This window comes from Corythoichthys intestinalis, chromosome 11 (genome assembly GCF_030265065.1).
Source record: "Corythoichthys intestinalis isolate RoL2023-P3 chromosome 11, ASM3026506v1, whole genome shotgun sequence".
Lineage (NCBI taxonomy): Eukaryota > Metazoa > Chordata > Actinopteri > Syngnathiformes > Syngnathidae > Corythoichthys > Corythoichthys intestinalis.
The window spans coordinates 56,183,396-56,255,484 of NC_080405.1; the positions used below are offsets into that span (position 1 = coordinate 56,183,396).

The 72,089-nt window shown below is 40.3% G+C and overlaps 2 protein-coding genes across 2 annotated transcripts in view; both read right to left on the reverse strand.

Annotated features, from left to right (window-relative positions):
* Positions 1-24,352: 24,352 nt before the first annotated feature.
* Positions 24,353-48,355, reverse strand: g3bp1 (GTPase activating protein (SH3 domain) binding protein 1). The gene is made up of 12 exons (XM_057850813.1): positions 48,206-48,355; positions 47,005-47,121; positions 46,863-46,944; positions 42,056-42,229; positions 36,022-36,112; positions 35,837-35,933; positions 34,740-34,974; positions 34,556-34,660; positions 32,614-32,734; positions 32,405-32,530; positions 27,843-27,952; positions 24,353-25,313 (listed from the first exon to the last, which is right to left on the reverse strand). Exons 2-12 carry the CDS (start codon positions 47,097-47,099, stop codon positions 25,068-25,070), a joined length of 1,482 nt encoding a protein of 493 aa, XP_057706796.1. The 5' UTR covers positions 47,100-47,121; positions 48,206-48,355; the 3' UTR covers positions 24,353-25,067.
* Positions 48,356-56,285: 7,930 nt separating this feature from the next.
* sparc (secreted protein, acidic, cysteine-rich (osteonectin)) overlaps positions 56,286-72,089 on the reverse strand; it is a 35,154-nt gene continuing 19,350 nt past the window's right edge. Inside the window, exons 4-10 of the mRNA XM_057850703.1 lie at positions 69,994-70,096; positions 67,295-67,416; positions 66,884-67,004; positions 65,537-65,670; positions 60,589-60,737; positions 58,418-58,566; positions 56,286-56,845 (exon numbers count right to left, since the gene is read on the reverse strand). Coding sequence (XP_057706686.1) covers positions 56,817-56,845; positions 58,418-58,566; positions 60,589-60,737; positions 65,537-65,670; positions 66,884-67,004; positions 67,295-67,416; positions 69,994-70,096 — 807 coding nt within the window. The 3' untranslated portion in view covers positions 56,286-56,816. The remainder of the gene's footprint in view (positions 56,846-58,417; positions 58,567-60,588; positions 60,738-65,536; positions 65,671-66,883; positions 67,005-67,294; positions 67,417-69,993; positions 70,097-72,089) is intronic.

Genomic DNA, 72,089 nt, shown 5'->3' on the forward strand with positions numbered 1-72,089 from the left:
TTTAAAAGTATAAGTAAAAGTATAAATATAAATAATTATACCCAGGACTTGAATTTATTTATTCATCTTTGTTGCTTCGTTTGCTGTTTCTGATTGTGTATCATATTGCCTCTGCAAAGCCCTTTGAGACAACATTTTTGTGATCCAGGGCTATACAAATAAATTGAATTAAATTGAATTAATTAATGTCCAGAACATTTCTTTTTTTTTCCCCAAAATTTATTAATTTTGGGTCCAAAATGGTTCATGTCTGGTCCATAAAGGTTCATGTTGGGTAAAAAAAAAAAAGTTAATTTTTGTTTCAAAATGGTTAATTTTGTTTGAAAATGGTGAATGTTTTTTGTAGTCTTTTTTAAGTCAATTTATTATAATGTATTAGAATTTTAGTTTTTGGTCAGAATTTGTAAATTTGGGTCCAAAATGGTTCATGTTTTGTCCATAGCGGTTCATGTTCGGTAAACAAAAACAAAAAAAAGGTTAACATTTGGTCCAAAATGGTTATTTTTGGTTAAAAATGGTGATTTATTTTTTTAATGGGGTAATTAACATCTAGAATATTTTTTGGGGGTCAAGATGTGTTAATTTTGGGTCCAAAATGGTGAACGATTTTTTTTTTTACCATTTTTTACCAAAATTAACCATTTTAGACCAAAAAATTACTTGATTTTAGTTTTAAAAAGTATAAGTAAAAGTATAAATATAAATAATTAATGTCCAGAAATTTTCTTTTTTTTTTTTTGTTCAAAATTTAATTTTGGGTCCAAAATGGTTCATGTTTGGTCCATAAAGGTTCGTTGGGTAAAAAAAAAAAAGTTAATTTTTGTATCAAAATGGTTAAGTTTGTTTGAAAATGGTGAATGTTTTTTGTAGTATTTTTTAAGTGAATTTATTATAATGTATTAGAATTTTAGTTTTTGGTCAGAATTTGTAAATTTGGATCCAAAATGGTTCATGTTTCGTCCATAACGGTTCATGTTCGGGTTAAAAAAATAAATAAATTAAAAAAAAGGTTAAAATTTGGTCCAAAATGGTTATTTTTGGTTAAAAATAGTGATTTATTTTTTAACGGGGTAATTAACGTCTAGAATTTTTTTTTGTGGTCAAGATGTGTTAATTTTGGGTCCAAAATGGTGAACGATTTTTTTAAAAAGCATTTTTAACCAAAATTAACCATTTTAGACCAAAAATTTACTTGATTTTAGTTTAAAAAAGTAGAGGTAAAAGTATAAATATAAAAAATTAATGTCCAGAATATTTCATAAATTTTTTTTGTTCAAAATTTGTTAATTTTGGGTCCAAAATGGTTCATGTTTGGTCCATAAAGGTTCATGTTGGGTAAAAAAAAAAAAAAAAAGTTAATTTTTGTTTCAAAATGGTTAAGTTTGTTTGAAAATGGTGAATGTTTTTTGTAGTCTTTTTTTAAGTGAATTTATTATAATGTATTAGAATTTTAGTTTTTGGTCAGGATTTGTAAATTTGGGTCCAAATAACGGTTCATGTTCGGTAAAAAAAAAAAAAAAAGTTAACATTTGGTCCTAAATGGTTATTTTTGGTTTAAAATGGTGATTTATTTTTTTAATGGGGTAATTAACGTTTAGAATATTTTTTGGGGGTCAAGATGTGTCAATTTTGGGTCCAAAGTGGTGAACGATTTTTTTTTTTTTTTACCAAAATTAACCATTTTAGACCAAAAATTTACTTGATTTTAGTTTTAAAAAGTATAAGTATAAATATAAATAATTAATGTCCAGAATATTTCATCTTTTTTTTGTTCAAAATTTGTTAATTTTGGGTCCAAAATGGTTCATGTTTTGTCCATGAAATATGTTGTGTTTTATTAAAAAAAAAAAAAAAAAAAAAAAAAAAAGGCAATTTTTGGTCCAAATTGGTTAATTTTGGTTGAAAATGGTCAATGTTTTTTCTTTTTTTTTTAATATTTCATTTTTGGTCAAAAATGGTTAATTTTACATCCACAGTTCATACTGTCTTCTTCTCATTTTTAAAGTTTTAGATTTCGCGCTCGGCAAAGGACCCATCTATGACGACAAATTTGCTAGACGTCCAATCCGTTTGGACCAACAGGCCGTCCCGTCATAAATGCGTTGGACGTCTATGGCCGTCAATGGCGGCTGACGGCGGCCCTCCGAGTTCAAACTGCACGTGTCGCATTGCGGAGACTCTCCCATTGATTTGTGGACGCGGAGACGTCTCCCGAAGCGGGGAGGGGCAAAGGAGGAGCTTCACCTTGACGACGTCCCGAGACAAAGGTGATGGACGGCGGGAGGCGGTCACGTGCGCGTCATAAACACTACGAGCCGAGCGGGGGAGGAAAGGGCGGAGTACGCAATCAGCAGTAAAAGCTCCGTGTCCTCCGAGGGGCGGCGGCGGCGACAGCCTACGTGATTCCGTATTCCAAATGCGTGGCGTCCGCGAGTCTTCTTTAAAATTCCTCCCGCGTCAAAGCCGCAGTCATGCAGGAAGTGGTGTTAACACAAGCAGGAAGTGGAGAGTACGCATTATTTTCTAAATGAGGTTTTATAATATTCTTAATAATCTCGTTTAGTTTGGGACCAAAATGCTTATATGAAGTAGAAAATGCAATTCTCAAAATCTCCTGTTGATTTGGGGACATTTCCTGGACACTTCCTGTTGATATTAGGTCACTTTCTCTTGATTTGGGGACACCTACTGTTAAGATCAGGTCACTTCTCGTTGATTTGGGGACATTTCGGGAACACATCCCATTGATATCAGGTCACTTCCTGTTGATTTGGAAACATTTCCTGGACACTTTCTATTGATATCATGTCACTTCCTGTTACATTGGGGGCACTTCCCGTTGATATCAGGTCACTTCCTGTTGATTTGGGGACATTTCCTGGACACTTCCTGTTGATATCAGGTAGCTTCCTGTTGATATCAGGTCACTTCCTGTTGATTTGGAGGCATTTCCTAGACACTTCCTGTTGATATCAAGTCACTTCCTCTTGATTTTGGGACATTTCCTGTTGATATCAGGTCACTTCCTGTTGATTTGGAGACTATTTTTTGACACTTTCTGTTGATATCAGGTCACTTCCTGTTGATTTTGGGACATTATGGAACACCTGCTGTTGATATCAAGTCACTTCCTGTTGTTTTGGGGACATGTCCTGTTGATATCAGGTCACTTCCTGTTGATTTGAGAACATTTCCTGGACGCTTCCTATTGATATCAGGTCACTTCCTGTTACATTGGGGGCACTTCCCGTTGATATGAACTTTTCCTGTATGCTTCCTATTGATATCAGGTCACTTCCTGTTACATTGGGGGCACTTCCCGTTGATATCAGGTCACTTCCTGTTGATTTTGGGACATTTCCTAGACTCTTCCTGTTGATATCAGGACACCTCCTGTTGATGTGGGGACATGTCCTGTTGATATCAGGTCACTTCCTTTTGATTTGGGGACATGTCCTGTTGATATCAGGTCACTTCCTGTTGATTTGGAGACATTTCCTTGACACTTTCTGTTGATATGAGGTCACTTCCTGTGGATTTGTGGACATTTCAGGGACACATGCCATTGATATCAGCTCACTTCCTGTTACATTGGGGACACTTGCCGTTGATATCAGGTCACTTCCTGTTGATTTTGGGACATTTTGGGACACTTCCTCTTGATATCAGGTCACTTCCTGTTGATTTGGGGACATTTTGGGACACTTCCTGTTGATATCAGATCACTTCCTGTAGATCTGGGGACATGTCCTGTTGATATCAGGTCCCTTCCTGTTGATTTGGGGAGATTTTGGGGACACTTGCTCTTGATATCAGGCCACTTCCTGTTGATTTGGGGACATTTCCTGGACACTTGCCGTTGATATCAGGTCACTTCCTGTTGATTTGGGGACATTTTGGGACACTTCCTGTTGATATCAGATCACTTCCTGTAGATCTGGGGACATGTCCTGTTGATATCAGGTCCCTTCCTGTTGATTTGGGGAGATTCTGGGGACACTTGCTCTTGATATCAGGCCACTTCCTGTTGATTTGGGGACATTTCCTGGACACTTCCTGTTGCTATCGGGTCACTTCCTGTTAATTTGGAGAAATTCCTGGGACACGTCCTATTGATATCAGGTCACTTCCTGTTGATTTGAGAACATTTTGAGGACAGGTCCTGTTGACATCAGATCACTTTCTGTTGATTTGGAGACATTTCCTGGACACTTCCTGTTGACATCAGGTCACTTCCAGTTGATTTGAGAACATTTCTGGAACACGTCCTGTTGATATCAGGTCACTTCCTGTTTATTAGGGGACAACTGTTTTTTTTTCCATTGGTCAATGTCTTGTTCACCTGACTAATCTCGCTTGTACTCGTCTTGCTCCCTCTAGTGCTCAACAACGGCATAGTTTAATGGGGCTTATCCATTGGGCCAGAGGCATGACAACGAAACTATCAATTCACAATAAGAGAAAACAAAAGTAACGTTTAACGCAAGCAACAATTTGAAAAGGACAAAGGACAAAAAGTCAAAGGACTCTGATTGGTCCGCCAAGAATGTTCGTTCCTGTTCAGAACTGCCATTTTCAAACATTCAAACACTTCCGCAAACTGTGTCGCCATTTGTATTAACAACATTTGTTGTTCAATATTGATTAGCTGCACTTAAAGACGTTCCATTTCCATCTATGACCGGTGGAAACTAAAGGAATTTGACAAGAGTCCCCCAAAACTGTACAAAGACAAAGCCGCAACCCTCTGGTGGCATTGCAGTGAATTACACAGCAACGCGTTCCCTTGATGCGGAACTTCGAATGCTCAATGATGATGTAGGGCAGGGGTCCCCAAACCTTTTCCTGTGAGGGCCACATAACTTTTCCCTTCTCTGATGAGGGGCCGGGGTCAGTTTTTAACAAAAAAAAAAGCTAAATGTAAAATTGTTTTTCAGAAAGCCACAATCAAATAACCCTTGCTGGATTCTTCACGGAACAAAAGTAAATAAAATAAAAATAATAAAAATAAAATATAATATAATAATACAATATAATATAATATAGAGCTGCAACGATTAATCGATTAACTCGAGTATTCGATTAGAAAAAGATATTCGAATTAACTTTTGCTGATTCGAGTATTTGTTTAATTCAAGTGACGTTGTATTGGTTTATTTTGAAAGTGCATGCATTCAGTTTTATTGATTTGGGTGGATACACTGCCTTCTATTCGGCCTCAATTCACATGGCTGAATCCAGGTGCTCCCTGTTAAGACCAACATAAGCACAATTTTGTTTGAGGAATTTTTTTTTTCTAATGCATTCCTAATTTAGTTTATAGGTATATTTAGCCTTTTTTTGTGGGAAAATGTGTCTGAACCATTTGTTAAGAGCATTGTAAAAAAGTTTTTGCATTTTATAGCATTTGAACTAGCGGACTTTTGTGATGCAAGTTAGCCAATTGTTCTTTTGTTGTACATAGATCCTCATTTATTTATTTTTTAATACCGTTTGAGGCTCAGCTCAGTTAATTTAATTTTTCATGTTCCTTATCCGATTACTCGATTATTCGAACTAATGGTTTATCGATTAATTGACTACTAAAATAATCGATAGCTGCAGCCCTAATATAACTAGGCCTGTCAAAATTATTGTGTTAACAGGCAGAAATAAATTTTTTCAATTAATAACGTTAAAATATTTGACGCATTTAACACACATGCCCCACTCAAACAGATTAAAATGACAGCACAGTGTCATGTCCATTTCTTAATTGTGTTTTTGGGAGTTTTGTTGCCCTCTGCTGGCGCTTGGGTGCGACTGATTTTATAGGTTTCAGCACCATGAGCATTGTGTAATTATTGACATCAACAATGGCGAGCTACTAGTTTTTGTTTGAAAATTTTACAAATTTGATTAAAACGAAAACATTAAGAGGGGTTTTAATATTAAATTTACATAACTTGCACTAACATCTATCTTTTAAGAACTACAAGTCTTTCTATCCATGGATCGCTTTAACAGAATGTTAATAATGTTAATGCCGTCTTGTTGATTTATTTTATAATAAACAGATACAGTACTTTTGTACAGTATGTTGAATGTATATATCCATCTTGATACTGCTGCTGTGAAATTAAATTAGCTTCAAGTTGCTTCAATTTCTCGCTACGTATATTCCCTGTAATCTTGTCATACGTGTCAGCGTGTCTTGTTTGCTAATATCGCCTCACATTGAACTCTTTAAAAACAGCGACCGTCTTTTTGCAAATGAGGCAGACGCAGTTGTTGCGTATTTTAGTGAAGAAATAGTCCAATTTCCACCTATCCTTGAAGCGTCGGCCGTCGCAGTCAACTTTTTTGTTGATTGTCGCCATTTTAGAAGATTGGGAGTAAAGAGTCACACGGAGTAATGTTGCTTAGAGTGCCGCGCCCTTTTAGTGGGTAAATGAGGAGCAGCATTTAGTGTGTAAGCTACTTCATATGCTGGTAGCAGTACTGCTGACCAATTTATTAAGTCTGTGTGCGGGCCAGACATTATTGATTATTATGACTGAGGCTGGGGGCCGGATGAAATTTGACCATGGGCCACATTTGGCCCCCGGGCCGGACTTTGGATCTAGGGTCTACGCCATTGCTCCGCCATCAACGGAACGCGGAAGTATGAATCAGCCCTTACTCTCCGTGATAAGCGACGCGTTCCCGGGCGTTGACCTTTTCAAGCCGTCCGTCAAAGTGACAGAGGGCAGATTGTCAAGACCCCGCGCACTCCATCGACGGGGCTTCTGCCGGTCCCGCCGCGAGACCCGGACCGGAGTCGTGGAAGGGTTGCCGCGGCAACCGCGGGAAGGTTTTTACGGCCAAAGCGCTTCCCGTCTGAGGAGAATAAGAAGAGAAGACGCGGTCAGGCTGAGTGATGACGGAGCCCGGCGGCAGATGAACATCTCGGAGGGACGGGCGCTCCATCAATCACGCGCTGTAAATCTTCAACATCCGTCAGCGTCTTCGCCGTCCGGCTTAATCGGCGACGGGCGGGCGGAAAAAAGAAAAGAGTATCAGACAGTTAACTCATTCACCGCCACCGCACAGTCCAAATGGGTTGGATGTTTAGCTCTGTCAATGGTAGCCAATGAGTAAGAAGTACGGTTGCCAATTGTCCCCTATAGTGCTGCAACGATTAATTGAGTATTTCATTTGAAAAAATATTCAAATTTTGTTGGTTCGAGTATTCGTTTAATTAAAGTGGCGTTTGAAAGTGTTTGCATTTCGTTTTATTTATTTTAACGTGATTAATTTAAAAAATTAATTGCCGCCCGTTAACGCGATAATTTTGACAGCCCTAATTCAAACATTTGGATTTAAGATATAAATTCAACATTTAGATTTAAGATTTACATATTTAGTTCTGGATTTAAACACTAAGGTCCAATACTTATTATTTGAAAATAAATGTTGAAGTTGCTAAATAATGTTGTAAATGTGCAAAAAAAAAAAGTGACTAAAATTTTTACACCACATTTTAAACACAGTGTGGCGCTAAATGTGAGAAAATGTTGTCGTAATTTTCAGCATGGGCTGCTTTACAAACGGCGCCCCATAGCCATTGAGATAACGCATTCTCACGGAAGATTCTGGATGGAAGCTTATCTTTCAATGCCATTGACGGTTATAGACGTCCAATCCTGGACCGAGACTCCAAATGGCCTACGAGTCCGAAGAAGTGTCCGGAAAATGCCCCAAAATTAATTGGAAGTGACCGAAAATCTTAACTCGGTGAGTCACCGGATGGCTCGTGAGTGGAAAAGAGACTTTTTGTGCGTGCGTCTTCCTGAGGCATTTGGTGAGTGAAGTGGACGTGCGTCCGTCTCCGTCCGTCCGTCACCCTGGAAGTGAGCTCACTTCTCTTCGCGGCCAAGCCTCAAAGGTCAAAGACTTCGCTGATAACATCGACCTGACACGCCGTGATGTCACTCTTGGTCTTCCTCGGGCTTCGCGAGGCTGAGTTTTTATGAAGTCTGCGCTCACAAACATTCAAACTGTCAGATATAACAAAAAGCATTTACTACTACTACTAATTTTCTTTAAAGCTCATTGACAGTCATTACTGGTGCCTGGCGTCCAATCCAATTAGGCAGTCCAAATGTTTCTGACATCAAGTGCTGTCAATGACAGCCAATGACTTGCGGCCAGAGCCAAAAATTTGTACTTTTTTTTTTTTTTAACCAAAGCTGAACAGGTCTGAACCAAATACGAAAAATTTTGGGGGTAGATATTAACCTCTTTTTACCCAACATCAGGGGTCGCGTTAACCGAATATTTTCCGTCGTTGACCGTTTTTTTAAAAACGTTGACGGAAAAAAATGAAGTCCGTCTGTCATTTTGACAGGTTGCAATTCACACCCCAGACCACAGGGTGGCGAGTGAGCATATGAATTAGCTATTGTCTCTCTTAATGCATGACGTCGTTGGCTATTCTGTCAGAATATTGTAGCGTCACCGGGGTCTGGCGGCGGCACCGAGATTGACACATCAACGCGAGGTTCTTATTGGTGCACTCGGTGTGCCAGCGCGTCATCCAATTGGTGGACTAGATTGCCGCCTGTGTATAGACCCCAATCACATGACGTCACAACTCCGCCCCCCTGACTGGAGCCGCCATATTGTGTGTCAGCTCATCGTGTTTACACATTACCGCTACGTACATGCCGTGTTTTTCTGCTCGTTAACATTAATAATCAAAATGGTGAAGGCGTGTGTGGCGGTTGGTTGCAGTAACAGAGAAGATAGACAGAGAGACTTGAAGTTCTACCGTATTCTGAGAGACCCGAAGAGGAAAGCGAGATGGACTGCTGTAATTCGACAAGAAATCTGGGCACCAAACGATCACCACAGACTATGTAGTAGTCATTTTATATCTGGTAAGATGCATTTAATATATATTTAGAAGATTTTGGGCTGACAACCACAATTAAGATCATTGTGTGACGTTTGTGATTGGGGTCTATAGAGCCTACCCACCGACGTCATAAAACCACTTGCTCGCTGTATGGTTCCGCCCACTTGTCCGTCATTTTGTCTCTGTATTAGCATTGGTTTCAATTGATCGAGGAATTTAAAATGCATTTCATGGAAGACCCGGTGCTTTCTGATGCCGTAAACTCACTGGATGTGTTGCATAAAAGGCGTTATGTGGAAAAGCTTCGTTCTATACAGTCGCCAGATCCATATTTGATGCCTAAATCGATGATTTTTGACCGGCTACCTTCACCTTCTCTGCCTGACTCTGATATTTACAACTACCTTGTCCACACAAAATCAGCCTATTCTCACGAAAGTTTGAAAAACTTTAAGAGCTTGGAGGCTTATAAATGCTACGTTGCTGGTTGGGTGAAACAGGTCCTCGTACACGAAAATTCGGCAGGAATCTTGTGCTCGGAAGGTGAGTTACGAAATTTTCAATTCAAAATCTTTTGTTCTTGCTAACATCCACTGTCAAGTCTAATGTATTTCATGTCATTTGTCAATGGAGTTAGGGCTTTTAATGTTTATATGGTTTAGCGATAGCACTCACTACATACATACGTGTATGTTGTCGGCGATTAGCCTAGCAATGATCTTAATTGTGGTTGTCAGCCCAAAACCCTCTAAATATATATTAAATGCATCTTACCAGATATAAAATGACTACTACATCATCTGTGGTAATAGTTTGGAGCCCAGTTTTCTCGTCGAATTGCAGCAGCCCATCTCGCTCTCTCCTCTCCGTGTCTCTCGGAATCCGGTAGAACTTCAAGTCTCTCCGTCTATCTTCTCTGTTATTGCAACCGACCGCCACACACGCCTTCACCATTTTGATTATTAATGTTAACGAGCAGAAAAACACGTCGTAAATAGGAGGAATGTACGTAGCCGTAACAGGTCAACACGATGTGTTGCCGGACAAGTGGGCGGCACCAGTCAGGAGAGCGGAGTTGTGACGTCACGTGGGTAGGGTCTATATAGTTGCCTCTTTTTCTTTGGGGGCGGAGTTGTTGTTTTGTTGGTGTTGTTGGCGGTAAGCAGAGTAAAAAGGGGGAGAAAAATACCACGACTTCCGTGAATTTTTCGCCGCCAAGCAAGCGTTACAATATTAATTAAAAATGAATGAAAACTAAATACTATTGAATATGTCATCATTATCATTTTAAAAAATTAAGTGACGGGTAAAAATAGATTATGACCGGATTTTTATGACCCTGTCAGTCAAAATGACAGACAACGAAAATGTCTAGCGCAACCTCTGCCCAACATGCACATTTATGGACCAGCCAATGAATTATGGCCAGGGCCACAATTAGATGTGCAACAATTAATCGCTTAATCAACAGCTAATCAAATAGTACTTTAATCGACAACTATTTTGATAAAAGATGAATTGTTTCGGCCATTCTTCAACTTAAATTTGACTAAATTCTTGAACTAACATATACAGTGGGGCAAATAAGTATTTAGTCAACCACTAATTGTGCAAGTTCTCCCACTTGAAAATATTAGAGAGGCCTGTAATTGTCAACATGGGTAAACCTCAACCATGAGAGACAGAATGTGGAAAACATCCCAGAGTACCACATTGTTTGATTTTTAAAGAATTTATTTGCAAATCATGGTGGAAAATAAGTATTTGGTCAAGACCAAAAGTTCATCTCAATACTTTGTTATGTACCCTTTGTTGGCAATAACAGAGGCCAAACGTTTTCCGTAAGCTTTTCACACACTGTTGCTGATATTTTGGGCCATTCCTCCATGCAGATCTCCTCTAGAGCAGTGATGTTTTGGGGCTGTCGTCGGGCATCACGGACTTTCAACTCCCTCCACAGATTTTCTATGGGGTTGAGATCTGGAGTCTTGCTAAGCCACTCCAGGACCTTGAAATGCTTCTTACGAAGCCACTCCTTTGTTGTCCTGGCTTTGTGTTTGGGATCATTGTCATGCTGAAAGACCCAGCCACGTCTCATCTTCAATGCCCTTGCTGGCGGAAGGTGATATTCACTCAAAATCTCTCGATACATGGCCTCATTCATTCTTTCCTTTACACGGATCAGTCGTCCTGGTCCCTTTGCAGAAAAGCAGCCCCAAAGCATGATGTTTCCACCCCCATGCTTCACAGTGGGTGTGGTGTTCTTCAATTCAGTATTCTTTCTCCTCCAAACACGAGAACCTGTGTTTCTACCAAAAACATCTATTTTGGTTTCTTCTGACCATAACACATTTTCCCAGTCCTCTTCTGGATCATCCAAATGCTCTCTAGCGATCATCCGCAGACGGGCCTGGATGTGTACTTTCTTCAGCAGGGGGACACGTCTGACAGTGCAGGATTTGACTCCCTGGCGGCGCATTGTGTTACTGATAGTAGCCTTTGTTACTGTGGTCCCAGCTCTCTGTAGGTCATTCACTAGGTCCCCCCCGTGTGGTTCTGGGATTTTTGCTCATCGTTCTTGTTATCATTTTGACGCCACGGTGTGAGATCTTGCATGGAGCCCCAGATCGAGGGAGATTATCAGTGGTCTTGTATGTCTTCCATTTTCCAATAATTGCTCCCACAGTTGATTTCTTTACACCAAGCGTTTTACCTATTGCAGATTCAGTCTTCCCAGCCTGGTGCAGGTCTACAATTTTGTCTCTGGTGTCCTTTGACAGCTCTTTGGTCTTAGCCATAGTGCAGTTTGGAGTGTGACTGACTGAGATTGTGGACAGGTGTCTTTTATACCGATAATGAGTTAAAACTGGTGCCATTAATACAGGTAACGAGTGGAGCCTCGTTGGACCTCGTTAGAAGACCTCTTTGACAGCCAGAAATCTTGCTTGTTTGTAGGTGACCAAATACTAATTTTCCACTGTAATTTGGAATTCTTTAATAATCAAACAATGTCATTTTGTTTTTTTTCCCCCACATTCTCTCTCTCATGGTTGTTACAGGCCTCTCTAATCTTTGCAAATAGGAGAACTTGCACAATTGGTGGTTGACTAAATACTTATTTGCCCCACTGTACCGGTGTTCGGCTATTTCTTACTACGCGGCGAAACGTCCTACACAATGATCTGCACGCATGCGCACATCAGTTAGAAGCGGCGAGTACTATTTTTGTTTTTATTTAGTTTTTTAGAACCCTTTCATTGCCTCAAAAATACTTTTTGCATGTATTACCCTCTCATACTTTTAACCATTGTTTTTTTGTGTTAGCTTTGAAGCAGTTGAACACATTAGTTACGTAGTGTATTTAAACCGTCCTGATTTAACTACATTTAAATATTTTCATAAGGCATTTTTTTAGTAAGTTCTGCCTGTATGCATCTAAACAGAAAAAGTTTAGAGCGCACGGTAGTTCTTCGGCTGTCAAATTTGACTAATGTAGCACGTTTCGCCTATGTAGGAGATTTTGGCAGAACACCGGTCCACCCCCCAAACGAACGTTTGGTTGGCTGATGACTTGAAGCCCCCCGTCCCACCACAGACACTCACATACTCACACAGCTCCAACAGATTCGTGTCGACAACACGCCGCCTCCTCCGCACACTTCGGAGAGGAGGGACATTAGAAGCTTGTTTTTTTTTTTTCTTTTCCGGCCAGCAGCAGCCACTGTAAGGCATGTAAAAAGACGTCAATGTAGTGGAAGTGGGGAAAACTACTAATTTTGCTACTGAAAGTTTGACCTGCATCAGAGTTAGCATAACATTAAACTTGCTAACCTACAAAACTACTGCGGTCAGGCTAGCCTTCACAGGGAACAACGAAGTCAAGCTCAGACATGCAAACTGGTTTGGGGTGAAAAAGGTGACAAAGTAACATGGACACACGGCATGTGCGGAAAAGTGCATTTCATAGTGCAACCAGAGACATCTCAAATGAAACACAGTACATAATAATTTAATAGTGATGCACGATAATACATTTTTCAACCGATAATTTCCTCCTCATTCCAACCGATAACCGATAATGTCAAGCCGATAATTCTATTAAAAGATTTATGTAAAATTTTAAACAAAAGAAAATATTACTGTGCAAAAACATCATTTATTGCTCTTTTTTTTCAACATAAAATATGAACAAGTATTCAATTCCAACATCTAAATTAGTGATGCACGATAATACATTTTTCAACCGATACCGATAACTGATAATTTCCTCCTCATTCCTACCGATAACCGATAATGTCAAGCCGATAATTCTATTAAAAGATTTATGTAAAATTTTAAACAAAAGAAAATATTACTGTGCAAAAACATCATTTATTGCTCTTTTTTTCAACATAAAATATGAACAAGTATTCAATTCCAACATCTAAATTAGTGATGCACGATAATACATTTTTCAACCGATACAGATAACTGATAATTTCCTCCTCATTCCTACCGATAACCGATAACGTCAAGCCGATAATTCTATTAAAAGATTTATGTAAAATTTTAAACAAAAGAAAATATTACTGTGCAAAAATATCATTTATTGCTTTTTTTTTTTTCCAACATAAAATATGAACAAGTCGTCAATTCCAACATCTAAATAATGACATTGTCTGACATTGTGTAATGGTAAACTTCTGGCAACAATTACTTTCAGAGTAAATACCTAAGTTGCACAAAAATGCCTTTAAAAGTAAGCCATTCCTAACATAACATTAATACACTGCAAAACACACTTCCTTAAAACTAGTCAGTTTTAAGTGTAACTCTATTGGAAATAAGTGAAATTATCTGCTAGCGCTTCAGCTGTATTTCTCTCAGATTTCTTGGAAGAAAAATAGCTAGCTGAAAATATTCTTAACAGCCTTATTTTAAGCAATACATTATTATACTTAATCCTAAAAAAAAAAACTTGGAAGAAGAAAAGATTTTGAATATTTGTGGCTACAGAATATTATTGTTATTTCATTACAACAGGAATGTGCATATTTAAATTAATAAGTGTTAATAAGTGCCAATAAGTTTAGATTATCTACTGTGACAGTAATTGAGCAGACAAATAAATTAATTTAATTTGAAAAGTGATTGCTAATGTTATATGCTTTGTTGCACACTGTGAAAATGATTAACTCAAAAGAGCGAGATGTCATGTACCCATTCTGCAGCGCTTTGTTTACATTTGCGGCACTCACGAGTCGCGACATTCGCTTTACAGCAGCTAAACTGATAAACGGCAGTACTATTTGGATGCAGTTGGAACTCGCATCTCCGTGCGTGTTGTTTTGTGCCTGAGTTTTGTTAAGCCGAAAATAAAGGCAGCATTACAAAGTCATCTGACCGCTCGTCATTTTACATACTGAATTCGATATTGACGGGCTGACTTCGTTTTCTCCGTGTTTAAATTATCATCTAACCACTGTGCCGTCATGATAAGCTTGCTTACTGGACATCACTTTTCCAAATGTAGTGGTGAAAATGTGATTGGCATGTTTTTCATGAAGAATGGTGGTCGTATAAACTGCATCATTTTTTTATCCAGGGCTTTGGCTCTCGGGTCATTTCGGTTAAAAAAAATCTCGTCTCGTCTCGGCGGCGGCTACGTTCGTACCGGATAATCCGCCCGCACCGGCCGGTTTGCCACGGCGTATTTGGGGCCTGGCTCTGCTCACACGCCGTGAGGGAACGCTCGAGAAACCGGGGTGTTCGCCGGAGGTCCTGAAGCTGGGGAACCGGGCTCTGCCCGCCCCGCCGACGGCAAGGCGGCAGCGGCCTGCCGGACCGGTCAGAGCGGCGGGCTCCGTCGGAAGACGGCTACTTGCCGACTATCGGTCTCCAGTCGTGCCGGTGTTTAGCCTTAGATGCGAGTTTACCACCCGCCTTGGGCTGCTTTCCCAAACAACCCGACTCTGTATCGTCACAAGCCCCTAGTTTAACTTAGTGTTTACAATAGCTTTAGCATTCCCGCTAGCAGCAGCAGCCTGGTATTCGTTCCAAAAATCTTTGTGATGCAGTTTTAAATGGATGCTGGGTTAGTGGTTTTGAATGAGGACGCTTTCTTTCGGCCTCATGGAACTTCTGCGGTACATGTTTCGCAAATGGCGAGAGCGTCGTTTTTTTAGTAACAGCCGCCATAATCAACTATTTCTTGTCGTGTAACTCCGCCTCCTCGACCCCTCCTCCCTCAGGGGCTTCAGAGAGGGGAGGGGTTAAGGAGGTGGCGTGCTGAATTCTTCGGTTGTGCACATTTGGAGGCTAAATCAAGTATATAATTATCGGATTGCATTATCGGTTGAATTTTTTATTATCTGGATTATCTGTGTGACGTCATAATTGCCATTATCGGCCGATAATTATCGGCCACTGATATTATCGTGTATCTTTAATCTAAATAATGACAGATTGTCTGACATTGTGTAATGGTAAACTTTTGGCAAGAATTACTTACAGAGTAAATATCTAAGTTGGACGAAAATGCCTTTAAAAGTAAGCCATTCCTAACATATACAGTACTGTGCAAAAGTTTTAGGCAGGACACCTGCCTAAAACGTTTGCATAATACTGTATACATACTGTATGTATATATATATCTATATATATATATATATATATATATATATATACATATATATTAGGGCTGTCAAAATTATCGCGTTAACAGGCGTTAATTTTTTAAATTCATCACGTTAAAATATTTGACGCAATTAACGCAGATGTCCCGCTCAGACAGATTTAAATGACAGTACAGTGAAACGCTCACTTGTGTTTTATGGAGTTTTGCTGCCCTCTGCTGGCGATTGGGTGCGACTCATTTTATAGGCTTCAGCACCCATTACATTGTGTAAGTAATTATTGACATCAACAATGGCGGGCTACTAGTTTATTTTTTGATTGAACATTTTACAAATTTTATTAAAATGAAAACATTAAGAGGGGTTTTAATATAAAATTTCTATAACTTGTACTAACATTTTTCTTTTAAGAACTACAATTCCCTCTATCCATGGATCGCTTTAACAGAATGTTAATAATGTTAATGCCATCTTGATTTATTGTTATAATAAACAAAGTCCTTATGTACAGTCCTTATGTACCGTATGTTGAATGTATATATCCATCTTGTGTCTTATCTTTCCATTCCAACAATAATTTACAGAAAAATATGGCATATTTTATAGATGGTTTGAATTGCGATTAATTACGATTAATTAATTTTTAAGCTGTAATTAACTCGATTAAAAATTTTAATCGTTTGACAGCCGTAATATATATATATACAGTACTGTGCAAAAGTTTTAGGCAGGACATTATGGTATAACATTAATACACTGCAAAACACACCTCCTTAAAAAGCATTAAAACTAGTCCGTTTTAAGTGTAAATCTATTGGAAATAAGTGAAATTATCTGCCAGCGCTTCAAGTGTATTTCTCTCAGATTTCTTGAAAGAAAAATAGCTAGCTGAAAATAATCTTAACAGCCTTATTTTAAGCAATACATTATTATACTTAATCCTAAAAAAAACTTGGAAGAAGGAAAGATTTTGAATAATATTTGTGGCGATGTTATTGTTATTTCATTACAACAGGAATGTGCATATAAAAATTGATGTGTTAATAAGTGCCAATAAGTTTTGATTATCTACCGTGACTGTAATTGAGCAGACAAATAAATGAATTTGAAAAGTGATTGCTAATGTTATGTGCTTTGTTGCACAGTGAAAATGATTAACTCAAAAGCGAGATGTCATGTACCCATTCTGCAGCGCTTTGTTTACATTTGCGGCACACACGACACTTGCTTTACAGCAGCTAAACTGATACACGGCAGTACTATTTGGACGGAGTTGGAGCTTGCATCCCAGTGCGTGTTGTTTTGTGCCTAAGTTTTGTTGAGCCAAAAATAAAGGCAGCGTAACAAAGTCATCTGACCGCTCATCATTTTACATACTGAATGCATTATTGACTGGCTGACTTCGTTTTCTCCATGTTTAAATTATCATCTAACCACTGTGCCGTCATGATAAGCTTGCTGACTGGACGTCACTTTTCCAAATGTCCGTGGTGAAAATGTGATTTGCACGTTTTTCATGAAGAATGGTGGTCGTAAAAACTGCATTATTTTTTTATCCGGGGCTTTGGCTCTCGGGTCATTTTGGTAAAAATAAAATCGTGTTTTGTCTCAGCAGCGGCAGCTTACGTTCGTACCGGATAATCCGCCTGCACCGGCCGGTTTGCCGCGGCGTATTCGGGGCCCTGCTCTGCTCGCACGCCGTGGGGGAACGCTCGAGAAACCGGGGTGTTCGCCGGAGGTCCCGAAGCCGGGGCGGCCAGCCGGACCGGCCAGAGCGTCGGGCTCCGTCGGAAGACGGCTACATGCCGACTATCAGTTGTGCCGGTGTTTAGCCTTAGATACGAGTTAACCACCAGACTTGGGCTGCATTCCCAAACAACCCGACTCTATCGTCACAAGCCCCGTAGTTTAACTTAGTTTTTGTCTACAATAGCTTTAGCATTCCCGCTAGCAGCAGCCTCGTATTCGTTCCAAAAATCTTTGTGGTGCAGTTTTAAATGGATGCTGGGTTAGTGGTTTTGAATGAGGACGCTTTCTTTCCGCCTCGTGGAACTTCTGAGGTACATGTTTCGCAGATGGCGAGAGCGTCGTTTTTTTTTTTTTTTAGTAACAGCCGCCATAATATTCAACTACTTCTTGTCATGTAACTCCGCCTCCTCAACCCCTCCTCCCTCAGGGGCTTCAGAGAGGGGAGGGGTTGAGGAGGCGGCGTGCTGTATTCCTCGGTTGCACACATTTGGAGGCTAAATCAAGTATATAATTATCGGATTGCATTATCGGTTGAATTTTTGTATTATCTGGATTATCTGTGTGACGTCATAATTGCCGATAATTATCAGTGACCGATATTATTGTGTATCTTTATAATTTAACAAATACAAGTCTAAATCTCTCATCCTGAAATCAGAACATACTGTATAAGACACATTAAGTAGCAAATTATACAAAATCTAAATAATATACAGTATGTCCCATTTGCATTAAGCAGAGAACAGCCGTACAACATAAAACATGAATTTACCGGTACAGTATAAATTCCATTCACTTAACTATTATGTGTTAGATGTTTGAATTACGAAACTTGAGAAAAAAAAATGTCAGCCACGTAGCATTTGCAAAAATTGAAACAGCTTTCCAAGTGGATTGAACTATTCCCCATAATCGCACGGACACACGATCGCTCAGTCCTGACACGTCGGAACTGGCGCGACATCGAGGGCCGTCGGCCAAATTGTCAACTCGTGACGACTGAACGTGTCAGTGCGGTGAAGGTCGTGGTTTTTCAAGCGTGGCGCCGACGCCGCCTCCGGCGCAAACAACCCCCCCGAAAAAAACATCTCGCATTTTGGGTGAGAGCAAATGTCAAAAGTCACTAGAGTCTGCGCACGCTTGTGCCCGCCAATCATGTGAGATGGCGGTCTCAAAAATGTCTTTTTGCTGTTGTTACGTCTATAACGTTGACAGTGTGAATATGCACCTTGTCTCTTTTCATGCACGTGAGGGATATCTTTTGACCGTAAGAACGGTTCCACTTCTCTAAAACTGCTAGCAGTTACGGTGTCCAAACTGACCTGGAGGCACAATTACCACTTTTTTTTCTTCAATGAAACTTTTTTTTGCTTTGAATGAAAAAAAAAACAAGCTGAACAAAGAAACAAATCCACGCTTCCTTGCCAACTCAAACTGACACACGCAAAACAATTCAAATGCTAATTTTAGCAGTCGAAGCCGCGCGACGTTTTGTATTTTCTCGTGGCGGCGTCAACATATTTACATACCAATCGTGGGCCGGCGCCGCGGGTCGAGTGGCCTATCGGCTTCGGCGACCGTCACTTCGCATTAAGCTCGCTCACCCTCGACGCGGCCGCGGGCCCGTTATGTTCTACATAAGCGCACGCCGACGCCTCGCAAAGCACAAGCGCAAAGTTTACCTCCCATAAATGGAAACAAGTGATGGCTACATGCTACTAGAGGTGTGAAATACAGTGAGCAAAATAAGTATTTGAACATCCTGCGATTTTGCACGTTGGCCCACTTAAAACTGAAGGGCGGGTTTGAAATTGTCATGGTACAGTGGTATGAAAAAGTATCTGAACCTTTTGGAATTTCTCACATTTCTGCATAAAATCCAGGGATTTCCCCTACATCCAACAGATTGTGGCGCACCGCCACACCAAAATAAAAGCCGCCACGCCTTGCAAACGAGATGTATTCTATTTATTAGTGGTGTCAACAATAATCGATGCATCCCGATGCGGGGCATGGACGATTCAATTCGATGCGGGCAACAAGCCGAATCAATTGAGCGCATTTTAAAATATTTAAGTACGTTAAAAAATCTTCCCTGCGCAATTCCGGTGATGCAACGGATTTGGTTTCCCCATTTGTATTATTATTCTCATGTTTCATTTTTTACACACCGCATAACTCTGGTCAAGTTTCCCACCAACCTTGTAGAAGTCGAAATGTCTCCAGATGTCTGCTTTCAATGTCTTAGGTGCATCAATAATCTTTCTCGCTCCCTCCTTCTCCGCTTCAGCCATTGTTATGTCCTATCAGAGGTTAGATCTTGTGCCTAAACCCGATTAACATTTTGGGCCCGATTCGGGTCGGGCCGCCGCGCCGGACTATTATTTAAAAAAAAAAAAAAAAAAGGGATAAAACAGAGCAGGCTCTCTGTATTGTGCATTTGCTTGTGCATGCACATGAACGCCGTGGCCCGCATGTTTTTTTTTTTTTTTATATTAAACTTTCCCTGCATTATTTTGTTGTGTAAATGCTTTTATAATGATCATAAAAATATGTAGACTATTTAAACATTGGGAAAATTTGCGTTTTTTTCTGCCAACTGAGAATTCGTTACAAAAGTTTAATTTACGCATGCAAAGGCAACACAAATGTGATCCTTTTGAATCTTCTCTGTCTGCAAAACCGCATGTTTTTTAAAAATATTAAACTCTACAGGCGTTATTTGGTTGTGTAAATGCTTTTATAATGATCATAAAAATATGTAGACTATTTAAACATTAAGAAAACTTGCGTTTTTTTTCTGCCAACTGAGAATTCGTTACGAAGGACACTTATTTATGCACACAAAGGCAACAGAAATGTGATCTTTTTGAATCTTTGTGTCTGCAAAACCAAGGTTTTTTTAATATTAAACTTTCCCAGCGTTTTTTCGTTGTGTAAATGCCTTTATAATGATCATAAAAATATGTAGACTACCTAAACATTAAGAAAACATTTTTCTGCCAACTCGAAGAAATGAAAATAAATTGCTGCTGCTGCGTTTTTTGTTTTTTTTTTCGCGTCACCCCAACAAAACAAAACTTCGGGTTTTTCGGGCTGGGCCTGCAAATCTAGTTAATTGATCGGGCTCGGGCCGGGCTTCAATACCAGCGGGCCGTGTCGGGTCGGGCTGGATTTTTTAGGCCCGATCTAACCTCTATTGCACATATACATTATAGTGGGCTAGGCCTACATTTTACTATTGTTCTATATTGCAATTTAGTTGATGTTTTGTTTGTAACTGAACTGATCCCTGGATTGATATTGCGATAAAGATGCTGCTGCACTACAATATTTTCTTTGTCGTTTTCTTTAATATTTACTTGAATATTTTTTTTTGATGGGTCGTTGTGACTAAAATACAGTGACTGTTATTACTGATTTTGCACAGGAGTTCAGATGTTGCACTGTGTGAAAGGCTGCTACTGTGTGTAAAAAAAGAGAGCTCTGGTCTCATTCAAAGCACTAATTAAATGCTGTGATCTGTTTTTTTTAAAAAAATATATATATCTGAAAGTATTTTCATTTGACTTCAACCAGGAGTGACACAAGAGCCAATAAAAAGTTGTTTAATGTCTGACTGCTTGTTTTGCCTCATGATTCACGAAAATATGCTTTGCTTTAGAATTTTAATGCATCGCGATGCATTGCCGAATCGAACCAAATCGTGACCCTCTGAATCGAATCGAAGCCCTCCGAATCGTAATCGAATCAAATCGTGAGGGCAGTGCCGATGCACACCTCTATTTTTTATTTTTAAGGTCGTTTCAAACTAGCGGCAGCCGAGTGTGAAGAGTTCAGCGGAAACCTATTCATTGTGTATTGTAATGTTCGTAACTATGCGAGGGCCCCTTAAAAGACAATCGGACTGGGGAGCTGTGCCGCAAGGGGAACGAGTAGGAACAATGGGATCGCAAGAGATAGCGGTCGCATGTCGTGGCAGCCCGCTGTTATTTTGTTATTGTTTTTCTTTATTATTGTTACCACAATAAAGTGGGTAAGCCAATACTGACTTCTCTCCTTGTTCCCCAAATCCGGGGCATTACATTAGTTTGGATGGGACCTTTCGGCGAAAGTGAGCGGTGGACGGTCGTCTTGGACGGAAAGCAAAGTTTGAATGAATTTGCGTGGAGAGGCGGGGCCCAAAATAAAGCCTTACTTTATTTCAGAGCGCCGCACAACACCGGCGCAACAACTTCGACAACGGCGCACGACACACTAGGTGAATTCTGTTATGAGGTAGTGGTCACTACAAAAGAAAGATTTTAAAAAATCTCTTGATGAGACAGGCGTGATGAGGGAAACGTTTACCCTGGCTGTCGCAGCCACAACAGCGTCATCTTTCAGTTCAATAGTTTAGTTATGTGTAAATAAATTGTTACTTTGCTATCAAAAGCTCTATTTGTCTTGTTGTTTATGTTATTTTGTAGAAGAAAAACATTATTCAGATGTTTGGGATGTCACAAAAGCAAAAAATAGCCGTGGTAAAGTCAAAGTTATGTTTGAAATGTATGCTTTCACAAAAAGCTCAATTTCTCTAGTTTTTTCATCAGAAATTGGAAAATTGCTCAAACTAAGCCATTTCCTAATGCTGATTTCTAAAGATTGGACAAAGATATGAACCAACTTGTTTTCCTGCTGAAAGAAGACAGTCATCTTTCTTTTGGTGGGTTCCATGATTATATAGCAATAGAACAGAATTTTCTGTGGGCCTTGCAAAATCAGTCAAAATCCAGTAAAACAGCCGGGAGCGAAGGGGGTTGCACCGGTGAAAATGGCTGGGAGTGAATGAGTTAATGATTGCAAGTTGTCCAGGCCCTGAGGCAGCAAAACACCCCCAAAATCATGATGCTCCCGCCACCACGGTGGGGATGAGGTGTTGATGTTGGTGGGCGGTTCCATTTTTCCTCCACACATGACGTTGTGCGTTACTCCCAAACAATTCAACTTTGGTTTCACCAGTCCACAAAATATTTTGCCAAAACTTCTGTGAATTGTCCAAGTGCCGTTTTGCGAACATTAAACGAGCAACAATGTTTTTTATTAGACAGCAGTCGCTTCCTCAGTGGAGTCCTCCCATGAACACCATTCTTGGCCATAGTTTTACAGATAGTTGATGTGTGCAGAGATATTGGACTGTGCTAGTGATTTCTGTAAGTCTTCAGCAGACACTCTAGGGTTCTTTTTTACCTGAGTATTCTGCGCTTTTGGGCAAAGCGCGACTTTTTGAGGACAACTGAAAGCATCGCGTGCGGTTTTGGGAGTTGCGAGTCTAAATTTGGTCTGTCACATATTTGTCTCTATTCGTGCAAAAGGTGAGATTTTGTAGCATTTGTGTTATGCAATTGGAGTTTTTGCCATTCATGGTGTAATTTGTGCGGTATCTAATGTGTTTTATTCATTGAATATTATGAAGTGAAGGGCCAACTTGTAGGTAAGTCTTACTTATATGTGTGGTGCATCACCGCCACCCGGTGGCAGATTGGTGTACTGCGTCACTACTGTTTGAACAGCGCTATTCCTATGGGGCATTGTAGAATTCACTGTTTCTGCTGCAAACTTTCAGTCAGCCATTTTGTAATGTTGCAACACAAGCTTAAAAAGCTTGGTTAACTCCAATTGACGGTGATGGGCCTCCAATTCATTTGGAGGGATGGCAGGTAGTGATTGCTAGTGTGTTTTGGAGTTTTTATCTGTATATTGTCGTTTTGGCGTAAGGAGGTGGTGAATTGGAATGCGTTTATCAGAAGTAGTCGTCCAGTCCGTTTGAAGTGGGTGGGGTGGGAGGCACTGGACATCTAAAGCCATCAGTGGCAGACAGTGCCAAGTCATGAGTTTATTTTTTGGGGCATTTCCCATTAATTGCTGTTGATTTTCGGTCACTTTTTCATTTTGGGGCATCTACGGGTCACCTCCTGTGGATTTTGGGGCATTTACGGGTCACCTCCTGTGGATTTTGGGGCATTTACGGGTCACCTGTTAATTTTGGGTCACCTATTGAATTTGGGTCATTTTCAGGTCACCTGTTGATTCTGGGTTATTTTGGGGTCAACTGTTGACTTTTCGGGCATTTACGGGTCACCTGTAGATTTTATGGCATTTTAGGGGCACTTCCAGTGGATTTTGGGGCATTTACGGGTCACCACCTGTGGATTTTGGGGCATTTTTTTTGGTCACCTATTGATTTTAGGGCATTTTCGAGTCACCTATTGATTTAGGGCATTTTTGTGTCACCTCCTATTGATTTTGGGGCATTTTTGTGTCACCTCCTATTGATTTTGGGGCATTTTTGTGTCACCTCCTATTGATTTTTGGGGGCATAATTGAGTCACCTGCTGTTAATTTTTATTTAATTTGAGTTGATTTTAGGGCATTTTGGGGTCACCAATTGATTTTAGGGCATTTTGAGGTCACCTACTGCTAATTTTGGGGCATTTTCCGGTCACCTGCTGCTAATTTTGGGGCCTTTTCAGGTCACCTCCTGCTGATTTTTGGGGCATATTTGGGTCACCTGTTAATTTTGGGGGCATTTTTGGGTCACCTACTGCTAATTTTGGGGCATTTACGGGTCACCTGTTGATTTGGGGGGCATATTTGGGTCACCTGTTGATTTTGGGGGGCGGGGGGTTTCAGGTCACCTGTTGATTTGGGGGGGGTTCAGGTCACTTCCTGTGAAATGAGTCCCTTTCTATCCATTTCGGGACAAAAATTATTTCCTATTGATTTTTTAATCACTTCCTTTTCCTTTTGGGCCATTTACGGGTCACTTGCTGCTGGTTTAGGGGCATTTACAAGCCACTTCCTTTTGATTTTGGGTACTGAAAAGTGATCCAAAATAACAGCACGAAGTGACCTCCAAATGCACATAAAAAGCCTGTTTCGGTGCCATTGACAGCGCTGGATGTCCAATCAAGTTCAAAGCCAGTAAGCTAATATACATACAACTCCAATGGAAGATTTTGGTAGTGACCCGTTGGTCCCTTTTTTTTTTTTTTTTTTTTTTTTTTTTAAAATAGGTAAACCTTTATAAAATGATATTTCGATTCTTGGCGGGAGCATATCGATAACCTTTTGGGCTACAAAGTATTGCAATATACAACCTTTTCGATATAATATCACACCCCTAGTTTTTTCTTTAGTGTGTGTCCTTGTGGCTTTGTGTATTTGCATATGTATTTAGCATTTTTATTGTTTTTTTTTTGGTGTGTTAACTGTTGTTTTTGTGAAACAGTAATGGCATCTTTTTTAAAAACATGACGTAAAATACACACTGTTGGATAGTCACTGTATTTTGACATATAGGGGGTATTTAGGGGTACTTGAAGGGTTCATTCCAACTTACGCGGAAGTCCGGGTGATGTCGCCAGTGTAGGAACGGAACTCGTTCGTAAGCTGTGACAACCTGTATTTGTCCCTTGAAGTTGTGCTAGCCTAAAACCTCCCAAGTTTGTCCAGTGTGAGTAAATTAGCCAAACAGTTTTTTTTAAAAGAGGAAATGGACTTTAATTTATTTGCATGGTGGGCGGGCCCAGAGTAGCACCGAGCCAGCTAAGAAGACGCGTTCCTTTAAGGAACAGAACGGGCGGGAGATTCAAGTACACCAGTCCACTTGCCACTTCCAGTCCGTTGGGGAGATAAAAACAAAACAAAACAAAAAAATACAGAGAAAACAGACATCCGGGAATGGAGATGGCGGCGAGCGCGAGGGCCAAACAGTGACGCGACCAAAAGCTGCAAACTAAACTAAATCCGAAGACGTCAATTTGGTCGAGTCCGGTGGTCGAGGCTCACGGGCGCTGCGCCGAGTAGCGGGTCTCTCCGGGCGCCGCCGCCGCGCCGCCACGGCCGGAACCGAAGCTAGGCTTTTGGACGGCACCCCCGCGGGCGGCGCCGGGCGGGCCCCTGGGACCGCCGATGCGCTCCCTGGGACCGCCGGGTCCGCGAGGCCGCATGTCCCGCCGCTCGCCTTCCCGGGCCAAGCGCGTCTTCTTCTCCTCCACGTTGAGCCGCACTTCGCCGCGCAACTTGATGGGCTGAAGACGACCACAGGCACAACGTCAACCCACTTGCTGATGTATAGATGTAGCACCCTCGCTTTCATCCATGGGAAAGTTTTGTTTTTATTTATTTTCTTAATTTGAAAAACGAACAAAAAACATTTAAACATTTAAATGAAAAGGTTCACACAAACTATAAAGTCACAATACTGTCTTGATAGGATATTGATTTGTATTATAATATTAATATGAATTGCTAAAGTATCAATAATCAGTTATTTGTTTTTTGCACTACCACCAGAAATTTGTTACCATTACGTAAATCACTTAACTCAAGTAATTCGATTAGAAAAAGATTATAATTCAATTTTGCTGCTTCGAGTATTTGTTTAATTAAAATGGCATTGTAATGGTTTTGAAAGTGTTCGCACTTAGTTTTATTGATTTGGGGGAGGGGGGGGGGGGGGGGGAAGAGATACACTGCCCTCTAGTGGCAACAGTGAATATGACAACTCATTTCACATGGCAGAATCAAGCTGCTTACAGTTAAGACCAACATAAGTTTTTGTTTGAGTTAATGTTTTTTTTTGATACATTTGTAATTTAGTTCATGGGTATATTTAGCCATTTTTTGTGGGAATATGTGTTTGAACCGTTTGTTAAGAGCATTTTAAAAAATAATAAAACAAAAAAAGTTAGCATTTTAGAGCATTTAAAGTGCCTGCGACAGCATAAAAAAAATCTTAAATATCATTATGTGAATTAGAATCATTTTTTGAGACGATTCAATTATATACAACAATTTGGCAAAGCGCATATGACGAGAAATTAGTCTTTTAATCTGCCGTTTAACCCCGCCTGTCATTATAGCGCTCTAGCGTCCCCAGCTGGAAGATGGCGTCGGCAGGGTCACGATTTCATCTGATTTAGACTTCAGCCCATTGAGGGAGAATTATTCAGAACAAGGAAAATGCGACGAAGAGAGCAGCAAAATGTATTCAATCTGTCTACTCCAATATTTTTTACACGATATCGCTTTTATCGAAGTATTTTTCCCCATTTGCTAAATAAATGGTATGGTCATGACAAATCACAGTCTTGTGCTAAATGGAATAGGAAATATTCAAAATGCATTTATTCTGTACGACATGGCAAAATTACTCCTTAGTTATCAAAACTATCGACTTCTTTTTATATTTTATGCCACCGTAGTTAGTACAGCTTTAGTCATTTACCTGCCCCGGCTTCGGAGAATGTAAACAAACCAGAAGCCGTGACGGCTAGCTGACATGCTAAACCGAACAGAGTGACGTCTCAGAGTCTTATATTTGCTTTTCGAAGCGAAAAATCACATAAAATTACCCCGGATTATGTCACACGGCGGCAGGGTTGTTGATTTGCTTTCGCCGATCGGCAACCCGCACGGCGGCGAGCAAGTTACAGCTCGTCGGAAGGCCGCGTAGCTGCCACGTGATCAACACGAATTAATGCTTAACTACACGGCTAAAACGTATACAGTGAGAGAGCGGCGTGCAGTTGTTGTGTGCAGCTAACAAGGCAGGATGTGTCTGTGGAGAACTTTTCTACATGTCCGTCCATGATCAAACAAAAGTAAATATTCCTTCATTCAACCAAAGTTTGTAATGTTTACTTTGTAATCGCTGTATTCGCGGCCATTTTAACACAAAGTTGCAATTTCTGATGGGGCGGAAAATTTGACAGAACACCACCTACACCAAGAGGGCAATAAGCCGAGCATAGTGGTCTCCCGGCAGGTACGCGAAGGACCAAGGGGGGTGTGCGACAAGCCGCCGGTCGAGTGGCATTCTCGGTGGACAATCAGCCACAAAATGCAAGCCACCTCCGTATTAAAACATGTGCCATGATCCCAGTATTTGACATAATAGAAAACGCGATGTTTACTCCCTCGAAATCCAATGGTCCCACAGTTGTCTGACTCGTTTTGGTAGATCTTGAGGTGAACGGGAACTTTTTGAAACCGAAAAAGGCTCACACGCCTCTCACTGGTGCAGCAACAAAACCCTGCAGCACATTTGGCTGGCGTGAAGCGAAAAATAAACGAATTAATCCGCAAAATCGGCTGAATCCACAGTCCATCTGCTTGCTATAAAGCAATGCTGTATTGTGAGATGCTGACCCGGGTGACGTCACATTCGGATTCCTCCTCAAAACAGAAAGTTATTAATTTTAATGGAGCTGGATTCAAAAAAATTTAATATATAAATCGATTTCCACACACTTCCAAGCGGTCAATTTCATTCAGGAGCATAAATACTGAGTGAAATATGAAATAAACATGCTTTTTGCTGTCATAGGCACTTTAAGCTAGCGGAATTTTGCTACATAAGTTAGCCACTTGTTCTTTTGTTGTACTTAGATCCTCATTTATTTCATGTTTTCTATACCCTTTGAGGCTCAACTCAGGTTATTTTTTTTTGTGTTATCCGATTACTCGATTATTCAAACTAACTAGTTCATCGATTAATCGACGACTAAAATAATCGATGGCTGCAGCCCTAATGTAGGCGCAATGCCTGAACTTACCCGACTGTTGAGTATCTTCTGGACAGGATCGGAGTCGTCGAACACCACGAAGCCGAAGTTGGGAAGCTTTCCTCCGCTGTTGATCCGCAGCTCCAGCACTGTCCCGTATTCTGTGAGAATGGCGACAAGCGGCATCATTATGAACCAGTTCCGTTCCTATGCTGGCGACCTAAACTGAATTTCCGCCTAAGTTGGAATTAACCCTTTAAGTACCCCAAAATAACTATAAAAAAGTCCAGAAGTACTGTATTTTGTTTAATGATGGCGGGTACACTGCCCTCTGGTGGCAGCGTCGAGTCTGGCTGGACTGTCGCGTTACGACCGAGGAGCAGAGTCTCGTCTGACATGGAAAAAGGACAGCTGCGCTCTGGTTTAGCCGACACAAAGCTGTAAGTTGTTTCAGCTAATATATGTTTGTGTATGCATTTGAAATGAAGTTTACGGCTACAGTTGGTGGAATTACATGTGAGCGATTTGCAATGAGAATTAAGCCTGAATGATATATTGTTTAAACATCGCCATCGCGATGTGCGCGTGCGCGATAGTCCCATCGCAAGCACGTGCTATAGTTTTTTTTGTTTTTAATCCACATACGCCGAGCTTTCTGCTATGCCACAGCCTCACACCTTCCCTCTCCCAGCCCTTTGTTCCTCAGTCACTGCAGCACTTGCTTAATAAAGTTAACGATGCTCGTTGTCTTAGATCTTGCCAAACAAGGGGACTTCAAAGCAGAGCAATGTGTCAATCATCGTTTAAATTGTTAAACAGTTTCTGCAAGGAAGCCGCGCTGGAATGAATGCGTCTGTGTGTGGAGACGGAGACATATAAAATAAATGCCAGAAGTGATCATGAGGAGTTTGAAATTTCTACATGTCACTCCAAGAGTCAAAGCTAAGGTAGATAAACAGAAGCATTTAATAAAGCCAAGCATTTTTCGAATACAGCACTTTATTCTTGTTCAAAAATGATTTGGTTGGACAGTTATGTTTAAAACTGATAATTGTGACATTTGAAGTGCTTAAAAACCATTTATTTATATACTTTTTAAAAAATCACTTTGGGGGGAAAAACGTGACAAAGAAAAACATGTCTTATATGTATCTCTTTCCAATGCTAAATCTGAATAAATACATTGAGCACAAAAAACACACACACAAAAAAAAAAAAAAAAAGGGGGGGGGGGCGCCTACTTCGCGGTTTTTCACTTATCGCAGCGGGTTCTGGTCCCCATTAACCGCAAAAAAACGAGGGATCACTGTACACTGTGGTGATGGTGAGTCATCCAAACTCTTTTCAAATAGCTATTCAAGTCATCTAGTAAAAATTTCTTTAAAAATAAATATTTTAATATCGCAATATAATACCACAATTTATCGCAAACCCCCCCAAAAAATCGCAACAATAGCTTTTCCAATATCGTTCAGGCCTAATGAGAATTGTAAATACGTTAGCATTCGTAGCATTTAAGCTAGCGGACTTTTGTGAGACAAATTAACCTAATTTAATCTACTAAATTAACATATTGATCAGACTACACGGACGTTTGAACACCAATTGCTTTGTGTCAAGTATTTCTGTTAAAATGCGTGTTGTTTTGAACATAAGTGTGTCTTACAGCTTTACAAAATGTCAAAAATGAAGGAAGTCAAAAGCTTCAAAAAGCACACTTGCCTTGTTTGCTGTCAAGCTGAACAGAACACGTCATTATAATGAAGTAAAAAATAAGATACTGTGAGGTACAATAAGTTACTGTGTATGCGACTTAAAAAAATAAACGACTGGAGAGAAAATGGCAGACGAGATTCCGCCGTCAAAAAGTCTAAATCCTATAAGTACTTCGTAACCCGGCGACTACCTGTGTACAGTAATCCCTCGCTTATCACTGTTAATGGGGACCAGAAGTGACAGTGTAAAGTGAAAACCCTCAAAAAACATTAATTCTACGACATACTGATGACCAATAAACTTCTGTGAAATGAGTCTTATATGCAATCAAGACGTGTGCAGACTGAAAACGCAAACACACGCACAAAATCGCAGCTGGGAAAATTATTGACCTGATTTTTATTTACCGTGTGATAAATTTACTTAATGCATATCACAACAGGCTTATTTATAAATTCATTCTGCTCCAACATAGGTGATGAGTACCATAATGTATAATATGGCATGTTTTTAGGCAATATTTTTCTGTAAATCAAATGTTAGGGAGCTCAAACTTGATGGAAAAAAAAAATAGCATTCCGCTATTTAAAGCTAGATTTGTTAAATACCGTAATTTCCTGAATATAACGCGCACCTTTCCCCCCCCAAATCAACTTGTAAAATCATGGTGCGCATTATAAACGGGTACATGGATGGAGACAGAAATACACACATATATATATATATATATAAAAACCAATTTTTTTTTATTTTTTTTTTGGACACAGTCATGTTGTGTTGAAGAAACGTATGCGGCGACCCGTTACCGACCATTACGGTACGTGACGTCACCATTTTGTTTCGGTAATATTTCACCCTAATCGGCCGAATGATTTCGTCTGTGTTAAATTCTGCTTTTTTCACTCTTCATAAAGAACAGAATTCAGTTTCTTGAACTCATTTGAGTCAACGTTTATTGCAGCTCCGCAACTCGGACCATAACAAACGAAAGCACACAGACTTACTGTGTGTGTCCGTCAACCACATCTGTCCCTCGGGAAACTCAACTCCAAATAACAATAGTTCCTATTGTTACTGTCGTGTCGACAGCGATGAGCTCTCACGGTTTTCCGACTTACGTTCTCACTAGGCATGTGCCGGTATGAGATTTTGACGGTACGATAACAGTGAGCAAAAATACCGCGGTTTCACGGTATCACGGTATTGCAATTATAGCTACAAAATGTGTTATTTTGAGATGTATGGGTTAAAAAAAATAACTTTTTTCCATTGAACAGGATTTTTTTTGTTGTTTTTCAGAACATAGTTGCAAATTGGAACATGAATATATTGTTAAAATAAATACATTATCAATAAAAAAAAAAACATTTTAAATAAAGTTAAAATATAACTAATAGACTATACCCACAGCCACAGCTCAAGTTGCTTAAGATTAGAGCAAGAACAAAATAATTTCTGTAAAAAAGTAAAAACACTTCTGAAAAATTTTTTAAAAAATGTATATTGCATGACTTTTTTTTTTTTTTTTGAGGGTGGAAAAGCTCAAGTGAAGTTTTGCCATTTTCAGCCACTGTGTCAAATCCGGTCATGCCTTTGTGTTAAAAAGAACAAAGAATTCATAAGTTAATAAGTTAGTTAAAAATGTACAAGTTAGTATAAGTTAGTTAAAAATGTAAAAGTTAGTCAAAATGTAAATATTGTTGTGGAAAGGTTTCATCTAAAAAAAAAAAAAAAAAAAAACATTGGGAGTGAGACCTCTTCTTGAGCTAACAAACGTGGATTTGTGCTTAGGGCAAGATCATCTTTCGGCAATTAACGATCTTTGATGCTATGCCTTTTTACCCCCTTCATTCAAGCAAATCAAGCTTGTTTTCTCACTCTGCGGCTTTAACACTCGACGAAGTTGCTCTTCCAGCTAAGCCTAGGCTAACATTCATCTTTGTAAGCTTTTAGTTAGTGCGTATATCGAATTTGAAAGGAAAAAGTGTGTTTTGTTTTTAGCGAACTTTTCCATGGTGCTAATCTGTTTAAGCTACTCACGTCTCACACATGGAAAAATACAATTGTACAACGTTTTAAATGTATTTATTTTGTATATTACACTTACCACGATTTGAGAGCTCAATAAATTGAAGAAAAGAACGACTTCTGATTGGAGTATTTGTTTTTGGGTTTGCTTGCTGTTTAGCCGATAGCGTCACTTTCACACACAGAAACAAACGGGAGGGGGTGAGCGCTGCCGCGCCACGCCACTTCTGGCTGCATTTTTGACACATGAAAAATGGCGAATACCGTACTACGGTCTGACGGAAAATTTTAGTGGTTTTGAAACCGCAACGTTTTCACACCGCTGTAAACCGTGAAACCGGTAACCGGCACATGCCTAGTTCTCACTTTCATTTTACCGTATCAATCCATGGAAGAAACATTTATTCATCATGATGAAATGAGCAAGTTATACAGCAGCCTTTAAAAGAAAAGTCACATCCGTTTTGTTTTCTCCTAGATTCTGGTACGTTGGAGAAGTTGTCAAATCATATTATTACCGTAAATATTGTCAGTTTAGGGTAATGTTTTGAACTACCAATGTGCTATGCTTGTGCTGTGTTTCACCAGTCAGTAAAATGACATTTCTGTATCTGTACACGAGCTCTGTTTTCTTGTATTATTCTTTTTATTGGTGCTAAAATTAGGGTGCGCGTTATAAACGGGTACAATAATTTTCCCTAGATTTTACAAGTAAATTTGGGGTGCGCATTATACACGGGTGCGCCTTATATTCGGGAAATTACGGTATGCTTCATTACTGTAATGCATAGCTTTTAGTAGTCACCCATGCAACTTTCCTTAATTCGCTACCACTACTTTCACTTCGAATAGATTGGAAAATAACTTACGCTCAAAGAACTCCTTGAGTTCACTCTTGTCGACGGCGTGCGGAACGTTCCCAACGAACAGCTGATGGGCGTCCGGGTAACGCACCGTCCGCCTGACTTCCACCTCGCCCTGCTCACCTTCCCGGACTTTGAAATGAAACACACAAAAAAAGAAAGTGGGCACGAAGCCACCCGCACTGGACGTCCTCGCTTTCCGTTGGAGGACTCACCGGGGCGTTGGCCTCTGTGCGCGGGGGGCGGGGCCCCTGGCCGCTGCTCTCGGGGTCGGGGGTCACGCTGCGGCGGTCTCTGCGACACTGACTGTGACTCTGACTTCACATCCACGCGAGGCTGGAGACAGGAAATGAAACTTAAATACCTGCATTGATGCATTTTTTGTTGGACATTTTTCTTTTGAACAATTCCCCGCTCATAAAATATTTTTTTGTTTAAAAAGAACATGTATTCATCAAGTATTCTTTTCTTAAATTTTTTGTATTTTTTTGTCATTTGAGCTTAACTCCTCAATCTCGTCCACCTCATCGTCAACACTATGAAGATTCATTTAGAAAAGGGCTGTCAAAATTATAGCGTTAACGCGCGGCAATTAATTTTTTAAATTAATCACGTTAAAATATTTGACGCAATTAACGCACATGCCCTGCTCAAACAGATTAAAATGAAAGCACAGTGCAATGCCAACTTGTTACTTGTGTTTTTTGGAGTTTTGTCGCCCTCTGCTAGCGCTAGGGTGCGACTGATTTTATGGGCTTAAGCACCCATGAGCATTGTGTAATTATTGACATCAACAATGGCGGGCTATTGGTTTGTTTTTTGATTGAAAATTTTACTAATTTTTAGGGCTGTCAAAATTATCGCGTTAACGCGCGGTAATTAATTTTTTTTAATTAATCACGTTAAAATATTTGACGCAATTAACGCACATGTCCCGCTCAGACAGTATTCTGCCTTTTGGTAAGTTTTACAGCAAGGCTTTTTGTGCTGTCTAACAGCGAACTCTTTTGGTCGCTTTGCGACATGGTTTATTGCTTTCTTGCCAGTTCAATATGGCTGCATTTATCTTTTAAGAACTACAAGTCTTTCTACCCATGGATCGCTTTAACAGAATGTTAATAATGTTAATGCCATCTTGTTGATTTATTGTTATAATAAACAAATACAGTGCTTATGTACCGTATGTTGAATGTATATATCCATCTTGTGTCTTATCTTTCCATTCTAACAATAATTTACAGAAAAATATGGCATATTTTAGAGATGGTTTGAATTGCGATTAATTACAATTTTTAAGCTGTAATTAACTCGATTAAAAATTTTAATCGTTTGACCGCCCTAGTATAAATTAGGGCTGTCAAAATTATCGCGTTAACGGGCGGTAATTAAATTTTTTTTTTTAATTAATCACGTTAAAATATTTGACGCATTTAACACACATACCCTGCTCAAACAGATTAAAATGACAGCAGTGTCATGATTTTATGGGTTTCAGCCCCATGAGCATTGTGTAATTATTCACATCAACAATGGCGGGCTACTAGTTTATTTTTTAATTGAAAATTTTACAAATTTTATTAAAACGAAAACATTAAGAGGGGTTTTAAGATAAAATTTCTATAACTTGCACTAACATTTATCTTTTAAGAACTACAAGTCTTTATATCCATGGATCGCTTTAACAGAATGTTAATAATGTTAATGCCATCTTGTTGATTTATTGTTATAACAGACAAATACAGTACTTATGTACCGTATGTTGAATGTATATATCCATCTTGTGTCTTATCTTTCCATTCCAACAATAATTCACAGAAAAATATGGCATATTTTAGAGATGGTTTGAATTGCGACTAATTACGATTAATTTTTAAGCTGTAATTAACTCGATTAAAATTTTTAATCGTTTGACAGCCCTAATTTAAAGATGTAGCGACCCAACCCCGGATTAAGCAGTACGTAATGAACGGATGGATGGACGGATATTTTTTTTAATTACTACTTACACCACGACTAAATACTACTTCAGTTTAAAGAATTATTCCACAACCTTTTTAGTTTTATTACTATTTTGGCCTCAACTCAGCAGCTGCAATTGATGGCTAAAGACTTCTTGTCTGTGCCCGTCAACAGCAGGGAAATAAAACTGTGACCTACCGGGGCTGCGGGTACAGCTTTGACGACATGCGGCGTCACACCCGACGCCGTCACGGCCCCGCTGGGCGGGAGGTTCTTGCTGGTTACCAAAGCCCACGAGAACGGCTGTAAACAATGACAGGGGCGGCGTTAGCGACACGTTAGCAGAGCGTTAATGTTTCGCAGTTTTTGTTCGAACGCTAACCCTGTTCTCCTCCGGTGCGGCGGGCGCCGTTTCGCCGACTTCCGCGGATGAGGCGAGGTTCTTATCGGCCGGCTCGTCTGAGGACTGCGTGTGCGCGGCGCTTTGAGTTTCCGGTGCGGCGGATTTTGGCTCAGGAGCGGTGACCGCGCCCGTTTCGTTCTCCGCTTCGGGTTCTGGCTCCGGACTGGCCGCCGGCGCCGCTTTTTCTTCGTCAGCAGGGTGTGGTACTTCAGTACTGAAAGTCAAATGTCAATTTAAGGCGTGCCAAGAATCGAGATATCGTTTTTAAAAGGTGCCAATGTTTTTAAAGAAATAATAATAAATAAAGATACACGATAATATCGGTCACCGATAATTATCGGCCGATAATGGCAATTATGACGTCACACAGATAATCCAGATAATAAAAAAATTCAACCGATAATGCAATCCGATAATTATATACTTGATTTAGCCTCCAAATGTGCGCAAACGAAGAATTCAGCACGCCGCCTCCTCAACCCCTCCTCTCTCTGAAGCCCCTGAGGGAGGAGGGGCTGAGGAGGCGGAGTTACACGACAAGAAGCGGTTGTATATTATGGCGGCTGTTACTAAAAAAACGAGCTCTCGCCATCTGCGAAACATGCACCGCAGAAGTTCCACGTGGTGGAAAGAAAGCGTCCTCATTCAACACCACTAACCCAGCAGCCATTTAAAACTGCATCACAAAGATTTTTGGAAAGAATACCAGGCTGCTGCTGCTAGCGGGAATGCTAAAGCTAATGTAAACACAAACTAAGCTAAACTACGGGGCTTGTGACGATACAGAGTCGGGTTGTTTGCCTCGATGTATTTCCGGTTGACGCCATGTGGGGGGCCTGTTGACCAGGGAAAGAAGGGGACGGGTGGGGAAGTCTATAAACCAAGTGATTGGGAGGGGTAGAGTGCACGAATCATCTCTGTGATCTAGAACTCAGTAATAGTGTGAATCCCGTGTGAATCCAAGCCCATTGGCAACCGACCCTAGGCCGCCCCACCGCCAGCCCTGGCACCCCCCACCCGAGCGCGCCCAATCACATCCAGCAGCACACACTGCACCGTTTTTGGACACAACTTACATAGATGCGGGTTGATAGAAAGCAGGGACGGACTCTTCGGCCATGACGTCCGGGGAGGGAACTCGTTCCTCAATCTCCTCCACCTCATCGTCAGACTCTGAAGATTTAAAGATCTATATATTTCATTCTGTCCCATTTTGTCCACAATACCCAACATTTTCTTGTTCCAATATAGAATTACTAACCTTCAGGTGGTTCCGAGTCAGAATCGGCAAAAACCTCATCCTGGTAGCGGAAGACATCGTTGTGGACGTAAAACTTGTTTGCCACCGTGCCCTGGATTTGGACAAGAACGAGGTTAGCGAGTGATGTTTCATCGCCATTGAAAGCGACGGACGTCCAATCCGCCAAAAAGAATGAGTAGACACTAGTGCTTTCAAAAACATGTTAATAATGCCGTTAGCGTAAACACCTCTTTGAAGCTGACAATCTTTTAAAACGCAAGATTAATCGTGGCCCTGCCCACTCACCATAGTTTGGACTACAGGACAATGTGCACATCCCATTGGCAGTCAGAGTGAAATATTGGTTCTCAGACGAACCTTAATGGCGTACCGCACGCAGGCTATTTTTAGACCATGACGTCGCATCGTAAAGTGGAAGTAAAGCCGAAGTAGGACATTGTAGACCCGCCCTCACATAGACCCAATGTAAAAAGTGCTACTTTTCGCCGGTAATCTTTCAAAAACGAACATGCCGATCACGCATTGCTTTTTTGGAACTTGTAGAAACGACTCTAGACATTACAACTAGACATGTGCCGGTTACCGGTTTCACGGTTTACCGTGGTGTGAAAACGTCGCGGTTTCAAAACCACTAAAATTTTCCGTCATACCTTAGTACGGTATTCGCTATTTTTCATGTGCCAAAATGCAGCCGAAGTGGCTTGGTGCGGCAGCGCTCACCCTTCCCGTTTGTTGCCGTGAGTGTCAGTAACGCTATTCTGCTAAACAGCCAGCAAACCCAAAAACCAACCCTCGAAACACAAGGCGTACTTTTCTTCAATTTATTGAGCTCTCAAATCGTGGTGAAATATACAAATGAATACATTTAAAACGTTATACAATTGTATTTTTCCACATGTGAGTAGATTCAACAGGATAGCAGTAGCACCATGAAAAAGGTCGCCAAAAACAAAACACACATTTTCCTTTCAAATTCAATATACAAACTAACTAAAACTTACAAAGACGAATGTTAGCCTAGGCTAAGCTGGGAGAGCAGCTTCGTCGACGTTTCATGCCTCACAGCCGCTGAGTGAGAAACAAGCTTAAATGAAGGAGGAAAAAAAAAAAAAAAAAAAAAGGATCGCGTCAAAGATCGCAAATTGCGAAAGGAGGTCTCACTCCTCACTTTTTGTTTCAGATGAAACCTTTCCTCAACATATTTACATTTTAACTAACTTATAAAACTAACTTACACATCTTTAACTAACTTATTAACTTGTGAATTCTTTGTTCTTTTTAACACAAAGGCATGACATCATGTAGAAGAAAGTTGACACAGTGGCTGAAAATGGCGAAACTGCAGCTTCTCCCCCTCAAAAAAAGTCATACAGTATATATTTTTAATTTTATTTAGAAGTGTTTTTACTTTTTTATAGCAATTATTTTGTTCTTGCTCTAATATTGAGCAACTTGAGCTGTGGCTGTGGGTATAGTCTAGGTTCTATTTAGTTTAATTTTATATAAATTATTTATTTTTTTGTTAGTTTATTTATTTTCACATTATTTTCACATTATATTCATGTTCCAATTTGCAAATATGTTCTGAAAAAAAAACTGTTCAATGGAAAAAAGTGTTGGTTTTTTTTGTTTTGTTTTTTTAAAACCCATACATCTCAAAATTTGGGAGCTATAATTGCAATACCGTGATACCGTGAAACCGCGGTATTTTTGCTCACGGTTACCGTACCGTCAAAATCTCATACCGGCACATGCCTAATTACGACCATGAAGGATGTTTTCTTCATACGTTCCCGGAAACTAAAAACTCGGGAGGAAAAAATGTGAAGAACGAATCAACTTGCGCGGACTTTAACACCAGCTCGGCGAATCCATTCACGTTTCATATGCAGTAAACATTATGTTGGGTTGGCATGGTCTTTCAGAGGACAAAGAGGTAAGCCATTTTTATATTTTTTACTTTATTTTTTTTGCGTAACGTCCCGTACTGCTTCTGTCTGACAATGAATGACCTGAAAAAAATTACAATGGTATCTGACTGCCACTGTTACCGTTTCTGTTATATATATATATAAAAAAACAACTTTAGTAAGGGGGAAGTGTAAATAAATTATAGGATTAAGATGTGTTATCAATGAAAAAATTAAAAGTGTTCGTTGGCTGTCACTGAGTAGCATTTGCGATCGCTACACAAAGCTAACTAAATTACCCCCAAGAACGGTAAGAGACGTAGGACAACCAGAGGATATATAAGAAAGACAAGGCTGATGGTAAAGGATAGCTTGTTGAAACCGGAGAATGTCATTGTCAGTCGCGTCGATAAAAAAAAAAAAAAAAAAGCTAAAGCTATGCTTAGGTCGGCTCGTTTCTTTCGTCTTTTTCAGCCTTCGACACGAAAGCCAACTCTTTAACTCAGGGGTCCCCAAACTACGGCCCGCGGGCCGGATACGGCCCGCAGCCACATTTGGTCCGGCCCCCTGAACAAAAAAAAAAAATTGTTAAAAAAAAAAAAAAAAAAAAATATTATTATATTACATTACATGATATTATATTATATTATATTATATTCAGGGGTGCACATAAGTGGTCCGCACATGCGTACTGGACGTAGACAAACGCGCTGGCCCTCAACGGCTTCCATACGCTTTTGCAGAGACGTCACCGGAGCTACCGAAAAAAAGGACTTTTGCTGAAAAGTGGCTACAGGAGGTACCATGGCTAGAAGTGAATGATGCTCGCACGGAAATGCGGTACAAAATGTGCCGTGAGAATCCCAATGTCGCCGATTAGAGCAACGCATTTTATGTAGGGTCAAAGAATTTCAGCCATCCAAACTTTGAAAAGCACGAAAAAAAACAGAGAGCATGTGGCAATTAAGCAAACTATCGATGCCCACTCGCCCTATGGACATGTGGCGGAACAGGGCGGAATAAAGGTAATGAACAGCGACATGCATTGACAAACGTGTTTTTGCTCGCATTTTACAAAGCTAAACATACACGTTCAATGAGGTCTTATGAGGAGGACATCCCACTTTTAAAAAGGCTTGGAGTTAATGTGGGAGCCGCTTTATTTTGAATTGGTGCTTTTATGTTTATTTCTTTACATTTCACTTCAAAGTAATGGCAATTTTGTTGTGCCAGTTGATGTTAATCAAGCATTAACTGTTAATATAACTAATCAAAGTTAATTGGCTCTAAGTAAAGCTTGTCATAAATTTATCGCATCAGGTGGGTTGGCTCTCAAGCTCAATGAGGACCAAGTCACATCTCCAGGTCCTCCTCTGAGAACCTGGGCAAAAAAATTATGTGCACCCCTGATTATATTATATTGTATTATATTATATTATATTAAGGGCTGTCAAAGTTATCGCGTTAACGGGCGGTAATTAATTTTTTTCATTAATCACGTTAAAATATTTGACGCAATTAACGCATATGCCCCGCTCAAACAGATTAAAATGACAGCAGTGTCATGTCCACTTGTTACTTGTGTTTTTTGTCTCCCTCTGCTGGCGCTTGGGTGCGACTGATTTTATGCACCATGAGCATTGTGTAATTCTTGACATCAACAATGGTGAGCTACTAGTAGGGCTGGGCGATATGGCCTTAAACATGTATCACGATAAATTGAGCAGATTTATCTCGATAACGATAAATGACGATAAATTCGCCCAAGCGTACTGTTATATAATTTGAAAATCTGAATCAATGCATGAAATACAGATGAACTGTTTCTTGTTGATTTATTTACCAGCATTCAATTTCATATACTGTATTTAACAATTGTACATGCAGTCTAAACATTAAGTTTATAAAAATGTAATGTAAGCAATAAGAATTCAAGTATGAACATTTATAACAGCGTGTATGACTTGAACAATGTACATTATCAAAATCAATATGCCTGTGCAAACATGTCATTGTAACACAAATGACTTGCAGCTTGAACAGTACACTTCAAAAAGACAACTTGTTAATGGCTGCTGTGACATAATTATTAAATACAAGTGTTTACATTATGGTTTCAGGGTCCCCCCCAGTGCATTTTTTAATAAATGCACGCACAAATGAAACCCCAAACAAACAGAGAGAGACACACACACATTAAAGCTATATTGATCTTCTTCAAATGAAACGCTCAAGATTTTATGATAGCAATAATGACACAGAAATAAGCACATACAGAAAAATAGCTGGGGCCATTTCTCGGTCATTATAAGTTTCGCCGTTGGATTGTACTTTAAGCTGAATGCTTTACCATCACAAAAGCTATCAGAGGAATCACACACAGACAGATACAAAATAATGCCACATAGTAATTGCTAGATGCAGTCCGTGCCCAATCCACTCATTAAGTTCAGCCGTTTCGACAAGTTAGAGCCGCTATCCGACTACATCACGTTCATTTGTAGCGTTAGCCGCTAGCTAGCGTTAGCCTGGCTACCAGTAGAAAGCACTGAAAGCACCATCTCCGGAAATTGTGAGAACAGCAGGGAGGACAGCGGGTGAAAGCCCGTCTGGATGCCACCAAGAGTCTACTAAATGTCGGTTAAAAGTTTGGTGAACCTCCCTTAAGCCACACTCCATCACGTTTTGCTTGTAGCGTTAGCTGCTAGCGTTAGCTTACTGGGCTTTTGTTTGATTGGCTCCTTGATGATCACGTGCCTCCCTACGTAAGCCCATTGACGGTTTCTTAAAGGGGAATGAACATAGACGGACAACACAGAATCAAAGCGGGATGAAGAGACTATATTTTCTTGTTTTATTAATTTACCGAATTTACCGACATGGTCAAAATTACGTCGGTCATCGTTAAGAATTTCGGCGACGGTAAATTTTCGGTTTACCGCCCTGCTCTAGCTACTAGTTAATTTTTTTGATTGAAAATTTTACCAATTTTATGAAAACAAAAACATTAAGAGGGGTTTTAACATAAAATTTCTATAATTTGTACTAAAATCTATCTTTTAAGAACTACAAGTCGTTCTATCCAGGGATTGCTTTGACAGAATATTAATGTTAATGCCATCTTGTTGATTTATTGTTATAATAAACAAATACAGTACTTATGTACAGTATGTTGAATGTATATATCCGTCTTGTGTCTTATCTTTCCATTCCAACAATAATTTACAGAAAAATAAGGCATATTTTAGAGATGTTTGAATTGCGATTAATTACGATTAATTTTTAAGCTGTGATTAACTCGCTTAAAAATTTTAATCGTTTGACAGCCCTAATTATGTTATATTATACTATATTATATTATATCATTTTTATTTTATTTACTTTGGTTCCGTGAAGAATCCAGAAAGGGTTATTTGATTGTGGCTTTCTGAAAAACAATACATTTTTACATTTAGGCACTCCTGCAATCGTCACACTTTTTCTGTTACAAACTGACCCCGGCCCCTCATCAGAGAAGAGAAGGGTTATGTGGCCCTCACAGGAAAAAGTTTGGGGACCCCTGCTTTAACTGAACATTTTTATGTTCTTCCATATCTATGCCAGTCAATTTGGCACCAGGCACATCAATTTTCGGAGAGAATTGGTAGGTTTAGCGCTGTAAACATCTCCTTCGTACACGATTTCCATTCATTTCCTATTAGGGACAAACGGTGGCTTGTCCTTGCATAGCAACAGTAGCTAATGTCATGAATATTAATGAGCGGAAGTGACGTGTTGCTTGCGCTACACCATTTAGGATTTTAATGACAAATATGGAGCAGGTTGAGGTGGCATGAAGATTGTCAACCCGCCATAGTTATTTTCGAGCATGTTTGGATGAAAACCAACGATGAACCTCCCGGCGCTATGCGCAGCTCTCGGGCCACTCCAGACGCATTATATACACAGGCAAAAGCACGCGGAGAATCTGGATGAATTCCCTGTTGCCATGTGCAACACAACTTTGGCTGTTTTAGCCCAAAAAGTGACACCCTGAGGCTTGTTTTATACTTTGTTTTCAATGTTTGGGTTAAGAAGAATTTGTCTAGCGTTTTTTTTTTTTTAAAGGAGGGTTAATTTCGTACCTCAGGGGCGAGTACGAAAGTCTGCATGAACTTCCGCATAGGCTGCATGTTGTTGGAGAGTTCACCCATGACCTGCACCACCACGCCCTCGTTAAGGGTGGCGTGGGCGTCCACGTGGCGGATCTTTGTGTGGCAGTCACGGAAGTTGAGCGCCATCACGCGATTGTGGATGTCCTGGGAAAGCAAACAATTAAAAAAGCAAAAACAAAAATTAAAATGACAAAAGCCTGACTAACTACAGTGGCATAAAATATTGTTCGGGAAGTGCGGCGGTAAAGGTGCAGTCGACAGTTTTGACTAGAGCTGGGAATCTTTGGGCACCTAACGATTCGATTAAGATTCAGAGGCTCTGATTCGATTATAAAACAATTATTGATGCACCCCCCTCTCTTTTTAAATTTTTTTTTTTTTTTGTACATTAGTTCCAAAATTGTTCAAAAATCCTCTCACTACTGTTAACTACTATTTCAGTATCAAGTTAACATATAACAGTAAACAAATATACAAAAATAACAGTAAATAAAATACTCCAGTCCCCATTCTGGATCAGCAGCTTTAAACTACATTCAATTAATTTAATGTTGTAAATCAACTGTTACAGTTGTTAAAATTGCTCCAGTTATTCATAATTTCCCTTCTGTCTACTTTTGTCAAAGTTTTAAACCTATTTCATCATTTAAAGATACAAAGAGACAAGATTCTGCCGATTCAGGAGTATTTTAGACTAGGCATGTGCCGGTATGAGATTTTGACGATACGATAACCGTGAGCAAAAATACCGCGGTTTCACGGTATTGCAATTATAGCTCCAAAATGTGTTATTTTGAGGTGTATGGGTTAAAAAAAAAAATAATAATAATTCCATTGAACAGGATTTTTTTTTTCAGAACATAGTTGCAAATTGGAATATGAATTTATTGTTAAAATAAATAATCAATAATAAAAAACAAATATTTTAATTTAAAATATAACGTAAACTATACCCACAGCCACAGCTCAAGTTGCTCAAATTTAGAGCAAGAACAAAATAATTTCTATAAAAAAAGTAAAACCTTTTCTGAATAAAATTTTAAAAAATTTATACTGCATAATTTTTTTTGAGGATTGAAAAGCTCAAGTGAAGTTTCGCCATTTTCAGCCACTGTGTCAACTCAAGTCTACATGATGTCATGCCTTTGTGTTAGAAAGAACAAAAAATTCAAAAGTTAATAAGTTAGTTAAAAATGTATAAGTTAGTTAAAATGTAAATATTGTTGTGGAAAGGTTTCATCTAAAAAAAAAATGATAATAAAATAAAAACCATTGGGAGTGAGACCTCTCCTTGATCCAGCGAACGTGGATTTGTGCTTAGGGCAAGATCATCTTTCCTCAATTAACGATCTTTGATGCTATGCCTTTTTCCCCCCTTCCTTCAAGCGAATCAAGCTTGTTTTCTCACTCTGCGGCTGTAACACTCGACAAAGTTGCTCTCCCAGCTAAGAGCCCTATAATGGTTGGCGTGGCTAACCGGCAGATTAAAAGACTAATTTCCCATCATCTGCGCTTTGCTAAATTGTTATATTTAGTCGAATCTAGAGCTGTCCCGACTAGTCGACATAGTCGACGTCATCGATGACGTAAATCCGTCTACGAGCACAACATCCCGTCGACGGTTAACTTTTTCACTCCCAGCCATTTTCACCAGAGCAAGGCCCTTCGCTCCCGGCCGTTTTTTCTGGATTTTGACCGATTTTGCAAGGCCCACAGAAAATTCTGTTCTATTGCTATATAAACTTTGAACCCACCAAAAGAAAGATTGGACTCTCTTCTTTCAGCAGAAAAAAAAGTAAGTTCGTATCTTTTTCCATTCTTTAGAAATCAGCATTAGAAAATAGCTTAGTTTGAGCAATTTTCCAATTTCTGATGAAAAAACGGAGAAAATTAGCTTTTTGTAAACGCATACATTTCAAACATAACTTTGACTTTAACAAAGCTATTTTTTGCATTAGTTACATCCCAAACATCTGAATAGTGTTTTCCTTTTACAAAATACTATGAACAACCAGACAAATAGAGCTTTAGATAGAATAGTCACAATTTATTCACACACAACGACTGAGAGATGACGGTTTGTCGCCGAGATGACGCCGTTGTCGCCACGTCAGCTGTGTAAACTTTTCCCTCATCGTTGTCTGTCTCACAAAGATGGATTATTTTTGCATTTCTGCGGGGTCTGCTAGGCGAGCCGCTCCACGGGGGGTTTCACTCGTTTTGCACGATCGTCCAGCGCCTGGTGTCCCAGGCGTCCTCTCGTTGTTTTGTCCGGTCGGAGCGCCGCCTGGGCTCAATCCGCCAGCGCTTTGACAATGCTGGCCGGCCGTTCACTGCTGTTGAATCGGCTTGTCTAGTCTTCCAAAATGCGCTACTGCCCTCCAGTGGCCAGTTTTATTGCTTTAAAATTGGTTTGGAGCGTTTTTCTTTGTTTCTCAGATACAGCGGAAGCTATATATGCTTCTTATTAAAAAAAAACGCAGAAGACGTATAAATACGGTTGTGGGACAGTTGAGCATTTAAAAGTAAAACGTATTTATACGGTTCCGGGAGCAAATGAGTTAATGAAGAGTTAAAAAAAAAAAAAAAAAAAAGGCCTGCAAAGTTCAGAATGTCGGAAGCTCTGTATGCAAGCGGGGAAAGTGGCACAAAGCCAAAAAGCGCACCAGAGTGTCCAAAACATTGACTTATTTTAAAGAAACAAAGGAGGGTACACTCTTGTGTCCTGTCTCATCAATGCCAAGCTTGGCTGCACGTCAGCCGTGAATGAACACCTAACGCGCCATCACCCAGTTTGTAAGTACATCTAACTAACTAACGACATGCTTTATTGAAGTTGCTAAGCCTGTCGCGGTATGCAATGAGTCCAATGTCCATTTATCGCACGGAAAATTAAAATGAGGGCGGTAATTTTCACGGCTGCGTTTTATCACTGTGCGCGTGCGTGCTGATGGCATACGAGACTCCAGTTCCTTTCTTTTATCAACACGCTGTAGAATTAAAGTTCAGACATACAAAATAAGAAAAATAAGAGGTGAATGAAGGGAAAAAGGCAACGTACTTTAGCCTGCTATAAAACATTGGCAGTCGTCTCGTGAAAGCAAACTTGCGGTTAAAAGGTGACACTTCAAACATGAAAAATCGCTGGTTAACAGCATTTGCAAACAAAAAAGATGAAAAAAATACATATGTTACTGACACGACACGCAACGACAAAAAGTGCTTTTTTGCGGAGTGTAAAGCTGAAGTTAGCTGTTTAGCGAACGTACTTCCGGTGAATATTTCAAAATAAAAGCATGTCATGTTCGTCATATAAATAACGATTTCTGGAGTTAATCCCACACACTTCAGAATTCAGATTCTACACTAAAAATACCTTTAAAATGACACCCTTTATGAAAAATCTGATTGGCAATGGATAATTATTATAATTATTATTATACTATTAAATATAGTACTATACTATAATATTCATGCTAAGTGTTTTTTTTGAAAATTGTTTTGAATCATGTTGGAAAGGCGAAGTCAGTGTTCTGAATGTTTACATTCCATTCTTTTGCACTAGTTAATTCTATCAGCATTTGAACTCGTTGTTTATTTGTGATTATTGTTATTTACGTGTTTATTTGTACTTGAATAATTTCAGTGTTCCAAAATATTTTTGTCAATTGATAAGCGTCAACAAAAATTTCATTGCTAAATTAGTTAGAAATTAGTAGAGCTGGGAATCTTTGGGCACCTAACGATTCGATTACGATTACGATTCAGAGGCTCCGATTCGATTATAAAACGATTATTGATGCACCCCCCTCCTTTTTTTCCTCTCTTTTTTTTTTTTTTTTTTTTTTAATGTTTTGTACATTAGTTCCAAAAATGTTCAAAAATACTCTCAGGCTAAACCACACTATTTCAGTATCAAGTTAACATATAGCAGTAAACAAATATTAAAAAATAACATTAAATAAAAAAACTCCAGTCCCCATTCTGTATCAGCAGCTTTAAACTACATTCAATTAATTTAATGTTGTGAATCAACCGTTAAATTTGTTAAAATTGCTCCCGTTATTCCATAATTTCCCTTTTGTCTACTTTCGACATGTGAAAGTTTTAAAACTATTTTAAAGATATGTTGTGTTTTTTTTATCTCGTTGCATGAGTTGAGCTAGAGCCGTGAGTTGAGCATTGGCATTACCCGAAGGGCCGGGTAATGGGAAGCATGATGTTTAGCTACTCTCGCTCCGTTCCTCCCGAAGACCGCGCGGCGCGCTGAGTGTTGTGTACTTCCGCTTTACGTCGCATATTTCAATAATCGGAATTTGGATGTTTGTGAATCGTTCTCGAATCTTCCACGGCCGAATCGCGAATAATCTAAGAATCGGAAATTTTGCACACCTCTAGAAATTAAAAAAGTTTTTTAATTATTAGATTAGTCGACTAATCTTAAAAATAGTCAGCTGACTAATCGGGAGAAAATTAGTCGTTTGGGACAGCCCTAGTCGAATCGTCTCAAAACACGATTCTAATTCACATAATAATGCTATTTTGCATACATCTGAAAATTACACATTTTAGAGTAATAATTGCATTATTGTGATACCGTGAAACTGCTGTATTTTTGCTGACGTTTATCATACCGTCAAAATCTCATACCGACACATGCCTAAATCCAATGAGATATTTGCAAAGATCTGCTTTTAGTAGTTCTATAATATTTATAGTCTTATTTTGCCCAGTTTTTGGTCCTAATGCACATGAAATAATGCTGTATGAGTCTCACCGACTGTCCGTAGACTGCCTCCATGGGCTTCCCGCTGGTGTCCAGCCCCCCGTGGACGTACGACGAATTCTTTCCGTAGAACCTACACGTGGGAAAACGAGGTCAGAACGCAAGTGGGCATGCGAAAGCGAGTCGGGCGTACCTGTGCAGATAGTCGGGCGCCTGGTTGAGCAGTGTGTAGTACTGTCGGACAAACTCTCGCCCGACCAGCTGGGCACTTGGCTTCTCCATCACCATTTCTTCGTCTTCTGTACTCGTTCTACGACAAAAGCAAACGGTACAAAGACATTTCTCTGAGATTTTTACATGAAATAGACAATATTTTACCAATACTAAAAGTTTGAACTCCATATCAACGCTCACAAAAATGCTCGCTATGATAAGTGGGGACCTCTGTTTAGCTCACGATGTGATTTGCGATACAAAGACTCACGATAATGATGATCTCACGATATAGCGATACAACAATTATCAGGAAATCATTCTAGAATCTTCTACAAAACAATTAAACAACAGAAAAACAAGCTATTTTCATCCTTCTGCTTTGAGTTGACAAACTAATTTCAATTCAGAGTATAAGCTTGTTTTCTGTTTAATAGCAGTTTCCAAAAATGTCCTAGAATGATTTCCTGACCCATGTATCGACAATTGTTATATCACAATATTATGAGATAATCATTATCATGAGGTATCCAGAGGTTCCCACCCCTACTGTAGAGTTGAGTACACTTAATTTTTATATCAAAGGAATCGATGACGATACATTACGTATCATTTTGGCGATATATATCGTCATACTACGCAGCACAAGGCAATTGTTCCCGAACACAAGCTACGTAAGGATTTCTAGAACTTTTCGGTGGGGCCTCGAGGCTCATGGACGCCGGCTAGCACGTGCCAAGTCTAGTTCCGACCGAGCCACACTAGACTTTCACCTGAAAATGCCGAGTGCCAGGAAATAAAAAGAACCGAGATTAAAAGTGACGAAAATATGTTTGGGAAAAAAATTGACGAAAAAGCTGGCAGCGGCCTGGACGGAAAACGAAACCGCGCCATGAGGAACGAATGGTAATGGCTAATTATTGGACTAAAACATCCAATATAACCTTGTAATACATTTTTATCGTACTTGTCATAATAAATAACCGTCCATGATAAGGGGAATTCCACCATTTATTGAAATTAAGGAATGTTGTTTCCAAACGTTGCTAATACATAGCTTCACTTTCCAGGACATAGACGGAGCCCAGCTCCCCGACCCAATTAACAAAACCGACGCGGCCGAAGACGCCAAACGGCAACTTTTCGCAGTAAAATGCGAGTCTATTCAAGATTTTACTCACCGGGGGTCGATATTCCCTGGTTCCAGTTGCTTTTGTAGAATAAAAAAGTGGTCTTTGAATGAGAGTGAAACACAAGCACTTTGACAACGTGCTCGCTTACCGGTTTCAGCAGTGCGCAGCTCTATCTGGAGTCCCGCCCCGTTCTGGGCAGACACAACCAATCACAGTCCGTGTACGTCGGTCGTCGACCAATCGCGCGCAGCTCTTGCGCGTGTTAACCAATTGCAACGAGATGTGTATCCACCGAATCCGACAGGAAAACCAATGGGGAAAATGGAGTCCAGGCGGCGCTGCTGCTAGTTGGCCACTTCGGGGCGAACAAAGTCTACTTCGGGAGGATACGGCTGTAGTTTGAAAGAATTTCTGACTCCTTGCCTTGTTTTTCCCCCCTTTCATCTATCCTGATATGCCCTCCCAAAATTCACGTCGAGCTTATTTTCTTGTCCTAAGAATTTTAGTGAAACATTTGAATGTGGCGGGATATCATAGGTCGAATATTTCTAACGAAGATGGAATGCTTTTCTAGATTCATTTTCCCAGCCTATTCTCTTCCACTTTCAAGAACAGTGATCCCGATATTTCCCGATCCGATTGCTTTTTTTTTTTTTTTGCTCCCGATTCACTTCCAATCATTCCCGATAATTTTTCCCGATCATATACATTTTGGCAATGCATTAAGAAAAAAATGAATAAAACTCGGACGAATATATACATTTAACATACATTACATAAGTACTGTATTTGTTTATTATGACGATAAATCCTCAAAATGGCATTTACATTATTAACATTCTTTCTGTGAGAGGGATCCATGGATAAAAAGACTTGTAATTCTTGAAGGATAAATGTGACTTTGTATATTGTGACTAAATATTGCCATCTAGTGTATTTGTTGAGCTTTCAGTAAATGATACTGTAGCCATTTAACTTCTGCCCAAATGCATAATGGGAAGTGCAACCATGACTGTGCTTAGTGGTACCAATTGATATATCTTCTCTGCGTTGGGAAATAACATAAGGTGTTAAGAAAAAGATCAACGACTACCTTTCTTCCCCACATTGCTTCCAACGATATTTCTAATTGTTGAGAGAGGGATTGTAAGGCTTTAGCCAATTAAAAAAAGGCTTCAAAGGCTGCCAAAATTCTCGTTACTCATTTTACGTTGGCTTTTAGCTCTATGTGTACGTATAACGGTGTCATTATAGATTGAACGCAACAATGCGTGAGTGGGTAGGCAGCGCATGCGTTGATTGCGTTGAATATTTTAATGTTAATACCGCCGTTATCGCGATAAAATTGATAGCCCTACTTCAAGCCAAAACTAAAGACGCTGGATGAGTGTAAGACATTTTGTCTGTTAGGTTAAAAACAATTAGAAAATGATTTAATTTTTAAAAAATATACAGTACTGTAGGACACCTGCCTAAAACTTTTGGACAGTACTGTATATATATATATTTTTAATTATTAAATTTATTAGGATCATGGAAGCTTCCACTTGGGGAAAATATATACATACAGTATATCCTGTATATACATAATATATTAAAAATATACAGTATATATTAAAAAGGCATGTCCGATATTTTTTTGCCGATTCCGATACTGTGAAAATGACGTGATCGGACCCGATCGATCGGGATCTTTAATATACTGTATATATTTCTTCTTTCCTCCATTTCTCCTTTTTTTTTTTTTTTAATGTGATTGTAATTTTTGTTATTATGTTCATGATTATGTTCAAGGCTTGTCTGTTACTTCTAAAGTTGTTTAACATTGTACCATGCCACTTATGTTGTAATGTTTGTTGTTTTTTGTCAATTAAAAAAAAAAAAAAAAATAGTGTGGCGGGGTGTCAGGGTGATGACGTACACAATCGCGACAAAAACGGTAGAAATAATAAGAAATAATAGGTATTCACATGTTCTTTACTGTTAGAATTTGCTTCTTTATTGTTTGAATTGGCAAATAAAACTCAGGTACTTCCCAATTTGTTTCTGTAAACAAATCGACTAATAAGCCTTTTGATAGTCAATGAATCGTTAAGAGACATTGTGAAACTTAAAAAAAAAAAAAAATTAAAGGTCCAAATCTGACACTACATAAATTTAAAAGAAAAATGAATCAAACAAAATTACTTTTTTTATTTTTAATTAACTTGTTTAGTATTTCTCCATCGATGATCCTTTTTTTTGGGCAAATTTTATCCTCAGATTTCACCTATATTAACAGGAATTGACCTCAAATGCAGGGGCGGAGTTAGAAACATATTTACAGGGTGGCAACATTTTGAGGGTGGCAAATATTTCATGACGGTTTATCCTCAATTCTGCGGACAATTAGGGTTGCAACTAACGATTATTGTCATAATCGATGAAATTGGCAATTAATTAAAAGAATATTCGATTAATTGGATTAATATCACTTTTTTCAATTACCTTCACATTGTGAGTAACTGCTTACAATGTCAGATATTTTAAAAATAATTGTATTTTTTTTTCTCAGCACAACTTCATCTATATGTACTCTGAGTATTATACTATACTATAACCTATTACATGACCATATTGGGCCAAAATGATGACATAAAAATCATCAAATTCAGATCTGAACAACTCTATGAAATATTACCCATTCAAAGAGCATGGTTTCCCTCTATTGGAGAAACTGGCATTGTTACCTCTGATTGTTATAATGGACTCATGTGGTTATTGTTGCGACGTCTTATTGGTGAAACTGATGCTGCATTCGAGGAAGGTGGGAAGTCTGAATTTTCCAACCCCTGACCAGGAAAAACAGCATTGGAATGCCACTTAAACTTGGAGGTCGCGAAGTTGGGGGGAAAAAAAGCGCTCTGACTTCAAGAGTTGCTTCACGTCTTTCGACAAAATGGCGATGCCCGTTGAAAAACAGGTGGTAAAAAATATTAAATTTAGTTATTCAACACAACTTCACGTAACACAATAAATAAAAAAAAGTCAAAATCGCGTAAGTAATCCAGGGACTACCTCTATTATGATTATTATAAGGATCCTGGCTGACACTACTACTTAACTGATGGCAGTAAATATCAATTTGAAGTTTTTGTCTGTGCCGACTGAGGTGGATATTAGAGTGGCAAGCCTACCTTTATAGGGTGGTTGTTGCCCCCCCCATGCCACCCTGGTGAATCTGCCCCTGCCCAAATGTGCAGTAAGTGACCAGATGTGGGTAGTGTAGCCAAAAGACTAGCGTTACTTCAAAATAATATTACAAAAGCAAAAGTTGTCAACCAAAACATGTACTTAAGTACAAGTAAAAAAGTATTTGGTGAGAAGAATACTCAAGTGAATAGTAACATTGTGAGTAACTGCTTATGATGTTTGATTATTATTCTTTTTTAAAAAAGGTTTTTTTTCTAAACACAAAGTTAACTATGAACTTTTCTTATTGTTACGTATTATAACGTCATATCTAAAAACTGGGGAGAGGTCAAAATCAAAGCTTACGAGTCATGCTGACGGCAGCGCTCTATGTCAAATACTTCATTTTTGATGGTGGTTTAAAGACGCCACATGATTGAACAGGCTGGTGTGATTGTAGAACGGCAAGCTTGAGTCTGATTGGTATCATGGAGTCATGTGATTACTGTTGTGACGTCTCATTGGTGAAACTGGTAGAGCAGGTGTTGGCATCTATGGCAAAAATAAAAAAGTAAAATCTTATATGTAGAATAAAGAGGAAAAATGTAACAACGAGTGTAGCCCAAAGTAGCGGAGTAAGAGTAGTGTTTATTCTTCACAAATCTACTCAAGTCAAAGTACATAATATGGCTGAGTAAAACTACTCTTACAAGTACATTTTTCTTAAAAAGTCACTAAAGTAAATGGAATGGAGTACATGTAACACGTTACTACCCACCTCTGGAAGTAACCCACAATGTCCCCAAAATCTTCAGAAATTGACCCCAAAATCAACAGAAAGTACTCTTAAATTAACAAGGAAATGCTAGCTAGCTCATTTCATATGTTAATAGATATCCAGTTTATTGAAACTGCGAGGATGGCTGGCTGTGAATGCTCGTCAATGGCAGCCATTGAAATAAGAAAGAAAATGCAAAAAATAGCCCCCATTACAGTGCAAAATCAAATTTCTCCCATGACAACAAACGTCATGCTTTATAAATGAGTATTAATACTTTTGCAATCAAATATCATATCCAAAAACAACATTTCAGTTTCAATACTTCAATACTTTTTGACAACCCTACTTGAGAAAGTTTTTGGTTAAGAATTGTGTGGATGTTTTGTTGAATCACTCAGTGATTTCTGTTCCTTTTAAGGAGATGAACTCACTGCTTTGTCTTTTCATCCCAGCCTGGATGAGTAGGTGCACACGGTGCCTGGGTGCTGCCGTCCCAGGGGACCGCCTATGGCACTTGGCTGCTAAGCTAACCTTAGCATTCCGATAGCAGGTGAAGAGTCCAGACATGCTCAATGTTTGGGTAATGCAGGTAAAATGTGTTTTCCACTATTATATGGAATAGTGGAGATGGAATGTTATTTTGTTAACATGAACATGTGACTTAAAAAAAATCAAAACACTCCTTGTCTGACAGTTTTTATCCAAATTACATCATTTACACATAAAAAAACAAACAAACATTCAAATTAAGGGGTAAAACAGTTTATCTAGTTATACAGTTCCTCTGAAATTTGCCAAGAACATACCCATTCATTTCTAATGGGCAAAATTTGCCATTTATTTCTATGGCACAAAAACCTCCATTCACTCCTAATTATTTCCAACCCGAGTGACTTGGTATTAACAAGAAGTGTGCCCAAAATGCCCCCAAATAAATAGGAAGTGAACCCAATATGAACAGGAAGTGACCCTGAAATGCCTCAAAATCAACGGGAAGTGACCCGATATCTACAGGAAGTCCGGGATGCCTCAAAATCAACAGAAAGTGACCCTGGAATGCTTCCAAATCGACAGGAAGTGAGCCAATTTGAACAGGAAGTGACCCTGAAGTTACCCAAAATCAGAAGAAAGTGACTTAATAGCTAGAGGAAGTTCGAGGTCCCTCAAAGTCAACAGGAAGTGACTCTGGAATGCCTCAAAATCAACAGTAAGTGACCCCGAAATGTCCCATAGTCAACAGGAAGTGACCAGATATCTGCAGGAAGTGTGCCTGGAATGTCTGAAATTCAACAGAAAGTGGCCCAATATGAACCGGAAGTGACCACAAAATGCCCCAAAATCAACAGGAAGTGACCCGATATCTACAATGAAGGGAATAGTATCTTTTCTCGTATTTACTGTTGGACTCTTTGTATTCCTCTAAAACACCCAATATAAAATAAATAACATTTATATCATAGTTTAAGGAAAACAAGCAGAATATATTTGACATAGGGCATAAGAGATACATGACGTCTTCTGACCACGGAAGCCCAACACACGCGTCATGCAGCTGACTGAGCAAGATGGACGCTGACTAGCAGTTAACAGGCATGACATCTACAAGCCCACGTCTGCAACAGCAAATCCCACAATCAGCTCTTCAGGATGTCCAGAACAAATGGCGGGACGCTCTCTCCCAACACAAGGAACACCAGAGAACGCCCGATACCCAATTGATAACACGACTGAAACCTGGCAGCCACAGTAATAGGGTGGTAGGTGGGTCCCACATTTTTTCCCTATGGTGTGGCTCCTGGGGCGTGGCCTCCCCTCTGCCTGGGCTGCTGGTCGCGGGAGTGGGGGGAGGTCGGGGCTCCGACATTGCGCCGCCCCCGTGGCGGCTCCGGCGTTCTTCCACCTCCGCCTTCCCCTCTCTTCTCTGACTGAGTATCCCCCTTGTTCTCCGTCACGGGTTGCTGGCTGGGCGCCGGTGTATCGGCTGGGTGTTGCCTGCTCCAGGGGGGGGGACCCTGCCCTGCCCTGGGCTTTATGGGCCGCTGGGGGTCCCGTGGCGTGCCGTGCCGGTTGGGGGGCTTGGCTGTGGTGGGGTGGATGTGGGGTTGGTGGTGCATCCCCTCTTGCCATCCCCGAGGGCTGGTTGATGGGTGCCCTGGGGATCACCCTGGATCCCGGGGGGGGGTGACGATGGCTCCTTTGCTGGGCTGCGGGAGGAGGGATGGGCTGGGCGGAACATCGCCCCCCCACCCACCCACCCTCCTCAGGGTAGCTGGCTGGGCGCCAGTGTATCGACTGGGTGTTGCCTGCTTCGGCGGGGGACCCTGCCCTGCCCTGGGCTTGGTGGGCCGCTGGGGGTCCCGTGGCGTCCCGTGCCGGTTGGGGGGCTTGGCTGTGGTGGGGTGGATGTGGGGTTGGTGGTGCGTCCCCTCTTGCCATCCCCGAGGGCTGGTTGATGGGTGCCCTGGGGACCACCCCGGATCCCGGGGGGCTGACGATGGCTCCTTTGCTGGGCTGCGGGAGGAGGGATGGGCTGGGCAGAACACTGCCCCCCCCCCCCAACCCACCCACCCACCCTCCTCAGGCTAGCTGGCTGGGCGCCAGTGTATCGACTGGGTGTTGCCTGCTCCGGCGGGGGACCCTGCCCTGCCCTGGGCTTGGTGGGCCGCTGGGGGTCCCGTGACGTGGCGTGCCGTGCCGGTTGGGGGGCTGTGACTGTGCCTCGCGGGCCAGGTGGGTGGACGGGGTGGGGGTGGATGTGGGGTTGGTGGTGCGTCCCCTCTTGCCATCCCCGAAGGCCGGTTGATGGGTTCACGGGTGGCCTGGGGGACCACCCTGGATCCTGGGGGTGTGACGATGGCTCCTTTGCTGGGCTGTGGGAGGAGGGATGGTCTGCGCGGAACACCGCCCCTCCGCGGGGCTGGTTGGCTGGGGGCCGGGGCCCTGTGTTGGCGCCCGCATGGTGGGGCTCGCATGTGGCGGGATGTAATAGGGCGCGCTTGGGTCCCGGTGCCGGGATTGGAGATGGGGCGGGGTAGGGTCGGTCGCCAACGGGCTTACACTCACAAAGGATTCACACGATTACTGGGTTCTACATCACATAACTAATTTGTGTACTCTCTACCCCTTTCAATCACTTAGCTTATAGACACCCCCATCCCCCTCTTTCAGTGGTCAACAGGCCCCCACATGCTGTTAACCGGAAATACATCTAGCTGAAGATAGCACCAACATATTAGCAGCTAGTCTAGATGTTCAATGTATTTCTTGTTGATGTTTGTGTTTTTTTTCTTTCTTCTCTTGGTTTTCTTCTGTCCCCCCATAACCCCTTCCTGTTCGCTGCATAGTTGTAATAAACGAGGTATTTTGAATGATCAAAATGGGAGTATGTCAGACTCTCAATGTGAAAACATTAAAACTGTTCACACTAACCGTGCACTTAGACTTCCATTCTCTGTGTGAAACAGCTGAACAGGACAGGTTAAAAAAAAAAAAAAAAAGATAACACGACTGATAAGACTCCAAGCACCCCTTTGACGCTAAGGTGGGAAAAATCTCCCACTGCGGTTGCCCCAGTAACACTTACTCAGCAACTGTGACGTACGAACTTAACAGCGCAAACTGCGATAGATTATCCTAAACAACGGCCAAACACACCCTTCTTCCGGACCACGGCCTGCCTCACCAGAGCCTTCAAAAGACTGAACGCTTAACCAATTGTTGTCATTTTTCTCGGGAATCTTTTTTTGACTTGTGATATGGCGACCCTGGAACAAGTGTGCCTCCTCCCCTGGGTATGTTGCTGTTTTGCCATTTGATTGCTGTCGACCTGAATAAATTTTCAACTTATGTTTCGAAGCCTTTTTCCAGCTTTCAAATTGGAGTCATTACAAGTGGTTAAGACTAAGGTCAACGCACGGAGTTTGGCCTTGTGGCCGTGTTGTTGGGGTCTCGGGTCGTTGGAGCTGCGCTAGCGCGGGTTCAGCTGGCGTGATTCCGGCAATCTGGCTACAAGGTCCGATTCTTTCAACAGGAAGTCAGAGATGCCTCAAAATCAACAGGAAGTGACCAGAAGCTATCATCGCAATTTCTCCAGAAATTACATTTTCTAGTATTAATTGTCCAGCTTTTTTCCCACACCTAAATGTGCGACACGCTAATATGTGTACGTGTGATGAAGACGAACACGCAGACATTTGATCGTTAGATCGGTTTTATTGTATTTCATCAAGGAAGCTTTGCCGCTCTTGTCAATCATGACACTTTGGAGGGAAAAAAACTCAGCCTGCGAGACATTCCCCTGCTTGAACATGCCCATTTTATCATTTTTTTTTATTATTCTGATTGAGCAAGCGCAGTAGTGAAGCACAACGACTAAAAAAAACAAAATGTGCAGTACAAAGCAAGCGTAGGGAACATTTATTTCCAAACTTTCATGATTTTTGGGGGGGACTTTTTAGTCAGGTCAAAGCCCCGAAACATCAATTTAAATATGTTAACAAAACATTTACATCAGAAGTCTTAAGTTTGATGTTAGTCTTTGTTTTTGGAATCTTTGTTGGTCTTACTAGTGGTATATAAGGCAGCAAAGTGTGTTACTTCAAAATCTAAATAAAAAAATAAGCAATTAGCACCAAAACTGTTTTTTTCTGAAACGTAGCGATGAGCACCTCGTCCGCAAAGGAGCGAGCGATCGTGCGGCGCGTCCGTTTAGATGAGGAGATCGTTGTCCACGTCCTCTGGAAATACACAAAATATGATTCGTTAATACTGGCTGCCGTTGATGGCGATGGACCAACCAGAGTTGCTTGAAAAATCATACACAGCACACAGTAACTTTGGCATATCATATTAAATTAATAAAGAGGTATGATATCGGTCATCCAATATATCGACCAGATATCCTGATATATAATGTATATATGTACATATTGGCCTGGTATAGCATATATGTATACATATCGGCTGATATATCGGGATATTGGCCCGATATATACGATATATGTTTTATGTAAACATATTGGCGCGGTATATCATAAATATATAGATATCGGACCGATATATCGGAATATCGGCCCGATATATCGGCCGATATGAGCGCTCTTTTTTTTTTTTTTTTTTTCAAGATCAGGCATGTGCCAATATGTTAAAAGAACTAATACTAGCTGTTTGAGTGCCGATCTTAAAAAGCTCGACCAATATGTCAGCCGGCCAATATATCGGGCCGATATATGGATGTTTCCAAAATTGGCCGATAATCGGATAAATTTTACTGAAACTGTTCACTGTTTGGTTGATGATCTTATAAAGGTCAATTGATATATTGGCTTGGCGGGATATCAGCCCGATATACACGATATATTTGTTATGTGTACATATTGGCCCGGTATATCATAAATGTATAGATATCGGTCCGATTTATCAGGATATCGGCCCTGAAAAATCGGTCCAATTTATCAGGATATCGGCTCGATATATTGGCCGATATACACACTTTTTTCAAGATCAGGCATGTGCCGATTTAATGGAAAAACTCATATTAGCTGTTTGAGTGCCGATCTTTCTTGAAAATCTTGACCAATATGTCAGCCGGCCAATATATCGGGCCGATATATGTATTTTTTTCATAATCGGCCATCTGTCAATATATAGCCGACATAATAGAAGAAATGTTATCTTTTTGAGTGCCAATCTTTCTTAGAAATCTCGACCCAAATGTCGGCCGGCCATTCCATTTCAAAATTTTAAGATCATTTCTAACTCATGTTAGCTATTTAGGTGCTGATCTTTCTTAAAAATGTCGACCGATATGTTGGCCAACTAATATATCGGGGCTATATGTCGACTTTTTTCAAGATCGCACAATATCAGCCGATATAATAGGATAACTGTTGTGTTCACTGTTTGGGTGATGATATTTCTTATACAGGTCGACCGATATACTGGGCCGATAGATGGACTTTTTTCAGGATCGGCCAATATATAAGAACAACTGTTATGTTACTGTTCTGGTGATGACCTTTGTTCATTGTGATTTTGCACCACCTAGTGGCGTGTAATAATAATAATAATAATAATCAACCTGGTTTCTTATTTCTCCCCCTCAAATATCATCTTAAATCGACTCGAGACATTGTTGAAAATCCCATATAGGTCGACCTTTAATCAGAACAATCTAATGTTTTCGAGAAACGGATTCTCGGCCCAAACGGATTGGATGTCGATCGACTTCAGTGGCGGTACTGAACTGCTTGTTTGGGGATAGAATGGATTACAACGAAGGAAAGTGCCGGAAGTAGTAATCTACTCACGCTCCTTGATGCCGAAGCATGCGGCCCACTCCTCCAACGCGATGTACTTGTCGCCGTCGGCGTCGCATTCCTCAAAAAAGCGCGTGGTGCAGTGCTCCATGGGAATGAGGGGGGCGCGCAGGGGGGCCAGCTCGGTGTGGGTCAGGTAGCTGCGTGGCAGTTCAGTAGATTTGATTAAAGCTTATAATTTACGTCAACATTTTGAAGTTTTTTTTTTTTTTGAATTTATACTAGGGCTGTCAAACGATTAAAATTTATAATCGAGTTAATTACAGCTTAAAAATTAATTCAAAGCATCTATAAAATAAGCCAAATTTTTCCGTAAATTATTGTTGGAATGGAAAGATAAGACACAAGACGGATATATCCATTCAACATACGGTACATAAGTACTGTATTTGTTTATTATAACAATAAATCAACAAGATGGCATTATCATTATTAACATTCTCATAAAGCGATCCATGTGTAGAGAGACTTGTAGTTCTTAAAAGATAAATGTTAGTACAAGTTATAAAAATTTTATATTAAAACCCCTCTTAATGTTTTCGTTCTATTAAAATTTGTAAAATTTTCAATCAAAAAATAAACTAGTAGCTCGCCATTGTTGATGTCAATAATTACACCATGCTCACTCATGGTACTAACTAGAGTTGTTCCGATCATGTTTTTTTGCTCCCGATCCGATCCCGATCGTTTTAGTTTGAGTATCTGCCGATCCCGATATTTCCCGATCAGATTGCTTTTTTTTGCTCCCGATTCAATTCCAATCATTCCCGATAATTTTTCCCGATCATATACATTTTGGCAATGCATTAAGAAAAAAATGAATAAAACTCGGACGAATATATACATTCAACATACAGTACATAAGTACTGTATTTGTTTATTATGACAATAAATCTCAAGATGGCATTTACATTATTAACATTCTTTCTGTGAGAGGGATCCACGGATAGAAAGACTTGTAATTCTTAAAGGATAAATGTGACTTCGTATATTGTGACTAAATATTACCATCTAGTGTATTTGTTGAGCTTTCAGTGCATGATACTGTAGCCATGCCCAAATGCATGATGGGAAGTGCAACCATGACTGTGCGTAGTGGCACCAATTGATATATCTTCTCTGCGTTGGGAAGTAACATAGGGTGTTAAGGAAAAGATCAACCACTACCGTTCTTCCCCACATTGCTTCCCACGATATTTCTAATTGTTGAGAGAGGGATTTTAAGGCTTTACCCAATTAAAAAGAGGCTCCAAAGACTGCCAAAATTCTCTCTACTCATTTTACGCTGCCTGTTAGCTCTATATATAGGTAAAACGGCGCCATTATAGATTGAAAGCGACAATGCGTGAGTGGGTCGTGCAGCGCATGTGTTAATTGCATTTAATATTTTAACGTGATTCATTTTTAGAAAATTAATTACCGCCGTATACGCGATAAATTTGATAGCCCTACTTTAAGCCAAAACTAAAGACTAAGGATGAATGTAAGACATTTTGAAATTGGAAAACGATTTAATTACAAAATATATATATATATTTAAAAAAAAGGCATGTCCGATATTTTTTTGCCGATTCCGATACTTTCAAAATGACGTGATCGGACCCAATCGATCGGGACTTCTTTAATAAGTACTTTATTTGTTTATTATAACAATAAATCAACAAGATGGCATTATCATTATTAACATTCTGTTAAAGCGATCCATGGATAGAAAGACTTGTAGTTCTTAAAAGATAAATGTTAGTAGAAGTTATAGAAATTTTATATTAAAACCCCTCTTAATGTTTTCGTTTCATTAAAATTTGTAACATTTTCAATCAAAAAATAAACTAGTAGCTCGCCATTGTTGATGTCAATAATTACACCATGCTCACTCATGGTACTAACCCATAAAATCAGTTGGACCCAAACGCCAGCAGAGGGCACCAAACACCAAAAACAAGTAACAAGCGGACATGACACTGTACTGTCATTTTAGTCTGTTTGAGCGGGGCATGTGTGTTAATTGCGTCAAATATTTTAACGTGATTAATTTAAAAAATTAATTACCGCCCGTTAACGCGATAACTTTGACAGCCCTACTTTATACAACATGGAGTTGTATCGTACATAATAAAATCTGACGTTTCAATCCCTCAGAAGAAACAGACGTGCGTGCATACCCGTCGGCGGGGTGCATGTCCAGCTGCTTGAACTGCCAGTGCACGGGGAAGATGTACATGTTGTAGTTCTTGACAAAGTCATGAGCCAGCAGGTCCAGGGTGTGTTCGCCCGCCTGTAGCCTCTTCTCGTTCTCGTAGATCTTCTTCACCTGCAACGTCCATGTCGTCAATCCTGGCTGATATTAACCGACTAGATTTGCTCGAAAATTCGACTGTTTTGACTCTGATCGCGCAGCAACGGTGGCGTATTACCACTTTGAACATTCAAACTTGAGGAAAAACATTGACCGTAGACATCACCACTATTGACGTGTGACTTCGTCATTCTTTGCGCGACGCCTTACCAGAGGGGGCCGAGCTTCATTTAGTAATAGCCGAAGACGGCACACGCTCAAGTCGGATTTAAGCTTAGTTTTAGGTTGAAAAAGTACGAAAGCTGTACCGCATTCAAACAGGAAGGATTGTCTCAGGAGTGATTTGTTCAAGGATTTAAGGTAAAAAATTTATTTTTCGTACCATGCATGCATGATTGAAGCATTTATTCGCTGGAAATTTCTTCTTTGTTTACACATGGAGGCGGCTAATTTTCGTAACTGACTAGCCTCATAGTCTACTTTTAACCAAGAATCAAGACTGTTTTATGTCATTATCTATGAAGAATTCAGGGATTTAAGCATTTATTCACAAGACTACAGCAGAAAAGCTCCTTTTACGCCAGGCGGGAGCTAGCCTCATTCGCTAACATAGTAGCATGGTACTTCGTCAATATACGTAAAGGAAACCCTAACTGTTCGGTTTCTTGGCTTTTAACCAAGAATCGAGACTGTTTTAAGTCCATATCGATGAAGAACTCGTGGATCTAAGCATTTATTCACAAGAATTTTTGCCAGAAAAGCTCCTTTTACGCCAGGCGGCCCCTAGCCTCATTTGCTGACATAGTAGCATGGTACTTCATCTGTACACAGTGGGGCAAATAAGTATTTAGTCAACCGCTAATTGTACAAGTTCTCCTACTTGAAAAGATTAGAGAGGCCTGTAATTGTCAAAATGGGTAAACCTCAACCATGAGAGGCAGAATGTGGGGGGGGGATCACATTTTTTGATTTTTAAAGAATTTATTTCCAAATTAGAGTGGAAAATAAGTATTTGGTCACCTACAAACAAGCAAGATTTCTGGCTGTCAAAGAGGTCTAACTTCTTCTAACGAGGCTCCACTCGTTACCTGTATTAACTCATTATCGATATAAAAGACACCTGTCCACAACCTCAGTCAGTCACACTCCAAACTCCACTATGGCCAAGATCAAAGAGCTGTCGAAGGACACCAGAGACAAAATTGTAGACCTGCACCAGGCTGGGAAGACTGAATCTGTAATAGGTAAAACACTTGGTGTAAAGAAATCAACTGTGGGAGCAATTATTAGAAAATGGAAGACATACAAGACCACTGATAATCTCCCTCCATCTGGGGCTCCATGCAAGATCTCACCCCGTGGCGTCAAAATGATAACAAGAACGGTGAGCAAAAATCCCAGAACCACATAGGGGAACCTAGTGAATGACCTACAGAGAGCTGGGACCACAGTAACAAAGGTCAGTATCAGAAACACAGTGCGCCGCCAGGGACTCAAATCCTGCACTGCCAGACGTGTCCCCCTGCTGAAGAAAGTACACGTCCAGGCTCGTCTGCGGTTCGCTAGAGAGCATTTGGATGATCCAGAAGAGGACTGGGAGAATGTGTTATGGTCAGATGAAACCAAAATAGAACTTTTTGGTAGAAACGCAGGTTCTCGTGTTTGGAGGAGAAAGAATACTGAATTGCATTCGAAGAACACCATACCCACTGTGAAGCATGGGGGTGGAAACATCATGCTTTGGAGCTGTTTTTCTGCAAAGGGACCAGGACGACTAATTGTGTAAAGGAAAGAATTAATGGGGCCATGTATTGAGAGATTTTGCGTGAAAATCTCCTTCCATCAGCAAGGGCATTGAAGATGAGACGTGGCAATGATGCCAAACACACAGCCAGGGCAACAAAGGAGTGGCTTTGTAAGAAGCATTTCAAGGTCCTGGAGTGGCCTAGCCAGTCTCCAGATCTCAACCCCATAGAAAATCTGTGGAGGGAGTTGAAAGTCCGTGTTGCCCAACAACAGCCCCAAAACATCGCTGCTCTAGAGGAGATCTGCATGGAGGAATGGGCCAAAATACCAGCAACAGTGTGTGAAAAGCTTGTGAAGACTTACAGAAAACGTATGGCCTTCGTTATTGCCAACACAGGGTACATAACAAAGTATTGAGATGAACTTTTGGTATTGACCAAATACTTATATTCCACCTTGATTTGCAAATAAATTCTTTAAAAATCAAACAATGTGATTTTTTTCCACATTCTGTCTCTCATGGTTGAGGTTTACACATGTTGACAATTACAGGCCTCTCTAATATTTTCAAGTGGGAGAACTTGCACAATTAGCGGTTGACTAAATACTTATTTGCCCCACTGTACGTAAAATAAACGCTAACTGCACGGTTTCTTTGCTTTTAACCAAGAATCGAGACTGTTTTATGTCCATATCTATGAAGAAATTGGGGATTTAAGCATTTATTCACAAGAATATTCACCAGAAAAGCTCCTTTTACGCCAGGTGGCCGCTAGCCTCATTCGCTAACAGTATATACTGTATTGTATAATAATAATAAGGGATATGTTCTTCTATAATAAGTTGTGATTGTATATAGATTTTATTAATTATCTATTTACATATATACAGTGCCTTGCAAAAGTATTCGGCCCCCTTGAATCTTGCAACCTTTTGCCACATTTCAGGCTTTAAACATAAAGATTGAAATTTAATTTTTTTTTTCAAGAATCAACAACAAGTGGGACACAATTGTGAAGTAGAACAACATTTATTGGATAATTTAAACTTTTTTAACAAATAAAAAACTGAAAAGCGGGGCGTGCAATATTATTCGGCCCCTTTACTTTCAGTGCAGCAAACTCACTCCAGAAGTTCAGTGAGGATCTCTGAATGATCCAATGTTGTCCTAAATGACCGATGATGATAAATAGAATCCACCTGTGTGTAATCAAGTCTCCGTATAAATGCACCTGCTCTGTGATAGTCTCAGGGTTCTGTTTAAAGTGCAGAGAGCATTATGAAAACCAAGGAACACTCCAGGCAGGTCGGACATACTGTTGTGGCGAAGTTTAAAGCCGGATTTGGATACAAAAAGATTTCCCAAGCTTTAAACATCTCAAGGAGCACTGTGCAAGCCATCATATTGAAATGGAAGGAGCATCAGACCACTGCAAATCTACCAAGACCCGGCCGTCCTTCCAAACTTTCTTCTCAAACAAGGAGAAAACTGATCAGAGATGCAGCCAAGAGGCCCATGATCACTCTGGATGAACTGCAGAGATCTACAGCTGAGGTGGGAGAGTCTGTCCATAGGACAACAATCAGTCGTACACTGCACAAATCTGGCCTTTATGGAAGAGTGGCAAGAAGAAGGCCATTTCTCAAAGATATCCATAAAAAGTCTCATTTAAAGTTTGCCACAAGCCACCTGGGAGACACACCAAACATGTGGAAGAAGGTGCTCTGGTCAGATGAAACCACAATTGAACTTTTTGGCCACAATGCTAAACGATATGTTTGGCGTAAAAGCAACACAGCTCATCACCCTGAACACACCATCCCCACTGTCAAACATGGTGGTGGCAGCATCATGGTTTGGGCCTGCTTTTCTTCAGCAGGGACAGGGAAGATGGTTAAAATTGACGGGAAGATGGATGCAGCCAAATACAGGAACATTCTGGAAGAAAACCTGTTGGTATCTGTACAAGACCTGAGACTTGGACGGAGATTTATCTTCCAACAGGACAATGATCCAAAACATAAAGCCAAATCTACAATGGAATGGTTCAAAAATAAACGTATCCAAGTGTTAGAATGGCCAAGTCAAAGTCCAGACCTGAATCCAATGGAGAATCTGTGGAAAGAGCTGAAGACTGCTGTTCACAAACACTCTCCATCTAACCTCACTGAGCTCCAGCTGTTTTGCAAGGAAGAATGGGCAAGAATGTCAGTCTCTCGATGTGCAAAACTGATAGAAACATACCCCAAGCGACTTGCAGCTGTAATTGGAGCAAAAGGTGGCGCTACAAAGTATTAACGCAAGGGGGGCGAATAATATTGCACGACCCACTTTTCAGTTTTTTATTTGTTAAAAAAGTTTAAATTATCCAATAAATTTTGTTCCACTTCATGATTGTGTCCCACTTATTGTTGATTCTTGACAAAAAAATTCAAATTTTATATCTTTATGTTTGAAGCCTGAAATGTGGCGAAAGGTTGCAAGGTTCAAGGGGGCCGAATACTTTTGCAAGGCACTGTATATGTGATTATCTTTGGTGATTTTTGTGCATCTAGTGTAAAATCTGACACTTTTACAGCCATTTTAAGTTGTATTATACTTACCGGTATATAAAAAAATGAATTGGGATTTTGTAAGGGAACGACTTTGAAATTTTTTATGCCGCTGCTCATGGAGACTCATATATGGCTAAGGTAGGTGCCCGTTTTGATTTTTGCTCGATAGCAGTTTTGGTTTTGAAATATTTGAAGTTTTTGAAAATAGGCCCCCGACGAACCGGCCCCGTTTCCCGTGTCATGTTAATAGGTTATGAAGTCTATGCATTGACAACCCTCCGACTCTTCTAATGGCTTTGTTTTTCAATGAAAAAGTACTGTATTTAAAAATAAGTAGGGAGGGGGCCTTTGCGTTTCTTTTTCCCACGTTGCTGTGAAGAGTACGTATACAAAGAGCCCGCTAAGGGAGATATCCGACCTCGGGAGGCGGAGTCAATGTGGGAAGTTGGTAACCGAGTGTCAAGTTTAACTCTCGTTCCCCCTCTTCGAGCATTTGGGTGTGCTAGACTCACCCTCAGCTTCTGCTTCTCGGTCAGCAGGTTGTTGTCCTCGTCGCGCTCGTACAAAGTCACCAGGACGTTCTTCAGCCAGTCCCTCATGCGCAGGGGGAACTGCGTCAGCTCGTTGTCCATGCACGGCTCAATATCTGCAAAAAAATAAAATAAATAAATTACTCTCTATACTTGTGTACAGGTTGCACCAAGGGTGTAGGTTTGCATAAAGACGGTAGGGACATAACACTAGCAACTTTTCAGGATGATCAAATTGTCCCCACCAACTTTTAAGCAACCTTATTTGCATTATATAATGACTTTAGTTATATAGGTCATTTAGATTGCCTCCCTATATGTTGTAAATATTCACATTTTATTTGTTTTTCTATGCATTTATTTTTTATTTTTATCTTACGTTTTTTAATTAAAGCAACACTTTTCACTTTTGGTCAATTTTAGTGATGCCGGTGGACAAAAGCGGTAGTGTTTTGCCTTTAGGAAGACTGTGTTTCCCATGAGGATCAGCGCACACCCGCACAGTGTCGTAAAATCACCAACTAATTAAAAATCAGTCACCCGGTCGCCTGCAGATAGATGAAACGTTTCTGTTTCCAGAGGCTGTGTAAAGGATGAATAGTAATAAGGTAATGAATCCAGTTGTGGCTATAGCATGACTATAGCTTATGACGGTTAGCATGTGGCTGACAAGTTCGGTTGAGAGGGGCACGGGCGACACGCTAGCAAGTGAAAGCCAGGCCAATTTTTATTAGCCTCCTTTTTTCCCCTCCTCAGACAAAACTTTTTGTCTCTTTTGTTGCTTTGCCATCTTTGCAGAATTTGCGCGAAAGCGATCGCATCAACTTCCTTTTTTATAATGAATGGGGAAAGGCGGAGGTAACGTATGCCGTAAAGCAGTCAGCATATTTGTAGTTTTTTTTTGTGTGTGGCAGGATTCCTGCCACCCTCCTTAAAGTTAATTAGTGCCAGTGAAAGCGACACAGAACCCCTCAAGATATAAAAGAAGTGTCGTTCAACTAGTTGTATTTGACATATTATCACAAATGTTATGAAAATATTTTATAAGGGTTGAAAAGTTACCTAGTGTTGCTTTAAAAAAGGGAGGAAATTTCGTAAACATGCTCTTTTTTTCCCTCAATTTTGGATTTAATCTTAGGGCAAAAGACAAATTTAAAAAAAAGGAAATATTATATTCTTTTCCTATTTCTGGACTATGGAAATTTGCCATCAATTTTGTTTTTGTGAAAAACATGAAGTCGAGGCACATGATTTACTTTTGCGGGCCAAATAAAATGATGTGGTGGGCCTGATTCGGCCCTCGTGCCGCAAGTTTGACTTGAATTTTACCTTTGCAGGGCCCGATGTAGTCCAGGTGCAGCTTGTGGCCCTTTTTGGTTCCCTCCAAGGCGCACTTGGTGGCGAAGAAGTGACAAGAAGTGTCGTATGTCTTGTTGTCAGTGCCGCAAACCTAAAAAAGAAGAGCGTAGAGACTGTTCCTTTTTTGTTTTATATTAAATAACAGTAAATAAAAACAAGAAAATGAATATAGAAATTGTTTTTATTTAAAATACAAAAGTATCTGTTAAAAATATGACTAAATGAATTGAAAATATTTTGTGTTTTTTCAAGTAAAAATGTCAAATTAGCTGCTAGCCCTCCCAGTTCAAATGTGTTTGATGTTTATTAGTGACAAAAGTCATTTTTGATGGGACGTCTATCGCCATCGTTGGCAGTTATTCAACGGCGGGGTCGACTCACGTGCTCAAAGACTCCCTCGGCGGGCGCGCAGGTGGACGGGTCCTGACACACGCACACGGGGGTGTTGCTCTCGTCCACCTCGCACACTTTGCCCTTCTTGCACTGGTGCTGCAGACATGGGTCTGAAAAAAATAAAATCACCCAAACACAAAATGTTAACGACAACAAATATGATCATGGAGCAAGTAGTATAAAAATATTACAACCAAAATATACAGAAAATGTTTTTTTTTTTTTTTTTTAAATGAAGATACTGAAGAAAAAATATACAAATTCAGTTCAAATATTTTTAAAAATGAAACCAAAAGAAGAATTTGGCAAAAAAAAAAAAGAAAACTCATAAAATTAACTTCACTCCCACAATAAAAGTGACCTCAACACTCCAAAATCTAATGAAATACACCATAAATCTTAAAAAAAACCACTGGATTAGACCGTCAATGGCAGCCAATGACGATCCTGTAAAGGGTTAGGGGGCCACGCCCATACCATTTGGACTAATGGTGGAAGCAGGGGCGTTACCAGGGAGGCGCAGGGGTGGGCAGTGCCCACCCACGGACACGCTTTGCTCACCCAAAGAAAACTGGGTGTAGTACTAACGGCATTCTGGGCACTGCGTATGGTATCCCATTCATATACAGTGGGGCAAATAAGTATTTAGTCAACCACCAATTGTGCAAGTTCTCCTAGTTGAAAAGATTAGAGAGGCCTGTGATTGTCAACATGGGTAAACCTCAACCGTGAGAGACAGAATGTGGAGAAAAAAAAACTGAAAATCACATTGTTTGATTTTTAAAGAATTTATTTCCAAATTAGAGTGGAAAATAAGTATTTGGTCACCTACAAACAAGCAAGATTTCTGGCTGTCAAAGAGGTCTAACTTCTTCTAACAAGGCTCCACTCGTTACCTGTATTAATGGCACCTGTTTGAACTCATTATCGGTATAAAAGACATCTGTCCACATGGCCAAGACCAAAGAGCCTTCGAAGGACACCACAGACAAAACTGTAGACCTGCACCAGGCTGGGAAGACTGAATCTGCAATAGGTTAAACGCTTGGTGTAAAGAAATCAACTGTGGGAGCAATTATTAGAAAATGAAAGACATACAGTGCTGCTCAAAAGTTTGTGAACCCCCTCAACATTTTGGAATTTTCTATTATTTCAACCTGATTTCCTAATCAATCAATTCAGTAGTTTTTTTTTGTTTTTTTAACAGTTGTGTTGTCGAGACTAAATTAAAAAGAGTTTTCATCAACTGATGTAGGTGCAAAATTGAACTGTTTGGTCACAACCAAAACCGCCATGTCTGGCGAAAAGTCAACACTGCATACCACCAAAAGAACCTTCTCCCAACAGTGAAGCATGGAGGTGGGAATGTCAAGATCTGGGCTTGCTTTTCATCCTCAGGACCTGGACAACTCCACATAGTCCAGGGAATCATGAATTCTGAGGAATATTGTCAAATCCTAGAACATAACCTGACGCCATCTGTTTTGAAGTTAAAGCTTGGCAGAAGGTGGATCATGCAACATGATAATGATCCAAAGCATTCCAGCAATACAACCAAGGAATGGCTGAAAAAGAAGAAGATTCGTGTTCTGGACTGGCCCAGTCAAAGTCCTGACCTAAATCCCATTGAAATGCTGTGGCGGGACCTGAAGCGAGCAGTTCATGCCAGACGCCCATCAAACCTCTCTCAACTGACTGCGTTCTGCAAGGAAGAATGGGCAAAAATCCCCCAAAGTAGATGTGAGAGGCTGATTAGTCACTACAGAAACCGTTTGGTTGAGGTAATCTCTGCAAAAGGAGGCGCAATATCCTATTAACTGAAGGGGTTCACATACTTTTGCACACATGATATCTGAGTTTTTCTTAAATCAACCACTTTTGTTAAATAAAGAATGACAATATAACTATTTCTTTTGTTTCAGTCCATTATTTGGAATGTCAGTATTGTGGATTTGGGTATAATTTAACATTTAATAAGGTTATTTTAGTTTTTTTTTACAAAAAATCTGACCATCGCTGTGGGGTTCACAAACTTTCGAGCAGCACTGTACAAGACCACTGATAATCTCCCTCGATCTGGGGCTCCATGCAAGATCTCACCCTGTGGCGTCAAAATGATAACAAGAACGGTGAGCAAAAATCCCAGAAACACACGGGGGGGACCTAGTGAATGACCTACAGAGAGCTGGGACCACAGTAACAAAGGCTACAATCAGTAACACAATGCGCCGCCAGGGACTCAAATCCTGCAATGCCAGACGTGTCCCCCTGCTGAAGAAAGCACACGTCCAGGCCCGTCTGCGGTTCGCTAGACAGCATTTGGATGATCTAGAAAACGACTGGGAGAATGTGTTATGGTCAGATTAAACCAAAATAGAACTTTTTGGTAGAAACACAGGTTCTCTTGTTTGGAGGACAAAGAATACTGAATTGCACCCGAAGAACACCATACCCACTGTGAAGCATGGGGGTGGAAACATCATGCTTTGGGGTTGTTTTTCTGCAAAGGGACAAGGACGACCCCCCCCCCCCCCCCCCCCCCCCCCAAGTAAGAATAATGCCCACCCACACCTGGCATCCTGGTAACACCACTGGGTGGAAGTGTTTCTCTTTAACCATGGCATTTAAAACAAAACAAACAAAAAAACAAACAAACAAAAAAAAGGCAGTTCTCAATTCTTTCTCACTCTCAGTGACATCGTCGTCTTCCAGCTCGATGGCCTCATCAAAGTCGTCGGTCTCCACCTGCACCGGGTTGACTCCCACCTCCTCCTCCTTAGCCTCCTCCTCCTGCAAAGTTTTAAAGCTTTAGAGCCCGTCAAGCCCACACAAATACTTGACTCGCCATACACAGTGGGGAAAATAAGTATTTAGTCAACTACTAATTGTGCAAGTTCTCCCACTTGAAAATATTAGAGAGCCCTGGAATTGTCAACATGGGTAAACCTCAAACATGAGAGACAGAATGTGGAAAAAAAAAAACAGAAAATCACATTGTTTGATTTTTAAAGAATTTCTTTGCAAATCATGGTGGAAAATAAGTATTTGGTCAATACCAAAAGTTCATCTCGATACTTTGTTATCTACCCTTTGTTGGCAATAATGGAGGCCAAACGTTTTGTGTAAGTCTTCACAAGCTTTTCCCACACTATTGTCAGTATTTTGGCCCATTCCTCCATGCAGATCTCCTCTAGAGCAGTGATGTTTTGGGGCTGTCATTGGGCAACACGGACTTTCAACTCCCTCCTCACCCTGTGGCGTCAAAATGATAACAAGAACGATGAGCAAAAATCCCAGAACCACAGACGTGTCCCCCTGCTGAAGAAAATACACGTCCAGGCCCGTCTGCGGTTCGCTAGAGAGCATTTGGATGATCCAGAAGAGGACTGGGAGAATGTGTTATGGTCAGATGAAACCAAAATAGAACTTTTTGGTAGAAACACAGGTTCTCGTGTTTGGAGGAGAAAGAATACTGAATTGCATTCGAAGAACACCATACCCACTGTGAAGCATGGGGGTGGAAACATCCTGCTTTAGGGCTGTTTTTCTGCAAAGGGACCAGGACGACTGATCTGTGTAAAGGAAAGAATGAATGGGGCATGTATCGAGAGATTTTGAGGGAAAATCTCCTTCCATCTGCAAGGGCATTAAAGATGAGACGTGGCTGCGTCTTCCAGCATGACAATGATCCCAAACACACAGCCAAGGCAACAAAGAAGTGGTCCGTAAGAAGCATTTCAAGGTCCTGGAGTGGCCTAGCCAGTCTCCAGATCTCAACCGCATAGAAAATCTGTGGAGGGAGTTGAAAGTCCGTGTTGCCCAACGACAGCTCCAAAACATCACTGTTCTAGAGGAGATCTGCATGGAGGAATGGGCCAAAATACCAGCAACAGTGTGTGAAAAGCTTGTGAAGAGTTACAGAAAATGTTATTGCCAAAGGGTACATAACAAAGTATTGAGATGAACTCTTGGTATTGACCAAATACTTATTTTCCACCATGATTTGCAAAGAAATTCTTTAAAAAAATCAAACAATGTGATTTTCTGGGGTTTTTTTTCACATTCTGTCTCTCATGGTTGAGGTTTACCCATGTTGACAGTTACAAGCCTCTCTAATATTTTCATGTGGGAGAACTAGCACAATTAGTGGTTGACTAGATACTTATTTACCCCACTATACCATTGACAGAACTGGACGTCCAATTCAGTTAAAATGAATTGGCTGTCTAGCGCCGTCAATGGCAGCCAGTGAGCTTACATATTCAAATAGAAGATTTTGCTAGCAACCTGTTGGTTTCTTTTATTAATGAATTAATTTATTTTTTTAATCAGTGACACCTTTTTCAAACGACATATTGATACTTGGTGGGATCATATCGATAACCTTTTGAGCTATAAAGTATTGCGATTTTTCACTTGATTTTCACACCATTATTACCAACTATCATGACATATGTATGGCAAGCCGGCAGTGAACGGGTTACAATTGTGAGACTCGACTAAGGTTTTTATTTGCGAGCGAGCGAGGAGGACACAGAGTCCTACTGGCCCGTTTCCAGAAGATCCCGCCCTGAAGGAAGACGAGGGCCGGCTGGCGCTAGACCGCTTTTTCCAGCTGCGGTCTTGGCGGCTTCCTGTACATTCTGTCTGGCCGAGTGGGAAGAGGCTTCCTGCCGTTTCTTCACAAGGACAGTCTCATGACATCATCGGCAACAGCTGCTTTTGCCTCATTTCAACATCGACGTACGGAAAAACTTGGGCTGCCATATTTAAGGAAGAGAAT

Bases quoted from the DNA above. Each gene is read 5' to 3' on its own strand.
- g3bp1 (XM_057850813.1), bottom strand. From the start codon at position 47,099: ATGGTGATGGAGAAGCCAAGTGCCCAGCTGGTCGGGCGAGAGTTTGTC. The intron at 42,230-46,862 runs GTGAGACTCATA...TTGCTTTCCCAG, and splicing joins AGGCAGTCTACGGACAGTCG to GACATCCACAATCGCGTGAT. The intron at 32,735-34,555 runs GTAGGTCACAGT...TCCTGTCTCCAG, and splicing joins AAGCTGTACCCGCAGCCCCG to CCTCGCGTGGATGTGAAGTC.